Source organism: Propithecus coquereli, unplaced genomic scaffold, assembly GCF_000956105.1.
Source record: "Propithecus coquereli isolate 6110/MARCELLA unplaced genomic scaffold, Pcoq_1.0 Scaffold69, whole genome shotgun sequence".
NCBI lineage: Eukaryota > Metazoa > Chordata > Mammalia > Primates > Indriidae > Propithecus > Propithecus coquereli.
Window position 1 is genome coordinate 6,975,358 of NW_012152951.1, and position 62,242 is coordinate 7,037,599.

The 62,242-nt window shown below is 44.0% G+C and overlaps 1 protein-coding gene across 1 annotated transcript; it reads right to left on the bottom strand.

Annotated features, from left to right (window-relative positions):
• Window positions 1-12,933: 12,933 nt before the first annotated feature.
• CCNY (cyclin Y) lies at window positions 12,934-51,994 on the bottom strand. Its single transcript, XM_012660961.1, has 8 exons — window positions 51,961-51,994; window positions 38,205-38,305; window positions 33,199-33,234; window positions 29,619-29,676; window positions 29,406-29,525; window positions 23,850-24,016; window positions 16,537-16,699; window positions 12,934-15,193 (listed from the first exon to the last, which is right to left on the bottom strand). Exons 4-8 carry the CDS (start codon window positions 29,658-29,660, stop codon window positions 15,077-15,079), a joined length of 609 nt encoding a protein of 202 aa, XP_012516415.1. The 5' UTR covers window positions 29,661-29,676; window positions 33,199-33,234; window positions 38,205-38,305; window positions 51,961-51,994; the 3' UTR covers window positions 12,934-15,076.
• Window positions 51,995-62,242: the final 10,248 nt, after the last annotated feature.

Here is a 62,242-nt window from a genome sequence, read left to right on the forward strand (position 1 = left end):
AAGACCTCGTTCGGGGTAATCCATTCAAATCCCAACACTACCTCCAGGCAATTTCCTTGGGAAACATGACTGGATTTTAAAAGATTAAATGTGTGTGTCTAAAGTAGATATGTTAGAATGATTTTTTTTCCCAAGGAGTGGCTCCTTTCTCATCCTAAGCGGTGCTTTACTGGTTTAATTAACCATAATGAGCGTGAGTCACCGTGAGCACTAATCTTTTTCCTTTTTTTAAGAAGTATTTTTTGTCAAGTTGAATGCCCTCATCGCTCACAGCTTGCTTGGAGAATGGGTACAAAGCGGGATGTTGGGCCTTCCGCGCAAGCCTGACTGGGACCCCAAAGGAGGTGGCTAGTCTTCCATAATGTTAACAATGAGTCTCCCCACAATGCCCAGTTCTGAGGGTTGCAGGTGAACCTAGGAAGGGGGTCACGCAGCTACTCGGCCATAGCAGGAATGACTAAGCAGCTACCTTGGCATTTGTAAGGCTAAGCGCTAATACCTCAACATGGAAAACGGCTAACAAGAGCTTAATGATTTATTTGACTCAAAGACTGAAAGGCAGAAGTTGAAAGAAAATACATCATGAGACACATGTTTTAATCTTTTAATCTCTCTGTGTTCTGTATTTCAACCCTATCGTGAGCCTTTTGAAGCCAAAGCCTACATTTGTTAAACTGTTTCCCTTTCACCCAGGTTAATGTCCTAGGATGGTATACTTAATAAATCTATGTTGATACAGATGACCTTGCAAATATCCGTGTAACGTTTTTCTTTTTAATTTAGAGCAGTAGGTATAGATGTTAATTCCTGATTGACTGGTTTCACGTATTTTGAAGATTTCAGTTGCATACACGTTAAGATTTTTGTGCCTTCTTGATGAAGTGACCTTTTTTATCATTGTGAAATGTCCCTCTTCATATCTAGTAATATTCCTTGTCCTGAAGTATATTTTTCTGATGTCAGTGTAACCATTCTACTCATTTTATTTGTTTTCTTTTAAATCCTTAAGCATCTGAATCTATTTATACTGACTGATTGTTCTCTTTATTGTGGGTCACATTTTCCTGCTTCTTCATGTGTCTAGAGATTTTTATTGGGTGCTGGACATTGTATATGTCATGCTGTTGAATGTGTGGATTTTATCTTCCTCCAAACAGTGTCAAATTTCTATTCGACAGGCAGTTGTTTGTGTATTAGCTTGATCTTTCTGCGGCTTATTTTAAGCTTTGTTAGCGTAGATCTAATTTGGCCGACTGCTAGATCTCATTTGTACTTCTAAGGTATTACATTTCTTGAGTCCACACCGAATTTCTCAGGTGCTTAACAAGTTCCTCCAAGTGCAGCTGCTCAGCACTTACATGTCTCCCTGCCGAGTGTGAGACCCAGGAAGTGTCCATCTTATAGCTTCCTTGAAGTTGTTCATTTCCTGACCTTGTGAAGTTCATAAATATTCCATGCTTTGCGTGCACAGTTTAATATTCAGCCAAATACTCCAGGGGACATCTATGTAGAGTCCTGAAGTTCTGTGTAGCTTCCTCCTGTGTCTTGCCCTACACACTTCAGCTGTGCCAGCCTCCCCCAAACTCCGATCTCTGTCTTCTCAACTCAGTGGGGTTCCCATGCTCTGCTTTGGTGCTTCCTGGGTACAGTTCAAAAAGTGCCTCCGGTGAAAGCTTAAACCATCATTTGTTTCCATTATGTCAGGGATTGTGATCTTTTCCCTATTGTCAATGATGTCTGAAGATCTGTGCTTCACCTATTTTATTTAGGTTCTTTAGTTATCTACAGTAGGCGATCTAGTCTAATACCATGCATTCTTGGTCAAGGGCAGAAACTCCTACCTGATGATCTGTGTCAACCTTCATCCCAATTTCCCTTCACCCTGGGGACATAGAGAAAGAGCAAGATATTCCCTCCACTAATCCCTAACCTGTCCTTGCACTATGGAGACGAGTGCTTGCCTCTCTGCAACTTGAAATGTAGTATTCTAACCAGTCCATGAAAATGATCGAGTTAAACCTGGACCTAATAACTGCGTACCCTTAGGAAAGAAAGAGAAGTGAAAAGCAGGAGAAAGGAAGAGGAGGAAAGGCAAGAGGAAGAGAAGGAGAAGCGGGGGGGAAAAATCACACAAGAAAAATGCTATGGTCTGAATGTCTGTGCTCCCTGCTCCATTTGTGTATTGAAACCTAACCCCTAAGATGATGGTGTTAGGAGGTGGGGCCTTTGGGAGGTGATTAGGTCATGAGGGTGGAGCCCTCACAAATGGGATTGGTGCCCTTATAAAAGAAGCCCCAGAGAGCTGGCCCGCCTCTCCTACCATGGGAGGTCACAGCGAGCATGTCTGTGGACCAGACAGCAGGCTCTTCCCAGACACTGAATTTTCCAACACCTTGAGCTTGGACTTTCCAACCTAAAAAACTGTAAGAAACAAATTTCTGTTGTTTATAAGCCACCCAGTTTATGCTATTTTGTTATAGCAGCCCAAACGGACTAAGACGAAGAACAGACAAGGAAATGAACGAGATAGAATTTTAATTCTCCATGACTTAGAAGTTTACAAAACTTGTGTTTTGTAAATAAGGACACTCTGCCTCCAGCCCTGTGGCTAACCGGGAATGCTGTGAGCACTGAGGTATGGATTCGAAATTAATCATCCTAAAAGCAACAGGTGTTGAGTTCTTACTTGTATTTCCAACTTCTTACTTGGATTCCAGACTTAGCTGTTAGGAAACAAAATCCACACTGTTGCCAGAATTATCAAAAACTTTTTTTTTTTTTCTGACAAAAGATAGATGGGTTGAAATTAAATGTGCTTTTGTTGATGTTGTTTTGGTGTGGGGCTCAGTTTTAGGGGTTTTTTTTTTGTGTGTGTTAAGCCCTTATTCAATAAAAAGCTTCAAGAATGAACTGAAACAGGATGGAAATTGCGGGGGATTTCTGCCATTTCTCAGGGACAACCACAATCTAAAAGAAAAGTTTGTTTTCTGTTTCTCCCTTGGTTCTCTTGGCCATCCTGAGTGGTGGGCAGTCCCTCAAGATTCGGGTCTCACAGGCCCTCCCAGCATAGGGGAGGCCGAGGCCAGCCTTCCATTAGGCTATTTTATTCATTCATCCATTCGACAAATGGATGAAATACCAAGTGCTAGTATGGGCATTTTTCTCAGCTTTGGTATACGGTGATGAACAAGATGAAAGATCCTCAATTTCATAGAGCTTATGAGCTCTTATAGAGCACCAGGGTTAAAAAGTTCCTGTCCTAAGAAAGCACTGCTGGCCATAGCCACAAATGACCATCAAACCTGGTTTAACACAGTGACTGCCCCACTAGAAAGAAAAATTTTTTTTCCATGGGGCCATGGTGTTTTATTACGAAAATAGAATTAAAACTTTGGAAACAAAACAATCCTTTCTAACTGAATGAGAAATTTGTTATTTTTTTAATGTTTTCTGTGCATGAGTTATATGCAACTTGAAAAACAGTCCAAGCAGCTCCCAAGGTGAAGAGACGTGAGTTACATATGCTTCATGAGGCCCTGGGCTCAAAACCAGCGTGAGTTAACTACAACTTGCAGGACGTTAATGCGTTGAAACCCATTCTTGTTGATCAACAAGAACTCCACGTGGGTATAGCCAGGGCCAATCCATCAGCGAGTCTTGCTTAAGTAACCTCAAGTAACCATGTCTACACAGGTAAATGTCAACCAAGCCCTCGGTGCTCTGGGTACTGAAATCCCTGAACTCCATAGAGGGCTTTCCAGTGCCCTGTATGAGATCAGGTGTCCCCTTTGCTCAGAGACTCTGCCCGGCCAGCTGTCCCCCTTTCAGCAAGCAGTGAAGTCAAATCTCTGTTACAGATGGGGAGTGGCAGGCTCTGCCTTTGACCGGGAGACAGACAGCTTAGACCCTGGGTAAATAAGCAGGGTACCACCAGGCAGTGACATGCCATGCAGGAAAGAAAGGAGGCCCAACAGCAAGGGATGAGGTGACATGTAGAGACAGGTGGTATTTTACATGAGGTGGCTGGAAAAGGCCAATGAAGACATGACGTCAAAGCGGAGATGTAAACAACGAGGAAGATCAAACCATCCTAAGATGGCCAATGGAAGCCTCGGGCTGGGCAGATTATTTATTTATTTATTTTTGGTCGCCCAGGCTGGAGTGCGGTGGCATCATCACAGTTCACTGCAGCCTTGAACTCCTGGGCTCGATCGATCCTCCTGCCTCAGCCTCCCTGTAGCTGGGATACGGATGCCCACCACCACACCCAGCGAATTTTTAAAGATTTTTTGTTGAGATGGGTTCTCACTATGTAGAACTCCTGGGCTCAATCGATGCTCCCGCCTCGGCCTCCCAGAGTGCTGGGATTACAGGCGTGAGCCAACACGCCTGGCTCATGGGCAGATTTTGAGCTTAAAAAAAAAAAAAGTACCTCAGACTTAAAAATGAGACCACACCTGCCAAAGTAGGGGGCCGTGGCATCGGGGAGGGGATGGGTGGTGGACAGGCATGAAATCCCTGGGTTTCTATATTCTCTGAAGCTCTTAAACCTGATGGGAAGGGGCCAAACAGCAATCTTGAAATAGCAAGTCCCAGATTTCTGTAAAGTGCCATCAGCCAGGCCAGACCCGCTGTCTGTGTGGTTTCTATATCTAGCAACCACGAAAATAACAGAATCCCTATACACCAGGCATGCTTATAGGTACATTGTCTGCTAAGGTTTTTTTTAGCTAAAAGTATTGCAGCTGTCTCTTCTCCAAGGATGACACGCTTGGAGATTCATGTGACAGGTGTACTTTGCCTCGCTCTGTGGTTTTAGGGGCAGCTGCGGATTAACTGGAAGACCTGTCAGTTGCTGACTATACCACGTTTGCCAAGCCACTTAGCCTTTCTGGACTTCAGACACTTCTGGAAGGCAGCGGGAAGAACATCTGCTCTACCTACACCAGGGAATTACCAAGGAGATAAGGAAAAAGCTTTGAAAATTGCAAGTGCCTCAAAATATAAGAGGTCAGTACTGTTTCTGAAAAAAAAAAAAAATGTTGTTTACGGCAGGTATTTGTTGATTGAATGACACTGTTCAAACTTGCTTAGTTGACTTCTGGAGTCTCCCATGTCTGCTACAGACATCTCCACGGAGACCAATCTCTCCCTGACACGGGCCCGCAGTAACATTCACCAGATCTACACACCCCAGGCCCTGTGCCACACGGCTCAACTTTTGTAACTTTAATGACAAATAATAACTGGGTATTTATGGGGTACAATGTGATGTTTTGATACATTTTTACAAAGTGGAATGATTAAGCTGATTAACAAATCCATCACTTCAAAAACTTATTTTTCTTTTGTGTGGTGAAAACATTTGAAATCTACTCTTTTAGCAAATTTTTTTTCCTTTTTTTTTTTTTTTTGGAGACAGAGTCTCGTTCTGTCTCCCTGGCTGGAGTGCAGTGGTGTCATCATGGCTCACTGCAGCCTCCAACGCCTGGACTCAAATGATCCTCCTGCCTCAGCCTCCTGAGCAGCTGAACGCCTGGACTCAAATGATCCTCCTGCCTCAGCCTCCTGAGCAGCTGGGACTACAAGCGTGCGCCACGCCTGGCTTAATGTGTTGCCATTTTGAATGGCATCTTTTCTCCATTATATTCGTTAATGGGTTATTGCTAGTGAATTGGAGAGCTGTCAATTTTTGTACAGTGACCTTGTAACTGCCATCTTACTGATTTCTTACTGATCATTTTCCAGTCGTTTCTCCTAGATTTTCTTGATAGCGGTATATTAGTTTCAGGGTACTCAAAAACTACTGATCTAGGACACTCAATGAACGACTGCAGAAGCCATGAATGCCTGCAGGAAGAAATGCCGTTCGAGAACATGGTCTCGTGAACGTGCCAGGTGTTCTTCTGCAAGGTCCAAACTGTGAAGGGTACGTGGCTCTTCTGTCCCCTGAGCTTGAGGACACAGAGGCAGGAGCTATGCTTCCTGTCCAGATCCATTCCCCGAGCACCAGAACCATGTTTGGCACAGCGCAGTCAAACTCTCAGCAGTTTCCCACTGCTCTTAAAGTCTGTGTCCCTCGTCAGGGCCTGCGAGGCCCAGGTGGGCAGCTCCACCCCAGCCCCAACCACGCCCCTTCCTTCATCTCTTCCTCTCTCGGCTCTTCCATGGAGACCCCTGCTCATAAGGGCCATGTCCAGCAAGCTTCCCCTCCTAGTTACCGTCACGCCACCCAATTTCCTTCACGACGCTTACCACATTCCTACTTAGATGCCAACTTGTTCACTGGCCCTCTGCCCCACTAGAATGTCCCCCAGGAAAGCAAGGACCTCCATCCATTTTGTCGTACCAACCCCAACACCGAGTAGACACGGTGTCCAGCACAGTCCACACTCAGTAAACAGTCAATGAATGAAATAATTACATCAGGTTTAGCTTTTATTGAAATTTACTCATTACAAAATGGATACACGCTGGGCAAGGTGGCTCATGTGTGTAATCCTAACGCTTTGGGAGGCTGAGGCGGGAGGATTGTTTGAGCTCAGGAGTTTGAGACCAGCCTGAGCAAGAGTGAGACCCTGTCTCTACTAAAAAATAGAAAAAGTAGCTGGGTGTGGCGCATGCCTGCAGTCGCAGCTACGCAGGAGGCTGAGGCAGGAGGATCGTTGGAGTCCAAGAGTTTGAGGTGACAGTGGGCTGTGAGGACACTGCTGCTCTCATGCCTGGGCAACAGAGCGAGACCCTGTCTCCAAAAAAAAAACAAAACAAAAAATGAATACATGTTAAGGCAATATTCTAGGAGAGAAATTTTGTTTCCGGTTTGGCCTACACTGAGGCACCACTCAGCGCAGGAAGCTGCTGGGAACCACTGAAGGAGCCCATCAGCATTTGGGACTCCGGGATGCTATGCTCTGGCTTTTTCCAAATTCTGTGTTTGTGGATTTCAGGGATAAGTAAACATGGTGTTATTAGTCTTGAACTACTCCTGGAAATCCCAGAATAACTAAGTCATTCATAGAACTGAATATCAGGAGTGGAAAGAGTTTCAGGGTCATCTAGAGAGGGGCACATTTCTGTATTTTTAAGATGAAGCTGGCTGGGCGCGGTGGCTCACACCTGTAATCCCAGCCCTCTGGGAGGCCAAGGTGGAAGGATCGCTTGAGGCCAGGAGGTCAAGACCACCCTGAGCTGGTCCCCATCTCTACAAAAAAGAAAAAAAAATTAGCTGGGCGGGGTAGTGAGCATGTTGAGGCTGGAGGATCGCTTGAGCCCAGGAGTTCAAAGGTACAGTGAGCTATGATTGTGCCACTGCACTCCTGCCTGGGTGACAGTGAGACCCTGTCTCTGGAAAAAAAAAAAAAAGAAAAAAATAAATAAAGACGAAGCAACTTGGAAGCCAGCAAAGTTGTAAGACCTGTGAGACGTGTCCGAGGTGTTTCGCAGAGGCCTGGTGCTGGCCATGAGCTGCCCCCCCCAAATGCTGCTCTTTTCTTGGAGTGGACCCCAACTCTAGTGGTCCCCTCAGATGCAAGTCCTTTGCTGTGGACTCCAAGAGCTGGAGAGAAGAGGCAGATCTGGGGAGGCTGTGAGCGGCCGTGTCCTCCATCCTCCTGGCTGGCCGGGAGGTGCCGCACGGGAGGAGGAACAGGATCCTCCTCTTCCGAGGTTGGGCTTCCTGAGCTCTGGGCTGCAGAGGGACGAGCACCCATGACGCAGCGCCCTTTTCAAGACAGATTCGCTGCGGGGTGGATTCAGACACCGACTTCACTGCTCTGAGATTTTTGGAATCTACCAACATGGACAAAAACTCACAAACCAGGTCCAGCGACGCCCGCCTAGAGGACAGGCTGAACGTTGGGCTGTAGCGGGAGGGGCCTAGCAGAAGGATGGGCGGCAGGTGAAATGTCCCCAGGCCCCTCGTATGAGACCTGCTGTGTCTACAAATGGCCACCCTTCTTTAGGAAGGGACCCTGGAAACCGACTTCCCCCTTGGGGACCTCACGGGCTTGGATTTTGTCTTTTACTAGGTCCAGCCTTGCTGCATCTATGCAGAGGAACGTCCAATAATCCTGACACAATGGCTGAGCCGGGTGCGTTCAGAAACAGTAAAAGTGGCAAAAACCACCAGCGAGAGGGTATCTCACAGCCAAGTTCACTGAGAGGTCCAGAGAGGTGAAGTAAGTTGTCCAAGGTCACACAGCAATTTTGGACTGAGACTAAACCCCAAGGTTTCAGGACAACATCGATCAATACCAGTGTTAACATAATGTGTAAGTTCTTTAATATTTTTGTCCCCAGCTGTATTTTGGAATGCCATCCTTTTATCCCATGTTTGAAATAACTTATTTATATAAACAAAAGTTCTTAAACGGCATAACGCCCCCTACTCAAACCAAGTCACTCGAGGTTACAGGAGAGTTTATCGAGAGCTGTCGGACACCACCTTTGAGCTCGTTTCTCACTGTTGACAGTTTCTGCAGAACCCTCTTCACTTACCAAGGTCGGATGCAGCTGCCAGGACCAATGCTCGCCTGGGTGCGGGTGCGCGGCTCAGACCTGCAGCGACACACGGCGGCCTCCGTGCCTCCTGGCAGGTTAGTGAACGCAGATCGTTTCAGCGCTCATCACTGAACTCCCAGGAAAAGCTGCTAACGGAAAGTGTCGCCGAGGACCTTTAGCCCCTTCAAGTACGCAAATTTAGTAAGAAAATCTAACAGGAAAACTGGGCTGTCAGTGGACTTGGAGGTCCAAACGCCACCCCTTCTGCGACTGCAGGCGCTCCCCTGTCGAGGCACCTGTGGGGACCGTTTGTTCTGGGGTGTTCTGGGGTGCAGCCGCTCCACGGAGGCTCTGCGTTTGACACGAGTCCGCATCTCAATGGAAGTGTGGGGTTTTGTATCTTAAGCTCCGTGGACGTCAAGGGCCACCCTCCCAAGTTAAGTACCCTTTCCCCCCTCAGCTTGAGGGCACGTTTTCTACGTCCTTCTCTTTTTCCACAAGGGCAGGAGCTTGGCACAGTTGGCTTTCAAGATGTGCCATGTCTGTAAGATCCACCCATGATGCTGATGCACTGACGTCAGTGAGATCAAGTGATTTAAGATAAAATGGGTATCGTGATGGGCTCTAACCAGGTCCCTGTGGTGCAACCATTTCAATTGCTGGAAGTTTCTAAGTAGCTGTCATGCTTTGGTGAGTCACTCAAGACTCCCAGGGCTAAGACCACCTTCACTCAGCGTCCGTAAAACCTGTGGAATTTCATCTCCATATAATCACCCAAAGAAAGCAGCAGGAAGGCAAGCACTATTTGTTCTATGTATGTATTTATTTAACACTTATTAATAAATACCTACAATAACCAGGAATCATTTTATTTTTTAAAAAATTCAAATCTGTAAAATATGGCCCCAGGTGAGAAGTTACCAAAAGCAGCAGGAAAAGTCAAAAGCATTCACTCCTAAAATTCTGCTTTGCAGCTCAGCTGAGGATCAAAATCCCCAGGACCAAGGGAAACGCCAAGATGAAGACGTCCCTGCCAAAGCTCAGAGAGATGCTATGCTCTGGCTTTTTCCAAATTCTGTGTTTGTGGATTTCAGGGTAAGTAAACATGGTGTTATTAGTCTTGAACTACTCCTGGAAATCCCAGAATAACTAAGTCATTCATAGAATTGAATATCAGGAGTGGAAAGAATTTCAGGGTCATCTAGAGAGGGGCACATTTCTGTATTTTTAAGATGAAGCTGGCTGGGCGCGGTGGCTCACACCTGTAATCCCAGCCCTCTGGGAAGCCGAGGTGGGAGGATCGCTTGAGGCCAGGAGGTCAAGACCAGCCTGAGCTGGTCCCCATCTCTACAAAAAAGAAAAAAAAATTAGCTGGGTGGGGTAGTGAGCATGTTGAGGCTGGAGGATCGCTTGAGCCCAGGAGTTCAAAGGTACAGTGAGCTATGATCGTGCCACTGCACTCCAGCCTGGGTGACAGCGAGACCCTGTCTCTGGAAAAAAAATAAATAAATAAATAAATAAAGACGAAGCAACTTGGAAGCCAGCAAAGTTGTAAGACCTGTGAGACGTGTCCGAGGTGTTTCGCCGAGGCCTGGTGCTGGCCATGAGCTGCGCCCCCAAATGCTGCTCTTTTCTTGGAGTGGACCCCAACTCTAGTGGTCCCCTCAGATGCAAGTCCTTTGCTGTGGACTCCAAGAGCTGGCGAGAAGAGGCAGATCTGGGGAGGCTGCGAGCGGCCGTGTCCTCCATCCTCCTGGCTGGCCGGGAGGTGCCGCACGGGAGGAGGAACAGGATCCTCCTCTTCCGAGGTTGGGCTTCCTGAGCTCTGGGCTGCAGAGGGACGAGCACCCATGACGCAGCGCCCTTTTCAAGACAGATTCGCTGCGGGGTGGATTCAGACACCGACTTCACTGCTCTGAGATTTTTGGAATTTACCAACATGGACAAAAACTCACAAACCAGGTCCAGAGACGCCCGCCTAGAGGACAGGCTGAACGTTGGGCTGTAGCGGGAGGGGCCTAGCAGAAGGATGGGCGGCAGGTGAAATGTCCCCAGGCCCCTCGTATGAGACCTGCTGTGTCTACAAATGGCCACCCTTCTTTAGGAAGGGACCCTGGAAACCGACTTCCCCCTTGGGGACCTCACGGGCTTGGACTTTGTCTTTTACCAGGTCCAGCCTCGCTGCATCTATGCAGAGGAACGTCCAATAATCCTGACGCAATGGCTGAGCCGGGTGCGTTCAGAAACAGTAAAAGTGGCAAAAACTACCAGCGAGAGGGTATCTCACAGCCAAGTTCACTGAGAGGTCCAGAGAGGTGAAGTAAGTTGTCCAAGGTCACACAGCAATTTTGGACTGAGACTAAACCCCAAGGTTTCAGGACAACATCGATCAATACCAGTGTTAACATAATGTGTAAGTTCTTTAATATTTTTGTCCCCAGCTGTATTTTGGAATGCCATCCTTTTATCCCATGTTTGAAATAACTTATTTATATAAACAAAAGTTCTTAAAAGGCACAAAGCCCCCTACTCAAACCAAGTCACTCAAGGTTACAGGAGAGTTTATCGAGAGCTGTCGGACACCACCTTTGAGCTCGTTTCTCACTGTTGACAGTTTCTGCAGAACCCTCTTCACTTACCAAGGTCGGATGCAGCTGCCAGGACCAATGCTCGCCTGGGTGCGGGTGCGCGGCTCAGACCTGCAGCGACACACGGCGGCCTCCGTGCCTCCTGGCAGGTTAGTGAACGCAGATGGTTTCAGCGCTCATCACTGAACTCCCAGGAAAAGCTGCTAACGGAAAGTGTCGCCGAGGACCTTTAGCCCCTTCAAGTACGCAAATTTAGTAAGAAAATCTAACAGGAAAACTGGGCTGTCAGTGGACTTGGAGGTCCAAACGCCACCCCTTCTGCGACTGCAGGCGCTCCCCTGTCGAGGCACCTGTGGGGACCGTTTGTTCTGGGGTGTTCTGGGGTGCAGCCGCTCCACGGAGGCTCTGCGTTTGACACGAGTCCGCATCTCAATGGAAGTGTGGGGTTTTGTATCTTAAGCTCCGTGGACGTCAAGGGCCACCCTCCCAAGTTAAGTACCCTTTCCCCCCTCAGCTTGAGGGCACGTTTTCTACGTCCTTCTCTTTTTCCACAAGGGCAGGAGCTTGGCACAGTTGGCTTTCAAGATGTGCCATGTCTGTAAGATCCACCCATGATGCTGATGCACTGACGTCAGTGAGATCAAGTGATTTAAGATAAAATGGGTATCGTGATGGGCTCTAACCAGGTCCCTGTGGTGCAACCATTTCAATTGCTGGAAGTTTCTAAGTAGCTGTCATACTTTGGTGAGTCACTCAAGACTCCCAGGGCTAAGACCACCTTCACTCAGCGTCCGTAAAACCTGTGGAATTTCATCTCCATATAATCACCCAAAGAAAGCAGCAGGAAGGCAAGCACTATTTGTTCTATGTATGTATTTATTTAACACTTATTATTAATAAATACCTACAATAACCAGGAATCATTTTATTTTTTAAAAAATTCAAATCTGTAAAATATGGCCCCAGGTGAGAAGTTACCAAAAGCAGCAGGAAAAGTCAAAAGCATTCACTCCTAAAATTCTGCTTTGCAGCTCAGCTGAGGATCAAAATCCCCAGGACCAAGGGAAACGCCAAGATGAAGACGTCCCTGCCGAAGCTCAGAGAGGAAACACGGGACAGCAGCCCAGAGAAGACACGAGGCCGACCCCCAGCCCGTACACCAAGGCGTGGGAGCACGTCCCGCTGCAGGTAGGATTTCTCACCTTGACCCCCAATTTGATTTCAAACCCCTGACTTCTTTCCCTTTTCCTAGTTTAAAAAAAAAAAGTCATTGGGACATACATTTATTGTCCCAATGACTTTGTTGTTTTAAGTCAAATCTAAAGTCAACAAATTATGTGGTTTTTCTTCTTTCATTAATGACAAAAATTTTCCAATCAAAAACTACACTAAGACAATGTGTTCCTAAACAGCAGTCCAGCTTTAATAGTAGGGCATTGAATCACCCTGCACACGAATTACAGTCACTACGATTTATCAATAGGTACTGAACTGGTTTTGTTTTGGTTTGGCAAACTCAGAATAAACGTAACTATTCGTCATCATGTAGAAAAATGAAATGAAATGAACCTAAAGTATCTACCTAGGTGTCGAGTCGATTCATACTGCCAAAGTAAAACTAAAACCTACAGAGTTTTAAAAATTCTTAGTGCAAGAAACATAACCAATTAATACAGATCAATACTAATTAATATGGAAAATTTTCCTATACAGAGGTAGAGTCCAGTGCACAAGGCTAAAACAATATTCAGTAAGTCTAAACAAGAATGAATCAGGTTTTATGGAATCCACTTTAAATTTTGGGTATCAGACTGTATGTACATACATACAATAAATAGACTATACAATTTTTTAAAGTAGTTTAATAAACTCCACAAAATAGCAGATGCATTGAAATATTTACATAATTCAATTTTCAAATCTCTCATTCAAATAAAAGGGATAAAAATAAGATTTCTGCTATAAAGGCAGCAGAACCTCTTTCCTGAAATGGATCAGTAAAATAGGAATTTACACGAGAGGAACTAATTTATGGTTAAGAGGTATTCATATTCAGCTAAGAAAATATGTCCCTTTTTAAGCTATATAGATTAGGGAATATAAAATGATATTTTCTACATTTTTAGATTTGTATTTAAAGTTCTAAATTCAACTCTTGAAGGGAGAAGCTGATTTTGGTACCCATACAGAGTGTATCGGCACAATTACAATAGAAAGATAATTAACTTTTGATATTCTGCTTGTTTGCTTCAGAAAGTTTAGGCCAGAAAGAACATGGTGACATTTCTGGCCCAAACACTCGTGTTTCTATATGACACAAATTTCACTGAAACCTGACTAACACTTTTGGCCTGATGCTCTTAGGATTTTTGACGTTCTGAGTCCCTTCCATTTCCCCAAGCGTGTTTCATCAAGAGCAGGCAAGTCTGGGGACTGGGTGTATGACTTTAGGGTACTCAAGACCTATTTACTATAAGATTCCAGAATGTTCCAAGCTCACATGGGAGGAAGGTGAAACACAGATCATTTGGTGCCGTTTACTTCACAGAGATTTGAAAAAGGAAAACACTCAGAAACCCGTCACTGTTACCTTTACCTAAAATGCAAAAACCCAAAGCATTGTATATGTGCAAGTGACTCAGATTCTTAAGACTTTGATATTCTATCATTAACCCTTTTATTTTATTTGATGTAAAAGGTTCTTATCTAGCCCATAAGGAAATCAGGAAGAGTCAGAATGAAAAAGTATGGTCATAACTAATGAAGCAGAAACCTTCACAGTTTGAATTTTTTAGAACTTCTCTAAGCACCCACAATGAAAATGCAAGTTGAATTTTTTTTATTCAATCATTCTGTGAAAAATACCTCAGTTAACATTTTTCCCTTGAATGTTCTTCCCACAAGTATACCCACCCACCTTTTTTTGTAATTTTAGATTTTTAAAAAATTTTATACAAATAGACTAACTTTGATTTAAAGTAAACATATAAAAATTGAGAATATTGCTTGCAACAATGGACATCGGAAGGAGAGGAATGAATTAGGCAGGGAGTACAAAGAAATGGCTCCTACTCAAACACCCAGCGCTCTGGAAAAATTCCCAACCTGGGGATACCCTTTGCCACACACATTGGTTCCTTCAGCCCACAAAGTCTGAGTTTGTAACTGTAACTTCAGCTCACAGAAAGGGGAAAAAAAACAAAACAAAAAAACCCAGAACAGCAAGAAAACCGGAAGGCACAAGCACCGATGTAATCTAGAATTTTCTTGGGGTGACGAGTAAGGGGGAAAGGGATACTTTTGGTTCAGCACAACAGTCAAGTGAATCCTGCCAGTGTTGAAGAAAAACTCTAAAATAAAGGTGCACAGAGACCTAACGGGCACACCCCACTGGTGAGGAAGAAAGCTCAGGAGATAGCTCGCAAAATGGCGCAGAGAGAAACAACCGGTACTATTTATTTGGATGTCTGTGCCGTGGTGGGTACAAACTATGTTCTCTGCTCTGTGGGACCAAAACAGGATAAAAACAAACCACCAAAAATCCCCCAGCTCCCAAAAAAGCAGCGAGAAGGAATGCAAGAAGTCTCACAGAACACACTGACCCAGGTGGGAAGGCAGCACTGTCTTTAATGCACGTCCAACTCTGTCATCTACGCTGTGTCCGTCGCGCTCTACTGACCGGGTGGGGGACTTCGGGAGTGGCTGGGTTACCATTCTCCCAGCCTGGCCACCACTCCCCTTCCCGCTACTCCTCCTCCAGGATCAGAGTCCGTTTCCTCCACGAGGGGGGCGCTGTGACCGACGGCGGGAAACGGGGTTTCCAGAATACTGACTTGCTTCCCTCGCAGCCGGCGGTCATCGAGGCAGCCCGACGGAGCTATGAGTTTAAAAAGAAAAGGAAAGGAAAAAAAACAAACCCACCCCAAGTCTGTCTTTTCTCAAACTAAAGGAGAAACCGCAGGGTTGTGGCCTCCAGCGGGGCTTCGGCGTTAGGAGATGATGGCCGGGGACCACCGGGGCAGGGTCAGGTTGTCAGCACTGGCCGAGCGCTTCCTCGTCACTCTCCTCAGGTCCTTGTACTTGTCCTCGCAGAGGCGAGAGATGGCCTGAGGGGCGAGAGAGACAACCCGGGTGAGGGCCAGACGTGGGAGCAAGTGCTGCCTACACCGACCCCCTCTGGGCCCAGCACCGCTCCAGGCACTGAAGACCCTCGAGTTCCTGCCCCTCTGGAGCGCTGGCCACCAGGGGCCAAGAAGGAAGTGTAGACACAGTCCCTGTTTCCCAAGTGCTAACAGTCCAATGAGAAAAGAATCTCAGACTGTGAAATAATTAACCGTAGGACAGTGTAGCCTGGGGGTCAGGCAGACTTGGGGTCCACGCTAGCGCTCCATAGGTGCTGTGACCCATGTACATGCCCTGGCGTCCTCGTGTGCACGAGGGTCACTGAGCTGAGCGGCTGTCATTGTGCTGTTAACCAGAGGCTCAGAGCCGGAAACGGCCGAGGGCTCAGGTCACCTCTAGATGATGGCCAAAGAAGGGACCAAGAAAACGGGAGAAGGCAATGTAATTGACATTCCGGTGATGAGGACAGGGTGGCGAGGGCCTCTTTCCCATCATTGGCTAAGTTTCCTTCTTGAGATTAACATATTACTTTTTAAAAATCTTGTTTAGGGTTTTTGCTTTCTGAAGCCTGCAACCCATAACTCTCTTCCCTTACCTCTGGCCCACCGCAGGGTCAGGCCACCACGCTGCCCATCCTGCCCTGCACCAAGGGGCCAACACCCACCTGGCCGAAGGCTCTATGGGACAAGACCAAGACGGCCCCAGGGACAGGGGTCCAGGGTGCAAGGGACCTGCCTCGGGCTCACACGCTGGAGCAGGGGTCATCCTGCTTAGCTCCCACCCAGCCCTCCTCCTGCCAAGAAGTCACCCAGGGGAAGAGCTCGTGGGAAGAGGCAGCTGCATACAAGCCTGCGGCAATGACACACAAAAGTCACACAGCTTAACAACAAAGGCCTGAAACCCTGGCTAAGACCATGGGGTAGCCCCAGCACTAAATGAGCTATGGAAAAAAATATCAAAGCAAAAATCAAATTATTTTTGGATTCCCAATTGTTAATATCATCTGGTAGCAGCTTTTTCCTAAAAAAGTGAATGCTGGGAAATATTTTGGTGGGCTTATATTTTTAAAAAGCCTTACTATAAGAATAACAGTTCTAGAAAATCTTTGATTTCAAAACAATCAATGCACATTAAGTATAAACTGAAATTCACATTAAGATGACTAAAACTGTGAAGTTCTACAAATTATAATGAACTAAACTAACTGTCCAGCTATAACTCAGGGTAGCTTGTCCTTATTCTGTAACGCAAAGCAGGAGACCACACGGTTCTGTGGTGCTCAGACAATGCAACAGCGCACCAGGAAACAACGTTGCAAGCCCTGTACCTCAAGCTTGTGCGCCCTCTCCCTGCTCAGGGGCTCCAAGGGGAAGCTCAGGTTGTTTGCTTCTGCCAGAGAACGAAGATCAAAATAATACTTGGCATAGACGCTGGAGGGAACGTTGATGTTGAACTGGAGCAATTCGAGAAACTGTCGCTCCAGCTCGTTCCTGCAAAGCAAAGACAAGAATAGCACAAGCTTAGCTGCCGCACCAGCCGCGTGGGCTGCCAAGGCAAGGTGTTGGAGACCAGGCTCCAGAAAACTGCATCCTCCAGGGAGACGAGGGATCTAATTAATTGCCTAGTTGGACACTAGAGGTGCAGCCTAGCGAGGGCCTCGCGCCAAGGTGCCCACAGGAAAAACTCGGCTTCCTCAAGGGCCCTTCCCTGGCTCCGGGGAGAACAGTGGAGGACCCTTTTAGGGGCTTTCTTAGGCAAAGGGTGGGGAGGCTGTCCGGTTCCAGCCCCATAAAAAGGGAACTGGCCAACTCTGCAGCATGGAAGCAGCAGTGCGTCCCCGAAATCACCTGCAGGGCTTGTCAAACACACCTCTGGGGCCACCCTCAGACTTGCAGTCTGCGGTGGGGCCTGAGAAGTGGCACTTCTAGTGAGTTCCCAGGTGGCAGCCAGGCTGGGCTGCTAGTCCCTGGCCCTCACTCTTGAGAACTACTCCCTCAGAAGGCAGGTCCGTGGAGCAGTGTTAGGGTCCCACCCCGCCAACCCACTTACAGCTGATGGAAAGGAACAACGGGTGGCCGGAATAAATTTTACAACTTTTACTTTGAGAGCTTCCCCCCATGTCAACTATCTTTCAAATTACGCTTATTTCCAGATTGTTACTACCTGGGGGCAGGGTGCTCTGTGATGGAATTGTTTGTTGGGTGCTGGTCCTAGGCTGGGCACTCAGCTTCAGAGCCGCCGCCTCCAGGAAGCAGCCGGTGCTGCCCCAGCCCCACTCAGGCATCTCTCCCTGCCCTGCAACTGCTGGCTCAGCCCAGTCCCTCCTGCTTGTCTCCTCGCTCCAGAACTGCGACATCTGCTTTTACACACCCGCCCCCGGCACAGCACCTGCTGGAAGGCCTCCCGCAGGAGGGAGAGCTGAACCGAGCTCGGGGAAGCATGGAGCTCGGCCTGAGGGTGGGCCCACTCCTGCCACGGGGGGACACAGTGGTCACCGTTTCCGGTGAGGGAGGCTGGGCACTGATAAGCCTGGTCCCGAGCGCAGGCCCAGCCCTCCTGGTCTGCTCCTCCAACGCCCCTGAGCGTCCCGGTTCCAACCCGGGCATGCATGTGTCCTGATGCTCCAGGCCTCAAGCCAACGTGACACCGTCCTGTCCCCAATGGTGTCCTGAGTCCTGTATCACCTGCTGCCAGTGAGTCACTTCACTGAGGTACCGGAGACTGAAGAGGACTCGGCCCCCGCCCGAGGGACGGGGCACCGAGGACGCAGGGCAGGAGCACATGAGAACTACGAAACTCTGCGACTCGCTGACGAAGGCCTGAGCGAGGTCACGTGCAGGTCTTTTAAGCGGATAAACCGCGTAACTTGCTGGTTGTTTCTACCCAGTCTAGTGAAAGAGTTAACAAGCTCCAAATGTATTTAATATATATTGTGCTGAAGTTTATATTTTTAAAGAATTTAAATTAATCTGGGATGATTTTTACTTTAAAGGAATTTTACTTATTCTTTTGAATGAGATTTAACAAGAGATCATCCTGTTAAATACTGATTTCAATAAAACAAGTGTCAAAAACACCAATAAGGCCCGAAGTGCCCCAATAACCCGGCTAGGAGGAGCAACCCAGGCGAACGTGGCACTGCCTGTGGACACATCGCCGTCTGGTGGCCAAAAGGCATCACTGCAGAGAGCATTGTCCCAATGCTAAGAAGAAAATCTTGTTTTAATATTGTAAGAGAACCAGTCTGATAATCCTGTCCCAAATGGCACACAGACACCAATGACTCCAGCTGAAAACTACACCTGTGAGTAAAGTCAAGAGAAATCTGCCTTTGCACAAGGTGGCATCTTCCCAGGGACCCTTGCAAAACAGTCACGCCTGAGTTTCTTGAATGTTTCTAGTTAAGCTTTGGGGGAAATGGGGATTTCAGAGCTGTTGTGTTTTCAAACGAAGGCAAGATTTAGAAAATAAAAATAATTTCCAAACTTTGAATTTCCAAACTGCAGCAGCACATCTTAAAGGGACAGCCTGCTACGTGATAAATTATCAGAAAGCTAACAGTGAGGCGGAGAATGGGCTTGATGGATTTACTTCCCTCATTTGGATAATTACGCGGAAACAGCTCTGGTATAAAACTCTGTAAGAAACACATTCAACTCTGTAAGCAAAAAACACATTTCAGAAATATTTGCTACATTAGATCGACTGTGAACCGAAATCCAACCGACTTGGTGCAATTTAGCACCTTGAAAATAGGACTCTAAAATGGAGCAGAGGGAGTTGTTTTCATCGTCTAATATCCTGCCTGCTTTTCTAGAAAACTGGGCTCACTTCAAAACCCAGGCGCCGATCCAGCAAGTCCCTGCCTGGTATGCACCCGGAGAACTGAAAGCGAGTCCTGAAGCGACGTCTGCACAGCCACGTCCACAGCAGCGTTATTCACACTAGCTCGGCGCGGAAGCCACCCATGCGTCCACGGATGAATGGATAAACAAAATGGATACATACACCGAAATATTAAAAAGCCTTAAAAAGGAAGGAAATTATGAAATGCTGCAACATGGATGAACCTTGAGGACATGTGAAATAAGCCAGTCACAAAAAAACAAATGCCGCATGCTTCTACTTGGGTAAGCTGTCAAATTCACAGAGACACAAAGTAGAACGGTGGCTGCCAGGGGAGGGGAATGGGGGGTTAGTGTCTAGTGGGGACAGAGTTTGGGAAAATGAAAGCGTTCTGGAGATGGGAGGCGGTGATGGTTGCCCAACAGTGTGAGTGTACTAAATGCCACAGAACTGTGCACTTAAAAATGGTTAAGATGGTAAAATTTATACTATGTATATTTTAATCACAATTCTTAAAAAAAAAAAAAAAAACCAGACCCTAGGCATCTGTGGAGAGACCGAGGTCCTCAGTCCGTGTCTGTGTCTGCCATGCCACACTCAGACAAGTCACCTGGCTCCTCCGTCTTTGGGATTCCTCTGTCTACATATGAAAATGACCCTTACAGGATTATTGCGAAACAAAACCAAAGAAAGACAAACCCCAAAGTGCAATTTTTTTTTTTTTTTTTACAGCATTTTTGCCTGCAGAACTCTGCACAATTAAATTTCCACATCCCTTTCCCGTCTACACCAATTGTCATTTGTTGTCCAAAGCTGAACCTGTGAGGGGTGACCACTAGTTGGTGTTATAACAAAACTTGCAATTTCTCCTACTTATATATGAACATGCTCTCTCAACTCTTACGTTAAAGAACTGATGCCAACCTCTGTTTCATTCTATCAGTAATAGTCATCCACAAAAACATCTCATTAAGAGACATTTCCCATAAGGTTGTACTATTTATATTGAAATTTGTTTACATTGTTTTGATCAATTGTGTACTAACGATAACTCAGACCTAAAAATGTTTTTAATAAGTCAGAACACTGTAGTCCAGAAGATAACACCGCAGTTCTAACCTGCATGTACGTTTTTGTTACACAGAATTCGAGGAAAAAAATAATGTAGGAAGAAGCTGGAAATTATGAGTTCAAAGAGAAAAAGGAACAATATAAAATTTCCACCTCTAAGAAGATGGATGATTGTGGGTATCATACTACTATGGTATTCAGTCTCCAAAGCAAACTTTTAATTTTAAAATACTATGATATAAAATATACTACAAATAATGTCCTTTGCAAATCTTAAATGTCAACTTAAAAATGGAGGATATAAAATTTTCCACATTTCTTCTAGGGATGGACATGCCAAAACACGTAAACATCTCTGCTGTTGTGGCCACCTGGCGCACACCTCCAAACAGATACGTAAACATAACTGAGCACCTTTGTACAGCCAGGGACTGTAAACATGGATTCAAAAGCATCCTTTTTGGCTAATATCCCCTCCCAGAAAGTATCCTCCTGCTTCCTTCTCCCTTTTGGCAGGGGGAAGACTTGTATGTTTTTTCCCAAATTTCCATATATGCAATTGTTGGATCAACTTTTCTTAGGAGAATATACATAGTATGTTAACATATGTATCAGCACGGAGTGAACAGGACTTTATAAATGGATCACAGTGGCTCTCAAGACAAATGATGGAATGAATATGCAAGATGTAACAATACAAGGACTCAGCCTGGCCGAGTTACACTTGGCCTGACTCAGGGCCTTCATTCTCCAGAGCTCTGTGGGGACAGGGGAGGAGCACAAGTCACCCCTGACACGTGCCCCCCTGAGGGTGTGCTCTCAGCCTGGCAGGTGGCAGTGGAACAGGGCATTATTTGGAGTTTCCCCAGGGAAACTATTTACAATTGGACCTTTTAGGAACACAAGGTCTTCCTATATGCCTTCCTCTTCCCAGCTGCAAGCAATTGGGGCAGGCTGGTCGTCAATAGCTATCAAGAAAGGGACAAAAACCAGGCTAAAAAAATGACCAATTTCCTTTGGACAAACTATGGAACAGAATTCTTCATGAATACTATTACTACCCTCTCCACAGTGCTGGTTCTTTCAAAATATTAATGAATAAAGCAACTATTACTATTTTGCACTTGGAAAACCCAATTTCATTAATATATATTTAATATTCACAGTGTTGCTGCCTACAGAAAGAACAAATGTTAAGAATATCATTATCAAAACAATTCTTCATATTAAGATTAATTTCAGCTGAACGAACTATGGCCAAATTTCCTAACTTCTCTGTGTAAAAAGGGACTTGACTTGCAAAAATGGTTATATTTTGTATTGAATATTTGAAACAATTTTAGCTACAATTGCTTAAAAAAGAAAAAACAAATTCTATCTTTGCTACTTACTAGCTAAGTGACCAAGGCGTCTTACTTAACTTCTCAGTGCCTGTTTCCATCTGTAAAATGGGAATAACAATAGCACTACTTCATGAGTAAATGTGAGATATAAACAGAAGTTGTTCCTTTTGAGCTAGGCAGTGTTCAATAACTGACAGCTGCTGTTATTCTTGCTATCATAAATATTCTTGGTAATTATTTAGTTTTTTCTAACTTGGAATTTAAACTACCAATGAATAAAACCCAAGAACCTGGAATTCCAAATTACCTGTTATTTTTACCCTCCCATTTTAAGGAGAGAAGGACAAATTAAAAAATGAGTATTTCAGACACTTAGTTAAAACACCTTCACCAGTGGCCTGGGGACCAGCACACTTCATTTTCCACTGTTTTCCCATCTGACCACTGCACAAGGAACGTCACTGGGATTAACAGAGCTAAACCTTTCTTAATCAACTGGGAATAAATTTCCCCATTTGCTTATTAAACATTTTGTTGGAACACTGTGTAACCTCTTTGTCCTCAGCGTTCAAATCTGGTACCTGGACACTGCTAACTACTGACAGATACCTTGTACAGGGTTCATCCAAGTTTTCCATAAACTGAAACTGAAAGGATTTTCCATAGATCCTGAGGTTACATGGAAATTCAGTGTTGCTGGCCTTTTTGCAAGTTATACCTGGTGGATTAAGGATCAGAGCAAAAAACGGCATCTCCTTCCCACCTTTAATACTCGTCACCCTTTTATCTGCTCCCTTTTGTTTCCATGCTTCTGTGGTATCTGTTACTTGCCTTCATATCTCATTTCTTTTTGGAAATAGCCGGGATATAAATTTTAAAAGTATTTAGGATCTAACTAAGTCTGACTTTATCAGGTATTTTCTTTTGACTTTAAGCAGACACGAGTACTCGTGGCAGGGCCCCTGTGCGCTCTCAGAGCCTGGTACCACCACCCACACCGAGTCACGGGTCATGTGTCACCTAATTTACACAAACAGGAAGGGGCAGCCAGGAAGTCATTCCCACAACATGCAGTTCAGTGTCAAATGACATCAGGGAGCTGATTAAAGAATAACCCCCAGTAAGGAAAATAGGCCAGAATTTGTCACACCTTAGGCCCAAATGTTGACCTCCTTTATGATCTAAATGGCAACTATTTTAACAGCCGTTTTCACCTTCAAGTATGATCAAAAACTTATGTTTTTCTTACTTCATATAGACACAGGCAGGCTCTGCACCCCAAGAGCACGGAAACAAGGATGCCTCAAGGGGCCCCACAAAGATGGTCCGCCCCGCAAGTCAGTGACCAGAGGCAACGCAGGCCCGGGCTGGTGAGGATCCGGAGCCGACGTGCCCACGTGCCTGCGGCCCGGGATGCGCCCCCACCACCCCAGTGGTAGTCACAGGCATGTGAAGATCCTACACACCCAGGACGACTGGGTGCAGGGACATGGATGGGGATTGGGACACGGTCTGTCAAGGAGATATGCCAAACAAAAAATACGAGAAAAATTTTAGCAAGAACAATGTCAGAAGTGACTATAAGCCATAAAGACCATGAGTAGTTCAGTCTCAAATCTGCTACAACTCCTCCTTCCTAAGAGGCTCTGAACCCATCTCCTGCATTTCCAGAGCCCCCAGATCCCAGATAACAGTTTGCAGATCTCCTTCCTGTAATCCTCACCTAAATGTGAAGACTGACCTGAGAAACCCCGACACTGCCCTGATAGCTATAGGGTGGGGACAGGGACAGCACCCAGCAACCCCCTGATTTATGCTACTTCCCTGAGCTGAGGGAGAACACGCAGCCCTGATGATGACGACACATGAGTGCCCCAGGGACACAGGCTGACTTTTAAGAAGTGAACTTGTAAAACATGACAAAGCGAAAATTTTCTCCCTGAAACTAAACAGAGACAGGTAACATTTCAGCTCTTCCGTTTTTCGCGTAGGCCTGCTGCCCACGGCGCACTGTGCGGCACCGCCTCGCAGTTATCAGTCTGCAGTGAGACATGGAGCCCGAATGCCAACCCTCCCAGGGTGGTGTCAGCACCAGCCCACGCCTTTCTGATCAACGTCAAGGGATGCCTGCCTGTTAGCATTTTCAGTAAACCAGTGTCGCAAAACCACAAAGCGTTACCAGTTCACAACCCACAGGAAGAGAAACACAGGCTTTTGCACACAGCATTTCGCAACCGTGCCCCTGCCGTGCCAGCTCACGATGGACGCTCAGTCAAGTTCATCCATTCTGTACCACACAGGCCATTCAACAAGGGCCGTGGCTTCCTTCCCAACAGTTCCTCCCCCCCGCCGCCCCATACTGGGCGACAACCCCACTCACATGTCCTCCACTGTGATGTCCTTCAGGATCTGGCAGTAATCCACGTTCCACACGGCCTGGTCGTCCCACACCTTGGAGGCCAGCAGGATCGCCCCTAACACGATGCGCTTCCAGTTGGCCGGACAGATGTCTATCTCTGCATACGTTAACAGTCTTTCAAGGTATACCTGGGCAGACAGGACAACGCCAGAGCTAAATGACTTGTTTTCTCTGACACGCTAGCATACTTACGGAAATGCTAACCTTGCTTAATTCCATTTCACCAGCCTTTAAACAGGAATTTATTACCTGGCCGTATTTATTTTTAAAAGGCCAAACAGCTCAAGTCTGATGAGAAATGGGCTAAAGCTCACCCTCCATCATGCAGTGTGGACGTGGCTGGGTCTTAGACTCTGGGCAGGAACAAATTCCAGGAGCCACAGGCCAATTTCTCACTCTGGCAACTATGACATTAATACACATTTGACAAATATTCCAACAAAGAGAACAAACAGTGTGAAGGCAATAAGCCTAACTTGTGTGTGTGTCGGTGGGCTTTTTTTTTTAAATTAAGCTTTGTATTTTGAGATGTTGATAACTACAGATTTACATGCAGTTGTTGATAAACCTATTTTTTATTATTGTGGTAAAACATACACAACATGAAATTGACCATGTAGCCATTTCTAAGTGTACACCTCAGTGGCATTATGTAAATTCACACTATTACACAACCACCACCACCACCCGTGTCCAGAACTTGTTCATCTTTCCAGACTGAAGAAGTTCAAATAGTTAGAATGAAATCAATTCAACTGAACTTGGAAAATAAAATCCAAATGACATAGGATTTCTAAATTGACAGAATTTAGTTTGAAGACAGACATCAGAAATATTCACAAAGCCCATGGCTTAAGTTGGGTCATAGGTAAGACTGCCTTTTATAGTTTCTGGTCATAAAAATCTGTTTATTGGTATTTACTTTTTGAGACAGAGCTTTCACTTTGGTGCCTGGGCTACAGTGCTGTGGCATCAGCCTAGCTCACAGCAACCTCAAACACCTGGGCTCAAGGAATCCTCCTGCCTCAGCCTCCCAAGTAGCTGGGACTACAGGCATGCACCACCATGCCCAGTTAATTTTTTCTATTTTTAGTAGAGACGGGGTCTTGATCTTGTTCAGGCTGGTCCTGAACTCCTGACCTCAAGCAATCTTCCTGCCTCGGCCTCCCAGAGTGCTAGGTGTTATTATTTTTATAATTTTTATCAAGTATTTGCAAAGTGAAACTACTACCTCAGAAAGAAAATTAAACAGACATCATCCATACTTTAAGAACTTGCTTCCTAGAACAGATGAAATCTATTAATATATAGTATTATAATTATTCATTGTCTATAATGCCTATAAAGTCTTAAATATTACAAAATACCCCAAAAAAGGCTCAAGTGGAAGGGAAAATGTTAAATACACAAATACAGATTATTTTCAGTTAAATAATACCAAAGCTCCTAAAAGTGGTGGGAAAGGTTAAACAAAAAAGGGAAGCCTCCACACCTGTTACCTCATTAGGGAGCTTTAGGGGGGAGGCTGATCTTTAGAAAGTTCTTCAGACAGAGGGTAATTAACATTGACTCGCAGAGGACTTTTAAAACTGCAGTCCCCAGCCCCCAGGCCACCCACTTGTCCATGGCATGTTAGGAACCAGGCCACACAGCAGGAGGTGAGCAGCAGGCAAGTGAAGCTTCATCTGTATTTACAGCCGCTCCCCATCACTGGCATCACCACCTGAGATGTCAGTTTCAGAGTCTGTAACTTGCAAACAGAAGCCAGCCATGCACCAACTCAATCCAACCCCAATAACCTTAACAATTTTTGGAGATTTTAGTTTTTTTATGGCATTTGTTACATTAAATTTGAACAGAAAAAGTAGCTAATGTTTTAGCCCACAATTTTTCTTTGTGGGAAAATCCTAATTCTTCAGAGGAAGATCCAGGTGAGGCCAGGTGGAATCCCGGCTGGGCATTGACCTCGGGCCCCCAGACTGCACATTTCACAAAGGCTGATGACCAACTCTTCTCGCTCCCCACCAAAGAGAATCAGAAAATGTACAATAAAACTGCATTGAGGGCAGAAAGCTTAGACTGACCCTAACTAAGCCTCCAGATCTTTAAGCCAACAGAAAAAGGCAGCTGTGAAGCAATCTTCACTTGGATCCTGAAGGCTCTGCTCCCTCATACACAGGAGCTGCAACCTCTCCAAGCTCTCCATGGAAACAGATTCTCACTGGCTTCGTGCAAAAGGTGACAAAATTTTCTTCTGACTCAAATTACCTTAGCTGATAGATGTTAATACACCCGATAATATTTAATATTTGGGGGAAAAACTAACAATCATCTATCAGGCGTGATGCTCCATTAGCGCTAACTGAAGGAATCAGACATGACAACACACCCCGTAACTTAGGGAAAGCAGTTATTATGCTGGGAGATAAGGCATTCATAATAAGCTCTACTTAATAGCATGTAATTTAGCAGAACTTGCCAATAAAGCTATATTCAAGGGTCAGCTGCAATTTCTTTAGTAAACTCCCACTTAGGTATTTTAATTCTCTGCCAAGTAAAATAATACACAATTGATTTTTCTGAACAGAATCCCTAGACCATTGCTAATTTGTCACTCTTGCTCAATTAAATTTTCAGATTTAAATGCATGAGGACTCTCCTAAGAAGTCTCTAGAAAATATAGGCTAATGAGCAATTACAGAGCCACAAAGAGTGTTCAGCTGATTGCACGTAACTGTTCCAATGCATTTGAAGCGGATAAAACCCAAACTCATGGAATCAAGGATATATGTAAAGAAAATCCCAATGATGCTAAGATTATTCCAACCTGACTTTAAAGAGTAATGCTGGGTCGGTTAATTGTCTGAATCCATACAAGCTATGGTTTTAATCCTGCTGTCTTAGAGCTGTTTGGTTTACACCATCAGAGCATGTTCCAGGGCTGAGGGCAAGACTATAAGGTCAAGACTTTGTGAGAAGAGTTGGTGGCTTCATTCCATTCTCAATTACACCCTAATTCCAGACAGCCATCTCATACACGTACTGTTTGGGGGGAATGGGATAGCTACCCAAAATCCCAGGATTAAATGATGCTTCATGAATTGCCACTTTTGTGGCAAAAATTATTTTAAAGGAATAATTATAAATTTCTGTTTATAAAATTTCTGTAACTTTCACATTTGGACTCTTTTAGTACCTAATGCTGTAAGATTTTCCAATAGCCTGAAGTATGTATATATTTATGTTATGAATATAAGTTACTAAATTAACACCAAGTATAATCTTCAACCTGACCTTTTTTACTGGTGTCTCTAGAGAGATCCTCGAAAAAAATACATGCATGATTCTGTCAATATCCTGTTGATAGGGTTGTATCGTGTCCTCTAGAAATTCGTATATTGAGGTCCTAACCCCAGGAGCTCAGAATGTGACTTTACTTGGAGACAGGGTCTTTACCGAGGTAATCAAGTTAAAATGAGATCATCAGGGTGGGCCCTAATCCAGTATGATTGGGGCCTTTATATAAAGGGGAAACTTGGAGACACATGAATTTGGGGCAAACACCCACGTGAGCATGAAGATGCGCATCTACGAGCCAAGCAGAGAGGTCTGAGCACGTCCTTCCCTTGCAGCCCCGCTTAGAGGGAACCAACCCTGCCAGCACCTTTATTTGGGGCTCCTGGCCTCCAGAACTGTGAGATGATAAATTTTTGGTGTTTAAGCCATTCTGTGCTACTTTGTTAAAGCGGCCCTAGGAAACTGATACACCTGTCTAAAAACCTGGATGGCTCCCTACTGCCTAAAGCAGAACCAGCAGTCCACAGGCCGGAGGTAGCACGTAGACAGGTTTCATTTGGCTTGGAGATTCTTTTCAAAAATCTGAGCTAACATTAAACAATTGGGAGCTTTCAAAAGTGACTCTGGGTTTCCAGCTTCTCTTTGAACACGGAAGACCCCAGTCCCACATTTCTACATGGCAAGGGCTGGCCACGAAGTAAATTTCAAACGTTACTGAATGCGCATCAACACACCCTCACGAAGACTCTGCCCTACGAGAGTAGGCCTCTGCAGCCCAGGAACGATCCCAATCACCCACCTAAAAACATTATGCAGGAGGGAAAGAACAGAACGGCGCAGTGTGCAGAAAAGAGTGAGCGCAGCAGGTCTGAGGCTGCCGCCCTAGACAGGCTGCTCCCAAGGCTGCCTCTCAGCCGGCACCTGGGACCTTCCACTTCAGGAGGGTTCCCACCACTCCCAGAACGAACAAGGGTGGCTCTTTGTGCCGACACTGTTTACACAAACAAGGTGGTGTAAGCTGAACCTACTTTCCTTCTGGGAGTCTGGAAGCTTGGTATGTGCTAAGCACAGGATGTCTCTGTGACCAACTTGCAATACACACCTTGGGGGCTGCTGGTGGACAACAGTTTACAAGTACAGCCATATGTCGCTTAACAGGGATACATTCTAAGAAATATGTCGATAGGCGATTTTGTCGTTGTGTGAACATCCTAGACTCTAGAGTGTATTTACACAAACCTAGACAGTGTATATAGCCTACCCCACACCTAGGCTACACTTCTCTATTATGACACAAGAAACTATAATCATTCCAAATCATAATGATTACTTGACTGTTTTACCCTTTAGGCTGCAAGTTCAATGAGAAGAAATGAATACATGGATGAACAGATGAATGAATGAGCAAACAGGTTTACTAAGAGCACAAATCTCTTAGTGTGGCAGAAATACAGAGTCCTTAGGTCGCCCATAGAATTTTTATTAGACAATCATCTCTTCTCAGAAACGACACGGAATGGTGTTCTGCTCACCAGGATAGCTCATGCACAGGCAAAGCTTAATTTCTTATCTGAGTTACACACAATGTAAAAGATGACAATGGGTTCCATTGTTAAATCTATTTCCCAAATGAGATTTGACCTAGATCGTCCATAAAGTTCTAAGAATCTAAGAATAGATTTTAATTTTTTCCTCTTGAGTCTTAAAATGCAGATTACCTCCACGTAGTCTCTGAATATCTTACAGACACATTTACACAAAAATCACAGAACAGAAGCTAGCAATACATATACTCCTTCCTAGACAGGTATTCATACAGGATGTAAGTATTCATCGTATCTTGTTAGTGTTATTAAAATCTTTGTAGGGAATCAACAGGAAGCCTGGATGGTAAGAGGGGGTGACCCTGGCCTTTCTTACTCCCCTTTAGCCTAACTGTTGTACTTACCTATATTTAGCATCTCAGCATTTATTGGTTTTGAATGTGATTTCACAAATGACTTTAGGTGGGGACAGTGGAACATATTTTACATCCTCTTTTGGGATATCCATATTCTGTTCTCCCGGAAAAAAAGACAACAGTGAAGCCACACCATAGTTTCCACAGGTCACCTGGAGAGCATCCTTGCTCACACCCCCCTGCACTGAACCACAGGAGCAGACCCAGGGCCACCCAGCGTGGAGGTGAGAGTGGAAGTGGCCCTTCTGCAGGTAACTCACCAGGGTGACAATGGCACATTCAGCCGTGAGCTGAGCAGCACTGAACAACGTCCGAACAAACCGGTAAATCTGCTTCTGTTCTGGGTTGTGTTTGTCATAATCTGGTGGCACTTCGGATTTCTACGAAAGGAAATATTTTCAGATGACTAGTTACCTGACAGGCGCCAAAGAGAAATAATTAAATTATCTCATAAAACACAAGGAGGAGATTACCGAAAGAGGATGAAGGTTTTCATCAAAAATATCTAAGAGCATCCTTCCATCTGGGTCCCTGGTGGGGAAAATCATAGAAAATGGAGTTTACTCTCTGTAAGAATGAGCATCGCTTAAATAAAACAAAAATATATTTTGATTCAATTGTATTTCAAGAAACACAAGTCAGTGCTAAATATATGAGATGCTGTTGTTGGTTATTCACAAATGATGATTTGTCCTTCTTGGGTACAATATTTAATCATTTTTGTTTGATTAGTCCATGGAAATGAAGGTTATAAACCATGTTTAGTTGAAGTAAGTAAAAAAAAACCTCGATTCCATTCTCTGAGTTTTCACATGAACCAAATCTAAGCAAATTACTTAAATTTCTTTTAACATCTTATTTCTGAGCAAAGGTTGACAGACTGACTTAAACCATCACCTCCATAACATGCGTGGTTGACAGGAAAGAAGTGTGAGGGTAAGAATCGACATTCATGGTGTCCCAGAGATCAGGTGGAAATGGTTACAACATGCAACTTGACTATTTCATTAAGAGTTTCACAATTTTATACCAAAAAACAAGAGGCAACAAGTAGAAAAGATTAACTCAATAATCTGTAGAAGACCGGCTGGCTGTTACCAGGCTGGTACGTGCATAGAACCACGCGACATGGTGACCTTCCCTGAGAACACGGTGGCTCTGGCTGCCGGGACCACCCGCACCAGTGACAGCTCTACTTTCAACTGTTTTATGTAAAATGAGTTTTACCTAAAATTTTTTCTTTAAAAACTAAATGTGGAAACCACTGCTTTTGGGTAACCACATATAATTTCCATGGTTAGGGCTTCAGAACATCTGAATGCTATAGACCTGTCCCCGTCACACCCTCATCACGGTAAACACTACAATTTCTGCTTTGTAAATTTACTGTCTGCATACAAACAAAAGAGAAAGAAAGAGCTTACCAAAACAGCTCAATTTTCATTCCTACATTTGCACAACAAGAATTGTTTTAAAGCGCTGGGTGTCACACCTGTGCTCACTTACACTTGCCTCCACAAACACAGCAAATGCACAGATAAACCCAAGTGAAAGAACGGTTTGCCCTGATGGCACAGTCTGAGTGCGTAGGGACAGCTCCTTCTGGGTGCCCCTGGGTATACTTGCTTTGATCGTGACCCCGGCTATGAAGAATCAGCTGGTCCCCCACCTCATTTACAGCCCCTGCAAGGCACTCAGGACGCTGCATGGGACACAGAGGCTGGCCCGGCACCCCATTTCCTCAGGCAGCTGAGGCCTGTTCAGTTTTCCTGGGAAATGAGAGCCCCTGAAAAGCCACCCAGCACTCTAGAGAAACGTTCACCAGAAGCAATTTTAAAAATGAGAACAGAGGCTAAAAATATAAATGAGGATTAAGAACTTGGGCTAAAATGATGCTGGGAAAAGGATGCTGGAGAATCCTCTAGGAAGTAGACTGCTTCCTTACTTCCACCGAAAGCTGTGTCCCAGGTGGGCAGCACCACATCCACCCAGCACGGTCTATCACCAGCTCCAAAGGTCTGCGACAGTCATGCCTCCTCCTCCCTACAGACCCTCAGGCTACAATCTGTAGATTAATCATGCTTGTTTACAAATGCTCCAGTTTTTCAGTTGGATTCTCCACTTCCGCTCATTCACTTTCGGCCTAATTTATCACCTTAATCTAGGAGAGCAATAGGATTAAAGGTGTAGGTGGTAGTTGTGTTCAATTCCTAATTCCCTAATTTCCTAGTTGTATAATCCTAGGCAAATTATTTAATCTCTGTGCAATTTCTTTATCCATAAAATGGAGATCATACAGTATCAACTCAAGGAATTGTTATTAAAAGTAAAGCAGACAATGCATGTCAACAACTGACCAGAGCAGTCAGAGTAACCGCTTAATAAAATTGGCCGTTGTTATTATCAGCTACGGCTAAATAAACTTCGGGATCTGTGACAGTCTACGAGCTGAGAAATAGAGATTCTAACCCAAACCTGGCTTGAAAGCACATCTGAATTTCACTAATGGTATTACATTGTTACTTAAGGCTTAAACGCTTAAAAAGTTTGAACGAGGGTCATAGAAATAAGCAACGAGACAAAATCTGCATTTTCACTGATATGTTATTCTGGTTCAAGATTTAGAGTTCCTAAATCATACCGTTCGTAAATTCTTAAAAATCTAAAATTCTCAAGCACCACTGAAATATGGAAATAGGTCATTACAGAGAATAACTTTGCAGGTGTCTGCTTCCAGATATTTGCGTCTTCCCATAACACTGTTAGTCAGAAGCTGTCATCCAACCTCCCCTGCCCTGACTTACCCCAACTCTCTCCCCGCTCTGTGAACCCCCTAAAGGTGGGGGGGCTTCAGCCTAGGTCGCTTTCCCTGTGGCGGCTCTGCTTGTTTCCCAACTAGTTCACACCAGTTGTGCTTATTATGCTCGTGTAACATACATAAATATTACATTAATCCATGAAACAGGACTACCGTGAGAATGGCTTTTTTCTTATGAAAACCAAGAAGGATGCTTTGGAAAGACCCAATAAAATGAAATCACAAAAAATAAATTTGCTGTAGATTCCATGTGTGGACAAAACCTGAAAAATTCTACACTCACTGTTTTGTAAATGTCCTTCAGTTTTCTTGCTATTGGGGAAAAAAAAAAACCCAATCTGGAAAGAATGAACTATAGGTGTGGCTTATAAAAGACAGACACTTTGGTTCTCCAATCAATGTCCCATGCTTGAAGCAAATGTCCTGATGCTGCATTGAAAAAAAAAAAAAAAAAAGGCAAAAGAATGTATTCTTACATGTTATACATTGAAATAAAATGTTTAAGGTAGATTTTTGTGGACTGTCTGTTTTAACAGACTTTTTAAATTAACTGAACTATTGCCAGATACACTGCTATCAGAGAGAGGTTTCTACAACACTAAAACAGTTTATGTCTAAATTTATACCAATATTTCTTCTACTAAATTCAAACTATAAACATTTTTTATGTTAAATTGCACACAGAAAACTTTTTAAATAATACTTTATAAAAGATAGAATATTTAAACAAATTATACAGACAATAAAAAACGAAGAGGAAGCTGAACATCATTAAGGAGCTCTGGTCTGTTTTGCTGGTTTCCTTTGATTCAGAAGCAGTTTAGCACTTACCTAGGAAGTTTTGGTAAATTATACTACCTTTAGAAATTCTATGAAAATAGTAACTTAAGAATATAAAATTCAAAGGTCGAGGCAACTAAAACATAATAGGAGAAAAATAGGAAAAATGGAAGATAATATATTTAAACAAATTATACAGACAATAAAAAATGAAGAGGAAGCTGAACATCATTAAGGAGCTCTGGTCTGTTTTGCTGGTTTCCTTTGATTCAGAAGCAGTTCAGCACTTACCTAGGAAGTTTTGATAAATTATACTACCTTTAGAAATTCTATGAAAATAGTAACTTAAGAATATAAAATTCAAAGGTTGAGGCAACTAAAACATAATAAGAGAAAAATAGGAAAAATGGAAGATAATGTGTGATAGTTTAGCATAAAATTAATCATCCACATACCTGTTTTTGATGTGATAATATATTGCAAGAGCTACACTGTAAAATAAAATGCAGAAGTTCAATGTTTCATAAGCATATCCAAGATCTCATATATTATCTGACATCAGGTTTGAACATAAATATTTAGAAATAATAAAAAGCCTAATAATCTACCTGAACAGCCCTATGTCATTCAGAATGCTGATCAAGAAAATGTACTCTTCAAAGTAAATCTATCTGGTATGCATTCCCAAGAATTATTAAATCTTTTCTGGGAACAACAGAACTTCAAGGGATATTCAGAGACAAATTGCTCTTTCTATTCAGAAATTTTAAGCTTTCCTCACTTGTAAAATACAGCCATGATATATAGAAAACAAGTGATATAAATTAAACACCTTTAGAAATCTTCAACTTCATTATCTACTAGTTTAGAAGATCAGTGGTTTCTTTGTAACTACGAAAAAAATATGACTATCACCCACAACGGTTTGCTATTTTTCCTCTTAAATCAATAACCTCTTGGCAATCTGCTCAAGTTATTCATTCACAGGCTGAAGTGGTACCGTAACTTTTATTTATAGCACTACCTTAAATTCTTTATTTTACATTTTAAAAGATCTTCACTTAATGTACATTCCCCTCCCCTGAATTTTTTTTTTAATAATGTTTTTCTGGTTATAAAAAACATGTATTATAGAAATTTTGGAAAATATAGAAAGTATATAGAAAAATAATCCCTCTGCCCAAAGATAAGTATTAGCTTGAGATATTATGTGTGTAAACAAAGAGGTTTGCATCCTACTTTATCCCTATTATCACTTTTTGATTAAAATATTCAAAAACATGATTTTAAATGGCTGAATATATTCCATCATACAGTTGTTGAGTAATTTACTTAACCATTTCCCTACAATTGAACATTTAAGTTTTCTAATATTTTGCAATGATAATACCATAATGGACATCTTCACAGATAAATATTTGTGCAACCTATGACTATATTATGTCCATAAGAAAGCATCCTGCAATTATAATTACTTAATCTAAGGTATAAATAACAGCGAGGCTCCCAACACACATTGCCAAACGTTTTTCAGAAAGACTACACCAGCGTACTTCCCCACCAGCGTCTGTTTCACCTCACACTCGCCAAGACCGACCTTAAATGCTTTAACGAAGTGTTCTCCGACTGGATAGGTCAAAAAGTTTACCTTTGTTCAATCTGAGTTTCTTTAATCCCCTATTAAGTTCGCAGGGTTTGACCAGCCAACTTTAAAAATTTTCCTCTTTTAAAAACTGCCTAGATCCTTCCACTATTTTTGTTTTACATTAAAATTTATCGAGGAGGCCAAAAATTATTTTTTAAGCTTCCAAGAACGCAGCTGATTGGCTGTCTCGGACTGTGCTCTTGCTCTCTCAGAGCGCAGAAACTGCCACCCAGGGCACCAGCTTCGAGACAGACAACTCAGCCCAAATATTTCCACCCACTCGGCCGCGCCAGCTGGCAGCCTTGGGCAAGCCCTTGGATTCCAGAGGTTTCCCTGTGACTTCACGTGACAATAGCTAATCTCCCTCTATCCCATAACGTGCATTCTTCCAAACCTCTCTCTTTCCATATTGCTTCATTCAAATGACTTCAGCTAAGTGTTGAGTACTGGTGAGCAAATAAGTGGTAAGTCATCGTTTTTCTCCCAACATCATGAAAAGGATCTCAGTGATGAAGGAATTGTAACTGCGGTGAAAGGGCCTCAGAATTAAAAAAATAATAAGGTTTGCAAAGTGTTTTCACGTTAATAGCTCTGTAAGAGAACACAGTAGATGTTACTGATTCTATTTTAAAAATCAAAAATTTCAGGTTCTGACAGCAGATTGTCAGGATGTCTGACATATAATGATGTTGTGCCCTTTGTTCTACCCTGTTGTCTCTGGGAAAAGGGGAGAAATCACTGTTTTATTCATTTAATAGTCATGTGGTAATGACTGCTTTTCTAATCTAATGTCGGATTTAAATGAAATGTTTCATATGATTGGGTTTCGTGTAGTGATTAGTTTAGTATCTCTGAGAAAGGAAATGTTTCCCTCCGCCCTGGGTGATGCAGCACAGGATAAACGCCACTGGATTGGAGTCAGAACAGCCTGGCTTCCAAACCTGCCTCCCTCCTTCGCTCCACCTCTTGCAGCCTTCCCTTCCCCATCTATCTGTGAAACTGGGATAATAATATAACCCACACCACAGAGCTGGTATTAGGATACAGGACTTAGCGGGGAGGGGCTGGCTGCAGGGACGTGGAGGGTGGTTGGCGAACGCTAAATTCATACCACAGCTGTTGGCATTTAGGGGAAAGATGGGAAAATCCAGTCTCAAAATAAAAAATCATGTCTATAGAAAGAAGGAGCACAGAACGAGTGCCCAAATTTTTTATAGTTTTTCTTTCACTGCTAGACCAGCACTCAACTCTCTATCCCAGCCACAACTAGAATTTGCAAATACGTTTGTTAATCTGGGCAATCCCAATTTACAGGTGGGTGGGTTGCCTTCCAAAAACCACGTTACATACGGGTTGTTTAGAACTCGGAGCATTCTCTCACAGGAACAGGTTGTAACTGGTTTTCAGGAAGCAAGTTTGGCCCAGAAATGCTCACTTACGCCCATCATGAAGCTGAACTGCAGTGTTAATGATTTTACTATCAATTTTGATATCACAGGTGAGGGGCCAGTGGGCCTGGATTTAGGGGAGGCAAGGAAGCAAATAAGAATATAGGAGTTTCCTTTTGACAGGCCCTGGGTAGGGTTCAGGCCCCACTCTAGAATGCGATGGCATCTGGATTCGCATCCCCCTGCCCGTTGGCACTCCTCTCCTTCTGAGGACCCCTTTCCTCTCACACTGTCAAAGTCCCTTGCTGAAGAACTCCCCCAGGCCTGCTAATACCCCAAAATGTTTTTTACTCTTTAGCCAAACCCAGCATGAGACGCTGGTGTTTCCTGGGATGGATTCCGATGGTGCTGCTACTTCAGGTAGGGCCCACCCTGCGCAGCTCCCAAGGTATGTCTTTAAAGCAACTCAACTATGACTGTGGGAATTTCAAATTTAGGAAGTGCAGAGAAAATGTCTTTGAGTCAGGGAAGCCACGACATCTGCACTGACGCTGTCTCCACAGCAGCTATCCTAACTGTGCCTGCCTCTCAGCTTCTCTGTCCTCTACATGCTAACCCACAGTTGATTTACAAGTTTCAAGGGGACCCTGAAACTTTTGATGGGGGTCGGGGAGGGCAGCTGTCCTTCCATCAGGGGCCTCGACCCTGGCTGCCTGTCAGAATCTCTAGGTGGTTTACAAATCCAGATGTTCACACCACACCTCAGACAGATTCACTCTGGATCTGCAGGGAGATGTCGAACGCCAATGTGTTTTTAGGCTCCCAGGTGACTCCCAGGTGCACCCAGGGCAGGAACTAGTAATTTGCACAGACACACATTTGTAACTTTAGGCGCCTGCACCTCCCAGATTTGACCAATGAACTACCAAATTGTCGCTTAGTTTTCCCACCAGGCTCCCAAGTGTCTAATGTTACAAGCAGTGGCAATTTTAAGAGGTCCAATGGTGAAAGCATGGAGTATCGAGTCAGATCCACTCGTGAATCCCAAGAGCCCCCACCTCCCCTGCTCTGCTCTGCCTCCCTCCCTGTGAGAGGTACCCAGGGTCACAGGGACGCAAGCAGCTCCGTTCTGGGCTCTTCGGAGCTTGAGCAGATGCCCACGGCCGTGCGGCACAGGGCTTCCACTTCCTGCACAAGTCCTGATGACTTAATCTAGAAAACACTTCCAAGAGGTCCTGCACCTCCCATCTCCAGCAGTCCACCACAGCCCAAGGGCAGAAGTGGCTCGGGCAAGGTCAGGCATTGTGGAGCTCAGACACATCTCTTCCCAGCTGAGAGTGCTGCCTGCTGGGTCTGCGCCCACTAGCTGTTCCCCTGCCCTCAGATGCCAAGGCAGTGAGTGAAGATGCTGTATTTCCAAGAAAATGTGAAACCCTGGAAATGTGCAACCCAACAGGTGAGGTGAGAACTGTCTATAAACAAGTAGCCTCCATCCAAGTGGCCTTGTCTTCCACCTTCCACCTGGCGTGGACACCGGCCACAGAGATGGCTACCGTCCTCACCGCCTGCCTGTCATGCGTGGCCACGCTCAGAAGTGGGCTTCTAAGCCTGAAAACCTGGCCCTTTGAGATGGAGGGATACTTCTTATTTAGAAATGTAAACACTTATTTCATATACTGACAGGCACTATTGTTAAAATATCACAGGTTTTTCACAGCTGAGCTGCTGACCACAGACCCCAACACACCAAGTTCTCAGTGGTCCCTGCTAAGGGCTGTTATTACCACAATGCTAGGGGGGGACATTAAAGGAAACACCAGTGCTCCCTCCCTCTTAAAATAAGGAAACTGAAGCCCCCAAAGGGAAAGAATTTTATCCAAAGACTCCCTTTCCTCCCTCTCAAACTCAACTTTAAAATATGGAACTAACGGCCCACAGAGAAGGGACCTACCCAAAGCCTCCCTGTCGGTGAGAGGACCAAGGTCAGAACTCAGACCTCCTGACCAGCGCAAGTACACTCGCTACGCAGAGGCCGTTCCACTGCAGCCCTGGGTGTTAACTGGGAACACAGGAGCCTTGTTTTACTTAGAAGGCAAAAATATTAGCCAAGTTACACCAGGACGGCTTCAATAAAAAGCAATAGGGTAGAAAGTAGGCACAGAAACTGAAAATATATTTTGAGTAATCTACACTTAATTTAAAATTTTGGACTTTTTTGTGTAATCTGCATAAGTATTTTGAACACCCGATATTTTAACTACCAAAAATCACTTTTAAAAAAGATTTCTTGAATTGTCAGTTCCCCCCCCACCCCTACCCCCCAAATCCTACCACTCCGAGATCTCACAACCAACTAGCTTAGCCATCATGTTAAGGAACAGAGAAAACATTCAGTTAAGCCAAAAAAAAAAAAAATCTGTATACCCACCATTTAATTGTATACTTGAGGTTTGGCTGACTGACTGTGCTATCATCTAGGAAAATAGTGGAGCAGGAGCTGTATTTCCTTGCTATTTGTCCTGGAGGATGCTAGAAAACAATGTCAAAAAAACAAAGGTAATTAGACAGGGCTCCAAATTCTTTCAAGAAACATCATCCCCTTACCTTGATGTCAGACCACAGAGGAAAGACGTTTAGCAAGAAGGGTCAACGCCACCACCAAGAACAAGAACAGCGCAAAAACACTATTCGGAAAATGAAATTCCTTGCCCTTCCACATACACCGTTCACCACACCACTCCCAGTCCCAAACCTCCCACGTCAGGAGAATAGCAAATTCTTGTGATCAAGCGTCAAAGAATGTGTTTCAGAATCAAAAAATCACCTGCCCGGGGCCCGTGTGAAACATGGATATACTAACAAAAGCCCGTGATTAAGGTGCGCCCTGGTTTCCTGCTGTAAAAAGCAAGACAAGTGTCCGCTGTGCTCATTTGCTTTACTCCCGGGGTACAGCTGATTTGGAGGCCATAGAAAATGCAGACAACGTTAATTTAGAATCTCCTGGTTTATCTGCTTGAATTTCAGCAGGCGAAGTTATAAAGAAAAGAAAAAGTATTCCTTTGTTAGGGACAAAATACTTTTTAAAGAGGAAGATTATCTGATACTTTTGAAATTGCAACCAACGGATGCCCATTAGGTAGTGTGCTTGTGTGGTCTTATGACTGGTTCTTTCACAATTGGACAAATTTTGAGCTCTCTAAAGAACTTTAGAAAAAAGAACTACTTCTGAAAGACAATGGTAAAGAAAACAGAATTTAAATTATACACTGATGACAACTAGTTGAATGCTAAATAGATTGTTGGCAACTGTGTGGGCAGTATGATTAGTAGACATCAATATAGATAATTCTTGATCAAAGGTGAATTAGGGAAAAAATCGAATCACATAAACAAGTTTCCACTTGCCTGATGCTATGCTAAGTGTCATTTTTAGCAACAAAAAACCTGATCCCTTAGGAATCATAAAATCACATGCCTGACCTGCCCACCTCCAACAAAACCTTTGGTATACAGTTTATGAATATAGTAAGGAAGCTTTAAGGCTAGAGTCCAAATACTCCGTTCAATACTTTAAAATTTACTTCCCATTTAGTTAAGGTTTCCTCTGTAACAAAATTATAAAAATCTTTATCAGCCCAAGAAATATATGAATAATGTTATAAACAGAGTCTTATCTCAAAACTACACAGTAGATACTTTAGGGTATTCAATTTCTTAAACCACAGCCAGAGGGCGCCGCACCTGAAGCGTTCTAACCTTCCCTGAGCACTGGTTTTACATAAATAGCATACAGGTCAGAGGGAAATAACCAGAATCAGGAAATCCAAAAGCTACGGCTTGTTCTCGAGCTTCCCTTCTGAGGTCCACACTGTTGTGGGCCTGTGTAAAGAAAGGGCCCGCAGAAAGCGTGTGAAGTCCAAGTCACAGCCCAAATGTCAACTTTAACACGGCATTCTCACATCTATCAAAGTAATCACGACGTTCCCATTAAAACAATCCAAAGGCATTAAAAACAATTCTCTTCCTCTTTTTAAACTCTTGTAGTAATCACATGCAAGTCCTCAAAACTCAGACTCTAATAATGGCTATTAATGTGGGTGGCAAACTAAAGATTCTTATGAAATTTTCCTTACAGATACAAAATCTACTACAAACAAAAATCTCAACAAGTACTGTTTAAAACAAAAATCCAGTAATTAATTGAATTTTTCCAGTTTTAATGAACTTTTAGAGATATGGGATAACTTTAATAATCCTAACAATGAAGGAAAAGGACAATAATATATCGCTTCTATTTCTTGTAGGGTTTCAATTATTTCCTCTGACACAAATTCCTTCCAGATTAAAATGTGATGGGACTTGCAAAGAACGGACGGTTTCCCTAAGAAAACACAAGCCACGACGTCAGGGAGAGGAGAGCCGTGATGCAGCCAGGTGGGAATACAGACCACGTGCCCTCGGGATCTAAGGACTGCCTTTCGAGCTAAGGGGCAGGAAACCCCCCGTGTGCACAGTCCCCCAGGGTCAGAGGGTTAGCTCAAACCCTGCTGCACCGTGCAACCAGCCCAGGGGCTGCCAACTCGGCTTTCAAACTATTTAACAATTTCCGGACTGAATAAAAATTGTAAGTATTCAGTTTTAAAGATTTTAGTTTCAGGGTGTCTCACCACTCTAAATACCATTTGGTACAACAGAAGCACCTACCTTAAAAAAAAATTTAAAAAATAAATAAATACCATTTGGTCATTACGTCATTTGTTGACAGTTAGGACTACAAGATTCGTGGAATGTAAACTTCTCTTGAACTGAAACCCCATGTCACTAAAAAGATCAAGTAAACTGGAATCTGCCATGAGAAAAGCTCTTGGCCTCGGGGCTGTCTCTGTTTTGGGTTTTGTTTTGAAATGTTCCCCTAAGGGTGTGGCGGAGGGAAGATCGGATGCCTTCCGCCATGCAGCGCCATCCAACAAACGATGCGCGTCCTGTGACCTGGACAGCTTCAAACCTCTCCAAATGCCTGAGAGTACCAAGGAAGCACTATGTATGTTCGCAGAAAAGTGTATGCTCATTAGCTACTTTTAATAAACACCTGTGTGCCAGAGAATTCTGAGTGTCAGTCAAAATAATAATTTAGTTGCTCCATGGTTCTGACAAATTGGTATGCTTTTGCATGGGGCGGGGAGAAAGGGGAAGGAGGGGGGAGAAGAGAGAGACACACACCCACTTGAGTTCCAGTCTTTGCCAGTAAGTGACATGGCATGCAGCGCACTAGAAACACAGTGGGGCACAGTGGCAGAGGAGACAGATGCTTTGGGGTCACGCTCCTGAGAGCGAATGTGACTCGGCCAACACTAGCCGTGTTACTTTGCCTCCCTCTCTGCCCTTCAGTTTCCTGATCTGTAAAACAGAGATGAAAACAGACCTTGCCTCATGGGGTCATTGTGAGGAGTTAGTATCTGTAAGTGCTCTGAGCAGGGCTGGCACTCAGGAAGGACTACATATCAGGACTGATCAAGCAAAAAAGGCATTAACATGTCACAAAGTGACAGAAATGCTCTTTATGCCTAATGTCTATAACATTTTAGAAGAACATAAAAGAAAATGTCTAAGTGTTTTACTTGACAAGGATGGTCTTAACGCTATAGGCAGCTTAGAAAGACTGTCCCGAGATTAACGAGTGTCTTGGTGAGAGAGCAGATACTACAGAGCCAACCGCGACGAACTCTGCTCACGTGGGGAACAGAGAACAGTGCGATGAATGAGAAGCCCAATTATGGATTATTTCTAAAGAAATACACTTTATATCCTTGAAATACGTTTTTTACAAACTAAGTTATGAACAAGTAGAATGACAGAATTTTAAAGCTAGATGGAGACAAGATCATCTAGACCCTCTATTCACACAGTGTCTATAGTGCAAAACCATCTGATTTACATTAAGGTCCATTAACACACGTTGTTGGACTACATATTTAAGAAGAGTGTTAAAGAGTTACCACGTGTCCCAAGTAATGAGACTACCCCTTTAGCTAACTCCAATTTTGATGTCTGTCAGATAGAAAGTCCTCCATCCATCGCCTCACCCTGTACCCCCAGTAGGGAGTGCACGTCACAGAGAAATCAGGGCCACTAGCAGTGTCCACTCACCTTGCTTCTTCCTCCCTGGCAAACGAACTGAATCTGCCATACCTCCCCCTCACCTCGCGTGGAAGGCTTAACCTTCTCCAGACCAGCGCTCATCAGTCCCTCCACTGCAAACTTCCTTTCTGAATTGGCTCCCACTCCACACTCCCTCCCCATTCACAAAGAACTCCAAGTGGGCTGCAGGTGTCTTGGAGGTATAGACTGGATCATCTTCTTGAATCAGCGGATGATGAGCAGCTCCACCCCTGGGACTAGAGTGCTCACACCACTGCCACCAGCACGGGCAGTCTGTCTCCACGATGGCAGCCACTGTGGCGCAGCAGGAAGGAGTGTGCCATGTGGTGACGGGCTGGCAAACGGGAGTCACAGCGGGGCCTGAGCCGGTGGGCAGTGAAATGCTGACATGCTCAGGACATGCTCAAATGGGGGCAGGGTTGCAGAACCAAGGAGCCCAAGCTCACAGGGATGAGACGCTCTAGACAGGTGAGGCAAGAGTGCAGTGGAGGCCAAAGGCCTAGCGCTCAGATGCATCTGAGTAAACTCAGGCTAGTTACTTGTGGAGGACAACCGTGCGTCCTGGCTTGCTGAGCACAGTCCTCGCTTGCCCCTGCTGTCCTGGAGTAACCCATAATAGCAACCCCTTTCACAAACACAAGTGTCCAGTTTGGGCAATAAATTGTAATTTATAAGCCTATCACCCTAGGCTTAACCTCCCTAAGCTTCAGTGGTTTTATTCATAAAATACAGATGGCAGAACCCACCTCTCATCGCGGTGCTATGAGGACTCCATGGAATGACATCTGCAAAGTGCTTAGCACATAAACAACACTGAAGTCTCTGTGCTTTAACTTCCCATCTGTAATGACTGGACAAAACTGTCCTACCTGCATAGACTAATACCTGTAACGTGCTCAGCACATAGATGTGCTCAATAAATATTAAACCACTGTGCAAACCCGGAGCTCTTATGAGCGAGAGCAGGCGCACTCACTCAGGAGAGCCCCACACACTCAGATGTCACTGGGGCTGGGAGAGAGGACAGCGCCATCATCATCTCCCCAGCGCCACCAGGGGCCACAGAGACACAAAGATGAAAAAAACAAAACAAAGGAAAAACCCTACTCTCTGACCTCAAGTTGCTCACAAATATTCCATGGAAAGAAAAAGAAAGAATGGGCAGCTTTCGCAGGATCAATTTTCTACAGCAAGGAAGGCTAAAAGGTAGGAAAAGCAAACAGCCACTGAATGAAGAACAGAGGTGGACAAAATCACTCTCCATGAAAGCAGAAAAATAAACCAACTTTAGATCTCAAGAACAAACATGGGATAATGCAATCTGGAGATAGAATTCTGCTCTATTCTGAGTCACAACGAAATAACGACATTCATAATTTACTTCAATCCCAGGTCAAATCTTGGCTTCATTATGGCTCCCTGCATTGACTCTCCAGTGAGAAGTACTTTTTTTTTTTTTTAATAGTTCTGGCTCTGAGGCAAAGTCCAGACAAACAGCCCTTCAGGCCTGGCATCCCATGAGGACGGAGCTGCAGGCAGGGCTGCCCGGCGCACACTCCCTCAGGGGCCTTCTCCTGCACGGCGACTGGCACAGGTTTATTACCGCCCGAGTTCCTTCTGCAGCTATAAAAGAAATGAAGGTTCATTTTCCAAAATACTTTTTCTACTTTTACTTCAGTTTTTGAATGCAAAGGTCAAATATATTCCAGGCTGTGGATTGCAGGGTAGGGTAGAGTAAGAAATAGGCTTATTCTAGGGAATGCTGAGTGTAAGGTTGGATGGATGTTTATTCAAGTGGAGGTCTTAACATTTTTAATTTACTCTACAGAAAGACTCAAAAATGGGTTGGACTTGCCCTGGAATGTAAGAAATTCAAGTTTCTTTCCTACTTTGTTAGAGCTCACTCTTCCACATAATTAGTAAACTGTCGTAGAAATTCCAATGTGTCAAGTATTTGGACAATGCAGACGGTTAAGGACCTTTGGCATATCCCATTTCCACTGCCATTCGTAACTATCCAGTGAGGTAGGCGAGGCAAGTGGCATCATTCCTTGTAAAGGTGACTTAATTAAAGCGCTTCACCAGATGACACCATAATTCGGTACTGCAGAGAAGTATCCAAAGAATCAGAATTCAGGCCACGTGACTTCTGATAAAGGGTTCTTGCTACACCAGGTTGTTCTTAAGTAACATACCCTCACATTTTTCTATTAGTCAAAATTTTACTGGTTCCAACAAGTCACTTCTTCTCTTGGGAAAAGTTTAAAAAATTAAAAACCAAAGGAAGTAAAGAAAAAATAAAAGCATGCTTTGAAGAAATAAGTATCTTATTGCTAAATAGAGTTAAAAATTGAATTGATAGGACCACAAACAAAATATTAAAAGCCCAAAACCAGCTATTAATACTTAGTAAAACCATTTGGCAAGTCCTGAAAACATTAAATAAAGACTTGTCATATGACTCAGGAATTCTACTCCTAGGTATATGCCCAAGAGAAAGCAAACATGTGTCCACACGTTTGTCTGGTAACAGTTATCGCAGCATTATTCATAATAGCCAAAAGGTAGAACAACCCAAATGCTCATCAACTGATAAACAGATAAGCAAAATGTGGTATATCCCTAAGTGGAATATTATCTGGCTGTAAAACGGAATGAGGCTCTGACACATGCTACAACATGGATGAACCTTAAAAACATTGTGTTAGGTGAAAGAAACCTGTCACAAAGGCTGTTTATTATATGATTCTATTTATATGCAATGTCCAGAATAGAGGAACAAACAGAGGCAGAAAGCAGACCAGTGGCTGCCAGGGGCTGGAGGAGGGGAGGGAACAGGGAGTGGCTGCTAATGGGTATGAAGTTTCTTTTTGGGTGATGAACATGTTCCAAAATTGACTGTGGTAATGACTGTACAACTCTGTAGATATACTAAAAACCACTGCATTGTACACTTAAAAAGGTGAATCTTATGATATATAAATTATCAATGCTGTTTTTAAAAAAGTAAGTTTTTCATAAGAAAAAAAATAGTCAAAGACCAAAGTCAAGAAAAAGCCCTATGGGGGCCAGGCACAGTGGCTCATTCCTGTAATCCTAGCACTCTGGGAGGCCGAGGCAGGAGGATTGCTTGAGCTCAGGAGTTCGAGACCAGCCTCAGCAAGAGCGAGACCCCGTCTCTACTATAAATAGAAAGAAATTAGCCAAACAACTAAAAACAGAAAAAATTAGCCGGGTATGGTGGCGTGTGCCTGTAGTCCCAGCTACTTGGGAGGCTGAGGAAGGAGGATCGCTTGAGCCCAGGAGTTTGAGGTTGCTGTGAGCTAGGCTGACGCCATGGCACTCCAGCTAGGGCAACAGAGTGAGACTCTGTCTCAAAAAAAAAAAAAAAAAAAAAGAAAGAAAGAAAGAAAAAGAAAAAGAAAAAGCCCTATGGGATAGACCGGAATTGGAAATTTAGAGTACGAATTGGTGATTTCTTAAATGTCTATTTCCTAGCTTTGCCTGCTGAATGGGCCTAGAAGCAATAACACCCCAGTAGCAATGAGCACACACAGTGTCCAGAGCTTGGTTTCTAACACTGTTTGCCCCTAAAAGGAAGCAGGGCTCCCTGGAGAAATGGCTGACTTCAGCACTGAGGCAGGCAAAGTACAAGATGAGCCCAGGATATCTTATTGTGCCAAAAAGCAAAGCAGTGCTCAGGAAAAAAAGGGGGTGGGCACGTCACAAGAACACAGAACCTACCTGAAAAGACTGCCAGGAGCCAAATCTAGGACACTGTGACCATCAAAATATTTAAGGATAGGAACGAACTATATGTCATTGAAAAAACAGAAATATACAAGTCCATACTGAAGATGGATGGATGGATGGACAGATGGGAGGAGAAGTCTCTCCGTTAAAGCAGAATGCCAACAGACAGAAGTGGAGAAAGGGGTAGGGCTGCAAAATTATCATTTTGTAACCAAAATAATAAAGACTGGTTCACACAACATTCTGTAATCAACAGATGCTAACTCTGGGGGGTGGGATAAAGAGCAGGAGATTTGGGTGGTCTTAAGGTGTCTGCTCACAGACTGCTTGTTACTTGCAATGGGAAAACCAGTAAACACACAGTGGAGAATCCAGACAACATCATGCCTGGTGACCAAATCGGCACCACCAGTGAGGGTCAGAAGGATGCCGTGTGCCTCCAGATCTGATGCCCTGAAAAACGGGGCAAGGGAGCTGTCCCCTTCCGTGTCATACTCCGACTGTAAATGCTGAACTGAGTTCTACAGACAAATCCAAAATGAGGAATGTTCTGTTAAAAAAACCACTGGCCCTGTATTCTTCAACAATGTCAATGTCGTGAAAGACCAAGAAAGGCTGAGGATCTGCTCCAGGTTAGAGGACATTGAGGGGCACGCCAGCTAAATGCCACGTGTCATTCTAAACTGAAACTGGTACCAGAAAAACATGCTGTAGAGGACATTATGGGGCCACCCAACACAACTGGAATATGGACAGTTAATTCAAAAGAGTTGTATCCATGTTAAGTTCTTGACGTTAGTAACAATACTGTGGTTACACAGAGAAGAGCCTTGGTCTTAGGAAATATACAGTGGAGTATTAGGGGGCAAAGGCAGGATGGAGACGACCTGCCCCCAAACAATTCAGAAAAAAATAATACAAGGTAACAACTGAGGATGCATAGAAAGTGACAGAACACTGGTTTAAAACTGATGAATCAGAGTGAAGGGTATATGAGAGTTTTCTGTATTATTATTACAACTGTCTCATAAGTTTGAGATTTTTCAAAATAAAAGCTAGAAACATCTATATATGACAAGTCAAAGAAGAGATGACACAGATGCTGAGGGAGGAGCCTCCTCTTCGAGGTTAAGGGAAATCGACTCCACTTCTTAAAGGGCTTTTCTGACAAAGTCCCTGCTGCAAATAGAAAGTTTGCTCCTTCCCAGACTTCCCTTTTTCCCTCTCCTCTCTCACTGCAGAGGTCCCTGAGCCATGTGAGCACCAGGCGGCGGTCAAGAGCTCAAGAACTCGTGCCGGCTCTTTCAGGGATGAGATCCTAACACCACACACAAGAGACTGGGGCTTCAAACACAGCAACTCCCAGGGAGTTTTCACGATAAACCACAACATGGGCTCAACGACCCCTTCTCTTGTTGTGTCTTAACAAGGACAATGTAGTTTTCAAAATGACCTTCTACAAAGGCACCAGGGAAGCAACGCCACCCGTCAGCCGCCCTGTACTTGCATGGACCATTACACTGTACGAGTGCTGCTTCCTTTGTGCCTGGTAACAAGATGGAGAATGACGGAAGGAAGAGCGGGCGGAGGAGGAAAGAGGACAGGGTAGGAAAAGAGAAAGGCTCCCACGGACATGAACAACATGCTCGAGGACTGCCATTCTACACAGACTCCTCAGCTGCACCCGCATTTGTGTGTGTGTGCCATTATCATTTCTGGACAGTCTATAAAAAGAAAAGGAGGAAGGAGAGGGGTCCAGAGAGTGGGGAGGAGGAAGAAGAAATAAGAAGAGAGAAAATAACAAAGCACCTATTGCATTTCTACATCCTTGCTGGAGTAGAACGAGCGGTCTGAGAACCAGAGCATCTAAGGTTCCCTTAGTGACATTATTATCATTTTGCTACTTGTCTATAAGTTTGAAATTATTTCAAAATAAGAGGTAGATTTCTTTAATCTTATTGGATTTTTTAAAAATTTCACTGAGATTAAAATCTGAGTCTTTTTTCACATCCTCCAAGTATATGTTATTGATACTAACATAGCAGTTGCTCAATAAAGTTTCGTTCTATTAAGAGCAAATCTCCCAGAGGCAAAAGCAAGGTTTGAAATTGTTTAAATTTCAGTGCCTGTATCTAGCTCACTTCATTCCTTGACTTTTATGGCTTACAGATGGAGATCATAACCAGAATATTTTACCAGCCATTTTACAAGGAATCCTATTTTGTTCTCAGAGTTAAAAGGCAGAAATCAACTTGAAATTGAACTATTTAAGACGAGCAAAAACTATTTAAAAGTCAGTATTCCCAAAAGGAATTGAACAGAATATACTCCTCCCAGGGAATCTTGGTCTTAACAATTATGAAAAAACTATGTCATACTCAAAATACTAGAAAGACTTTCATCACTTTTGATACTGAACTTGGAAAAGTAAATAGAATTTACTTAAACTGCAATGGGCAACAATATTAATAATATCAACATATTTATACTGTGCAGTGCTATAATTAGATTGCAAATCACCTTCCCTTCATTACCTCATCTGAGTCAAGCAGATGTGGAATTATGACCCATTCCTATGAGTTAAGAAAATTGAGAAGTCAAGACTTTTCCAAGATCACCTAATTAGCAGGTGGTAGGAATAGGCCTTGAACAAAGTTCTTCTGGCACCAAGTCTGGCTAACAGTGTGACTTTTGCTTAGCTGGTAAATAACACTCTCTAGGCGCTTTACTTCCTCATAAAGTTTCCAGAACCATCACCTGTCTCAATGTTGGGACAAATCCTTTGATTTTTTGCATGAGAATGACACTACATAGTATCCCCAGTTTGGCCTTCTCATTTCAAAGTGCATCTAAGACAAACAAGATGTAAAGGAAGCTGGCCATTCAACTCCCAATTCATTCTTTTTTAACATTGTTTTTTTTGACCAATTCACTTTAGGTACGCTGTCACCAGGTGGCAGGAGGATATCATAGAAAAATTGGTCTAAGGTAAAAGGCATGAGTTTTCCCTAAGTTTCAAGAGTGATTCCGGACTCCAGCCACCTACAATGATGTCACCTGCAATCTATAATCGGAGATTTTTCACATTTTACTTAAAAGATTCATTAAAATCACTAACATTTAAAAAAAAAAAGCAAAACCAAAACCAAAACTTCAGCAAATTTTAAATAAAGTATAAACTTTAAATAAAGCCCTTATACAAGGGCTTTTAAAAATACCTGTGTCTCTTTCTTTAATATGTACTAAATTTTCCTATAACTATCAATTCTAATTACATCTTAAACATAGGTGCTGATTGGAATATTAATCTTTATAATTCCCCCTGATTTAACTTGCTGTCAAAACTCCCAGAGTGGTTTATTCTCAAGTGCTTTGAAGTTTTAAAACCTGTAATGATTCTTTGACAAGCAGCCTCCTTTCACTTAATCCTTTAAGTCTCTCTTGGCTGTCTGAGCCAGTTAAAGGCCCAACTCTTTTTCCAGCCCCAGGTTTCACTCTCTACTGCCCTTTTCCCTGGATCAAAGTTTGTTCTTTTCACTTGCTAATATGTGCTATTTGCTGGGAGCCAGGATACTTCCCCTGTAGTTATCATCGTCCTGGGATAGAGCTGGACCACACCCACCCACTGCTCTCAGATGGCTTAGCTACATCCATTGCTTTCATTTATCTTAAATGATAGCCTCTTTGTAGATTACCTGAGCAACATGTACAAAGTAGGTTCTTCACAAACTTGAAGGAAAATTACGGAAACATCCCTCACAATAAAGCAAATGAAAACCAAAAGGTCTTTTATAAGCAAGAGCAAAGAGTAACTGCCATTCCGAGTTCAACGAATTAAACCATAAATTTTGTAACTGAGATCCATATTCAGAAATGAGTCCTATAGACTGTCCTATAAATTAAACTCTAACTTCAGCTAAGCAAGCTAAGCAACCTCTCCTGCACAGAAACTGGTGTCACTGTCTCAGGTGCACACAGAATGGAAGCTAAGAGGGGCTCTAAATCCAGACCATCCAGCTCTTAACCCTGGCTCCATTGTTTACTTGGCTACCTTCGTTGTGCCTCAGTTTCCTCGTCTGTAAAATGGAATGCTAAATTGTACCTACCCAGCATGGCTACTGTGCTAACTACATAAGCAAGTCCATTACACCAATTAGAACAGAGCTTGGCACACACACTTTAAAGCACTTAACAGAAGATACTAATCATCATTATTCCTTGTCCTTCCCTCCACTGTTCTAACTTAATACATTTAAGTCTCAAAACTTCAAAAACACAGTTGATTTATTAGCCTAAATGAATCTGCAGGTAATCTCACTCCAATTAGATTTCAGTTGGTTGGCCTGGCACACTCCGACAGCTTTTTCCAGCGTAGGCAGGACTGATGCGCCCATTTCAGTGAGGTCTGTTCACGGTTTGGAGGGACATGCTGTTTGTCACAGGGTCATCTGTATCATAAGACACTTGGCCCAGAGATTGCTTTTACATAGGAAGAGGTGCATCTGAGTGGATCTCAACAACTGTGTGATTTCACTCTTTGGGTCAGAAGATGAGGTTCTGCAGAGGTTTGAAGGCTGGGCTGGGTTACTAGCATGCACGGCCCACCATTCTAATCCACGTGCTGGGTCCCACTGATGTACTCAGGGTGTGGCAGGTGCCAGGACAGGGCTGTGCAGGACACAGAATGTGAGGTTAGGGGGGAGCTTGTAAAAACAGATGTGCAGGGGGAACCGTGAGAGCACACCTCTGTCTCAGCCACGATCAGCACAGAGTGGCATGGACAATCCGACTCCTACGCCCCCCTTTCTTTAACACACCTTCAGCGGAGCTGCAGCAAACAGGAAAGGCGGCTGCAGTTTCAGCTCTTCTCTTTCCCTTGCAAGCTCCTTGGCAAATGTGCTAATGAGTGGGAAAGTGCTCAAGTGCACCCAAAAGGCAAAGAAATGGAAGCCAGGATTCAGAGAATGAGTCTCAATCACTCAAATTTCCATATCCAGGTACACACTGCTTCCAAAAAAAAAAAAGTCCTGACAATTTCCATTGTATTTTCCTCATGATATACATTGTAATTTCACAGATGCTTTACATAAATGCTTCCAAATTTAAGTGGCCAGGGGAGAAGTCATGGATTGTTTTAAGAATATGATAAGAACTATAAACCCTCTGATCCCTAGAAAACTGTTTTTGCACATAAGTACTGACACTGACTACAAAGGCATCACCAGTCTCCTAAGGGCCGAGCATGGTGCCCTTGAGTGCATGGTCTCTGCTTATGAATTTCTTTCCAACTGCATTTGGTCAAGATTTTCAAAGGGCAAGGAATACAATATTACAGCTTTAAGTCTCTTTAATACACAGCTTTTGGGCCAAGTATTTCAAGATCAGCAAATATTTATATGAAGACTGTCTAAAATCCTGAGAAAGACCTTTGTTCGGTCAAATACGTTATTCTTGTTTTCAGGATGAAGTTTTACAGCATACTTATTTTGATAATTTACCTAATTCATCATTCCATACCTCTTGGAGATAGTTTTCTATCCTAAAGGGGCACGTATTTAAAAAGAGCAGGAGCGGTGGCTATAACATGCCTGGTGGCAGAGCTCGCCATGGGGTGCGGGGTGGGGACTGGAGCCAGCCAGCGGCACCTGCTGCTTGAGGAAGAGGGATGAAGTATCTCGATGAGGGACCTCACACCTGGCCACCAGGGGAGGAAGATACTGCTCAGAATGGCCAACTGACTGGACTCCGATTTTTAAAACTCCTTTTCAAATTAAAGTGTTACCAAGATTATCCTCTTTCTTGGAGCAACAAAAGAACACGAAGACTCTACTGGACCCACAAACCACAACTGGGGAGGGGAAAGAGTGCGGAGGCAGACAGCCTCACGGAAAACAAGTATGTGCTTATTCAAATGGAACTACGCTACAAGAGAAAAATTTGGCATGAGGGGAAAGGAAGGAAAGAATTAGAAATTAAAAAGAAGTGGCTTTCACTTGGACCTGCTGTGTGGTGTTTGTTGTGGTACTGTTCATGCACATTGTCCCATGAACAGCAGCAGTCTAGGGCTTCTGGAAAAACATTTGGGACAGTGGATAAATACCGGGTGATGCTTGTCCAGTTACAGACCAAACTAAGTGGAAGTACACTGCAACGTTCTTCATGTTCTTCCAAGTAGCAACAAAATACCTGAACCATTTTCATCCATCACAGTTACTTAAGCTCTTTACACTGTACAGTTATTAGGAAAAACACAGGGAGACAGCTTCACTTACATGGTTAATGAAGAGACTCTTGCGTTTTTCTCTCACTGTGAAAACAAAAGATGCAACAGAAATGTTACATGCCTGCATGCCAACCCCTCCCAGGTTGCTGAGGACTGGGCCCTATGTCGTGGTCCCATCCTTCCACCAACCAATGTACCCAGTTTTTCATTTACCAAATATAAGAATATGGGACCTGCACAAATGCAGATATGACCTTGGCTAACAGCAGGAAATATACGTCCACTTAAACAACAGCACCCTAACAAAATAACTGCAGCTGAAATCAATTAAGGGGTAACAGATTTCTATCAACTGAATAAAAGATTAATTAGTAAATCTCATAAAACTTGCACGCATCCATTAGTTTAATATGATTAACAAATAATAGGACTATTTATTTCTAACCCAACCAGACCCATAAATGTCCATAGCATACACGGGAAATATAAACAACAACAACAATATCCATAACAGCATTAAGGTATAGGAAGATGTTTGCTTCTCACACTGCTGTCTGCACGTGTGGCCTGCGCAGCCCAGCCCCCCCGGATCCCCCGAGCTCAGTGTTCCTCAGGACAGGAGCTCTCAGCCCCAGAGCAGCAGAAGGGTGTTGGGGAACCCGAGGAGCCTGCAGTGACCCAGCATCATCGAATTCTGCATTTTCTTTCCTGCCAAGACTCACTTTTGTGGGTGTGACACATTTATTCAGTAGTTTCTGTAGAGGACACAAAGAATAGGTTTCCTTCAAGGATGTGACATCGTAGGTCACAGGGAGCCAATAATGCTACCTCGGGCACCCTAAAAGATAGTATGGGAATCTAGCTTATCATCTGAGGAGGGTTTTTCCCCTGCAGTCCACGCCCCCAAAATAGATTCACTACCATTTTGCAAAAGCCCTCCAGGTGATCTCTTGGAGGCGCTTGTTTTGAGGAATTGTTTTCCTATCATTCATATGCTGTTCTTAGATTCACAAGGAAACATTTCTCTTTTCTGTAGAGGTCCCACCCTCTCTGGAATGACTGCTTTCCCCCTTGCTATCTCAAAGATGTTCCAGATACAAAAGCAAACACTAGTCTGAGGATACTGTCGGGTACACTGAGAGAGACTGACAGATAGAAGGTGCCTACACCAAGCCATCAGATGGACCCACGTGCAGGTGCTACTGGCCTGCTCCCGTCACAGGACAGAAGGTGAGCGCCACATGCAGAGTGCCAGGTGCCCTAGCCGCACCCGAGGCCAGCCCAGCACACACAGAGCGCAAGTGCACAGGGAGCAGTGATGGGCTGGGTCTGCCACACACAGCGTGGAGCGGGTGACTACTCTGACCTGACTCCACACAGTGTCCACAAGTGAACCGTAACAAAATGAGGGTCTGGCCAGAGGCGCTGGGTTTTAGCCTACTGGCATATATCGTCTGTGTGTGTGCGCATGCAATGCATGCATGTGGATTCACGTTCACGTGTGCACATGTATGTTTTGCTTAAATTATTTCAATACTAAACTATTATGCAAGTGGCCAAGGATCAGAGTATAATGATATTTCTATGGTGACTTCCCATTGGCTGAAGGGATATGGAAACACCTTCTACGTGGGCCACAGAGATGGCAGGGTGTCCACTAATCTCTGCAGATAACACTTAGCTCTTCCAAGAGCATCTCAGTGATAGGTTTGTGCAACAGAGACTTTGTATCTCCCGATGACGGGAACCACCTCCCATAATAAGGTCACCCTGACAGCTTAACAGCAGCCCCTGCCTCCAGCAGACAAAAGACATCTATGCCCCAAGAAATATTAGAGCTTCCTATGTGGGAACTACTGAGAAAATTAAGGATTATTCAAACATAGAAGGCTGAAATGCATAACCTTCAATAGTTTTGACTGAAAGGTTTACCAAGAGAGCTTTAATACAGCAACAACAAAAAAAACCACAGTAGACAAATGGGAATATTGTAAAAATGTACATCGCCTACAACGATCAGTCTCGGGGAGGAATCAGGCCATGTCCATGAACTCCAACTGGTTGCAGTTAGAATGGTAAAAAACAAACGTTTACTAAGACTATGACAAAACACCTAGGATAAGCTGTCCAAATCTAATACGGAATCTCTAAGGCACTCACTGCTTTTACACAAATGAACACCTACATACCATTCTAGTTCCTTCAGAGCAACTGGGCCTACTGAATCCAATCTGAAACTCAGGGCTCCCAGGTCCTGAATCAGGTGGCACTTCCCTGTACTGTTTTGTAATAGCCCTTCTAGAGGGTCCTTCGCAAGATGCAGTCTGCACAGTGTCTGAGAGGCTTTTCCACACATGCATGCCTATGACTGATTTCCCTCTGGAGTGTCTTCTGAGCCCCCAAAACCACCCCCGGTCCCTACATAGGAAGAATTCCTAATAGTCATGTTTGGACTAGGTGACCCATTTCTCTGACCATACTGCCTGGATCAGGATGGACGGACTAATTCTCTCTTCTGGGAATTTGGAGTTCGAGCATACTCGAGGTGCTAGCTCATCACCGCTAGTGCTCTCAGTAAAGGTACGTGAACTCAGGCACGGGGTGCGTGCTCATCACCTGCTGCACAGGAAAGAGTTAACACAGATCTGACCGCCATCCTTGCAAGGCAGGCCCTTGGCTGGTATCTGGGAACTTGGATTTGGGAGGGTCCTCACCACTCCCTGACTGGTGAGAGCGGCTTACTGTCCCTAAACTGTCTGCACAAACCATATGGTCTATGCCGAACATCTACTTTCCTTCTGGGAATCTGGAATTTGAGTACATACGAGACAGAAGTTTCCTACATGAGCAGCCCTCGATAAAAACCTTGGGCTCTGGGTCTCTACCAATGATCTTCCCTGGCTGACAACATTTCACAGACGTTTTCACCCCACATCCGAGACTGGGAGTAGAAAGCAGCCTGTGCGACCATGGAGGCTGTCCCTGGGTTCCTCGGGAACTCGCCCTCGCACCTTTGCCTTGTACCGATTTGCTTCGTGTCCTTTCATTGTACTAAGTTGAGGCCGTGCATACGACTGTATTTTGGGTCCTATGATTCCCCTACTGAATTACCAAACCTGGAGGTGGGCCTGAGGACCCCACACAGCTGCCATGCGGAGAAACACCAGGGAGGGGTGAGGGCGAGAAGGCTGGTGCTGCCTTCGTTCCTAAGGGCTTTTAGTGCCAAGTTCCACCTACTCATGAGGTTTCTGAGATACCCTGGTGCCCTTAAAATTAACTATGCCTTTTCCCCTAAGTTAGTCGGAGCAGGACTAAGACATTACCGTGGGGGGAGTAATAAAATAAGCAGAATCTCTTACAGTAGTGTATCACCAAAAAAGACTAACAAAATTACCCAATCTATATCTGCCTTTGAAATAAATGTGAAACCACTGAGCCTGATTAATCAGCTCTGAAATGCAAAATGCTGTAGCTATTTCATCTTATGTAATGGTACATGCAATATGCCAACTCATTCCTAATGGGTGGCTTTAATCATTTTTAAAACTTCGCTATTTTTGGTTATTAGTAACATATCAATCAAAATCTCTGGAGTTTTCTGAGTTCCTACATAATTAAGTGAACTAATAGTCATATTTTGCTTTGGTAGGAAAAACAGGCACTAAATGGATGTGGACCATAAATCTCATCTTTCCCGGGAGGAGAATAACAGCGATCTCCTCTGATCCAGTCTATGACAGTTTGTTAAGAGGATTTTTAATTGGCCATACTGATAGTCCATAATGACTTTAACAGAAAATGTACTAGAGGCTTTAAAAATAAGCCACCTAAAATCAGCAAAAACACTGCTGCTGGCATTAAAAGTCTTCTCCAGATAAAATGGGGACTGAAGAACAGAGGACAGCATTTGCAATCTGAGGTACAAACAAAATTCCACTTAAGTTGCTATGGGACACTCACTTGCCACAAAGCCACAGAAGTAAAATGTCTTTACTCCTTTTTTTGGTTTGTTTTCTTTTTTTTTTTTTTAAGAGACAGGGTCTCGCTCTGTTGCCCAGGCTGGAGTACAGTGGCACAATCATAGCTCACTACAGCTTGTACTCCTGGCTCAAGCGATCCTCCTGCCTCAGCCTCCTAAGTAGCTGGGACTACAGGTACATACCACCCCACCTGGCTATTTTTTAAATTTTTGTGGAAATAGGGTCTCACTATGTTCCTCAGGCTGGTCTCAAACTCCTGGTCTCAAGTGATTCCCCACTTTGGCCTCCCAAAGTGCTAGGATTACAGGTGTGAGCCACCACACTCACCTATTGACTCTGCAAGATAGAACTTTCTGGAAAAACCTAATTATTAATATTTGTTAACAACCTAAATGCAATTTGAGCTAGACCCCTTTTACAGATAGGCATTAAAAAAATTACCTTGGTTTCTCCTCTTCCATTTCCAAGATAAACCTTTCAATGGCAAGCATCAGCCACCACGAAGCCATACGATACTAAAACTAAGGAGGTCCTAAGGTACCATCTAATCCAACATCCCGTCTTTGAAATCGGGGAGGCATCCTGGGCAGGCCCAGACAGGGAGCGACCAGGGGGAGAGTGGACAGGGTGTGCTAGGCCCCTTCCTCTCCACCACCCGGTCTCCGGGAGCAGCATCACTGTGTGCAGCGCTCTCCCGGATCTGCATGGAATGAGTCCCGTTTAAAAACAGAGTGACAATTAGAACCTGATGTGAACAGAGCTAAGCTACTCTACAAAGAAAAGTACTTAGATGATTAATTGCTCTGGATATAATGGACGGGCAGGCCACACACACACACACACATGGCATGCTTCAACTATAACGTGAAGAATGACAGAGTTTTGTTTGGAGATGGAAAACTGATAGCTGAGATAGCAGCACCAACATACATCACAAAAATCCGGTCCAAAAGAAAAGATTTTATTTCCCTTTCTCTTTTCCTGTGGGTACCATGAATCAGACTTTGAACAATTAAAAGTTCAATATTAATTTTCTCACACTCAAGTTTGAGATTATCATGTAACTCCTACAATTTTCATTAATTCAGTGAACTCAATCATTCACTTAATTCAAAACACAACTGTTGAGCCGTTCGGAGTGCACACCCGGGCTCCTGTCTTGCTGCGCATCCAGCCTGACAGGAAGGTGTGTCATGAACACAAAGGACCAAGGCACAAAGTGCACTGTGGTAGGAACGTCACCCCATGCTTTGGAGCCCAGAACCAGGCATCCTGGTGAGGTGACTTCCCCATGAGGTGCACCTCCCGAGCTGCAGGAAGGAGCTTCCCTGAGACCTCTGGCTGCTCTGAGTGCTGGACCTGTGTTTATTTCTCTGTCTGGGGACAGAGGAAGAGGACATTCTGTATATGCAAATCAAAATCTAAGCAAGGCAGACGAAACAAAAATGAAAAGACAAAAATTTCAAAGATGTCTAGGACAGCCCCAGTCATGAAGAGGAGAAAATTCCAGGGGACAGAGTAGGAGGCAGCTGTAGGAAGAACATGAGGAGGAAACTGTTCAAAGAATATCCACCTCAGCTGCTGACTAACTTTGGATGTTTTCTGCTTCCTGTAGAGAACACATAGGGCCAAAGGATTTCTTCTGAAGCCAGAAACATCAACTAAGTGAGATCCTTTTAAAAGTTTTTTTCTAATTATAAAACTGCATGCTTTTTGTTGAAAATCTGGAAAATACAGAGCAGTATAAAGAAGAAAATATAATTACAAATAAGAATTAAAACTTACAAAAGACAGAGATACATTCTTAAATATATACAGATTGGGTATCACTTATCCAAAATGCTTGGGTCCAGGAGTGTTTTCAGATTTTGGAATATTCGCATTATCTGAGCATTCCGAATCCAAAAATCTGAAATCCTTTGAGTATCATATGGGTGCTCAAAAAGTTACAGATTTTGGAGCATTTTGGATTTATGGATTTGAGATGCCCAACCTGTATAATCCGACAACCTAGAGATAACCACTATTAATATTTTGGTGTGTATCCTCCCAGTGTCTTCTCTGAGCACACTTACACAGACATAACAAGTGTTATGTGTACTTTTGCATATGGATGTATTTGTATTTAAATATGTGCAAATATACATCTAGTCACACATAAACATGCCAATGGAAATAGGTCCATTTTTCCATTGGTGTGTAAGCATTTTTATCGGCTGTATAGTAATTCTTCAATACGTAAAGGTATTAATCCTTTTTCATATGAATTATTTTCCCATTTGATGATTTCATTTTCAGGATATATTTTAACGTTTTCATTTTTATGCAATTTCTTCCATTGCTTTTGTAAACTCCCATGCCCCTTCCCCATTCTGATACTAAGCATCCATTTGTATTGTTTCTAAATATTTACGATTATATTTATTACATTTAATCTATCACTAGTCGATCCATCAGAAGTCTATCCTGGCACTAGGTGGAGGTGAGGTTATCATTCGATTTTTTTAGGTGAGATTCAAAGTGCTGTGTATACCATTATAAACGCTACTATGCAATGTTGGCATCATTTCAAACCTGACCTCTTCCTGGTTTGCTTTCAAGGTGTGTGAAAGCCACTCTTAAATGGGGGGGAGGGGGACAAGATTGGTCCATCTGTATCAAGGAAACACAGACAGAAAAAGACGGATCTGGGTGCAGTAGAGCCCAGACACCTCTCTCCACTCTTGTGCTGGTCACCATCCTTCTCCTCCTGGGCAGACCCAGCGTTCTGGTCGCACGGTTGCGGTGCTGCAGTTAGCACAAAGGATGACTCTAAATCTGAGATAAACTAAGATGATGGCAGAGACCCAGATGAGGGAAAACCTCAGTCCACTGAGCAAATGAAAACCTACACTCCAGAGTAAAGATCGCATGTACTGAGAACTTACGCAGTCTTGGGTACTGGGCTCAGCACTCTGACAGATTACACATTCAGTCCTCACAATCTCATGAAGTACTAACTCCATTTCGCAGTTGAAAAAACCGAGATTCAGGAAGATCGTATGAACCATATGCACCAAGATCACATGGAGAGTGATGGATCTAAGCCTTCAGCTCAGGTAGTTTCAGTCCAGAGAATCAGGATTTCAGGAAATCTTTCCAAGGCGTTAACTGTTCTTACATGACGGCTGAGTCACACTATCAATGAAATTCAGCTGCCATCCTAGATGTCATGGGGCAGCCAACCAAAAACATAAACCACATAAGACAGGCTACAACATGATACGCTGTGAGAAGTCCCAACATTGTTAGTAGTCTGCGCTAAGTGGAGGGGGATGGAAGGTGTTCAGAGTTTTAAAAAAGACGGTTGAAAAGTAAGAATGTACATCTGCCAGCAGACCACATCGGAACAGGCCTGTGGAGGAGAGGGCATCAAGCCCCCACTAGCCTGGGGGACTTACCACTGGAACACTGTTCTGGATCTGTGCTCACTGAGCAATTTTCCGATTTCTGAATCTGAGGACAGCATGGGTCAGGAAAGAGGATAACGGAAAAAGGATAGCGAGAAAGACTGACAGTGAGTCTAATTGATTTCACCTGAGTTTGTCCTGCACCAGCAGCTTTCTCCACACTGGAAGGAACAAGAGATCAGACACTGCAGTGGGGGGATGCTCCCAAGCAAGCCACAGCACCCAACAAGGGCCTCTCTTGTCCCTTTGATTTACTGGGTGGGGTCCGGACAAGAGACCCTACACGCACCCCTGCCTCATGCACCTCCAGAGATGACTACAGAGGGGAGGGCCGGCCTGGGGGTGGGACAGTCATGTCAAGTTCAGACCTGGAAGAAGGAAGCCCAAAAACACCGCTGGGCCTAAAAAACCTACATCCCTCCTGCCCCAAATAATGGATGTGTCCTTTTTTAATAAAGTTAGGGAAGACAGAGGAAAGTGAAGTTGCAGCACAAAACAGAAAGCTGCTGATCAGTGAAGACTGTCACAGTGTGCAGCACATCTGCCCAGGACAGAGCACAACGACCTGCCTTCATTCCCTTGTCTTTGTAAGTTTCCTCTATGTACTAGCCGCTGCACTTGGTACAGAGACTGCAAAATGAGGAAGGGATGGTTCCCATCCTCAAACAACATGCAATCTAGGATAAACACACACTATTTCCTTACTCATAGACCATAAAAATAATCACCTAATAATCAGTGGTATGAGGGCACACACCAAGTGTACTGAATTTAATGCCACTGATGTTCTGGTGCACATTACTCCATCTACCACTAAGAAAGAAAAAAAACGCTGCCAATTAAATTTTGGCAAGTCACTGACCGCGCTGACTTCAGAGATGTCACAGTTGGGGAAAGGTGCCTACTGGGAATCGGTGGAACGTGGGAAATCATCACCCACGAGGCAGCTGCTCGGTGGGCAGCGGGAGGGTAGCTGACAAGTCCTGGGAACAGGCACACAGTGCCTGAGAGGCAGCCAGAGAAGGGGCATCCCAGCACCCAGCACCCTCGCAGGTGATGCAGAGCTGGGGAAATGTAGGGGAGGTGATGGCAGGAAGGCCATGGGAGCACCCTGAGGGAAGAGACCCAGCAAGGCGCAGGGGTAGCCACTCCGAAATGCCAGATAAAAGGAGTATAAAAAGGCTGGTCTTCTTGTGATGCAAAAAGTTCAACACTGCCCAGTAACAAAAACACGAGCCCAAACCAGAGGACGGCCACAAAACATCTTTCAACTTCAGTATTTCTAAAAGGGTGTGCAAAGAAAACCATGGTTCATATTTTTATTTCTGAAATTTAATACTTCTACTTTGGTTTCAGGCCTTTCAAGGGACAAATAGTTTTTATTCCTTTAATTATTTCAAGAGATTCTTGAGAAACACACAGATTGCACACACATATACACACACACACACAGGATTGTATTTTTGTCCAAATTCTTTGTTAAGGCAAGGAACCTCTAAAAACTATACTAATTAAAAGAAAAAAGATGTAGGTTGGCTGTTTTCTCTTAAAGAGAAGGCTCTCGTATCTTTGAAAATAATGAATTGAAATAGGTGTAGAAAAGCCAAAGGCACCATGAACTACAATTCTTCCTCACACATAAAAATGATAGCATGAAAAGCCAAGGCTGGCCACTGATCTAACTTCTCTCTTGCCTGGCAATTTCCTCTACCCCCACAAGGAACCCTTGGTCCCTTCGGTGAATGGCAGCCCATCTGTGTGAAGAAATGAGACAGCAGTGACTCTGACTTTGGATAAAAAGCCCTACCTTCAGCCACTGGATGGATCTAATGAGCAGTACTCTATTACCACTCAGTTTTGCTGGAGTTCCCAGGTTCCTGTTGAACAGCAAGAAGGTTCCAAGTCCAGCTCGAATCTCTCTGATATCCAGAGGGAAAGGGAACTTAGCAATCAAGAAACTCTAATGACTTAGTGCACCAGGTACCATCTGAATCAGGCACTGAAAAGGTAGCAGGTGGGGTGCGTGGCCGACAGCCTGTTGTCAGACCATCAGTGCTGGGGAGGAAAGAGGGTGAGGGGTCTGAGAGGAGAGAAAGCTGCAAAGGCCGAAATGCCCCATGGCTATGGTCCCAAGCAGCAACTGCCCTAACATGACTGTCGTCACCCCAATAACGGCCCCCTACCCACAAACTAGTCTGCACTACTGTCAGAGTACATCCACCTAAGGAAAGAGGAGCAACCACCAGACTCAAAAGAATCAGAAAGGGTCCTGTGTGCCTTACTGTCTCAGACTACTACATTTCTTCCAATCAGAAAAATGTTAGGGTGCGTAGGACCCACATTTGTGAACTGCTCTAGTACTCTCAGAAGTGCAGAGGTCTTGCAATGGAAATGTAAGTTTATCCAAGAGAAGAATTATCATAATCAAGAATGTCTCCTGGCATTGTCATTTTTCCTTCAACCAGTTGGGCTGGTATGTCTTCTGTGCCAGGCACCCCAACATGACGTGAGTGGACCCGGAGCTGGGATGAAATGTGCACAATCAGCTCTCCCAAGCCAGCACGAAGTGCGCCCCGGCACCACTGCCCAACTGTGAGAACTGAGAAGAGGGAAGAGTGGAGGAACATCCAAAGCCTTCCCTGGCTTGGGGTCCCAGGCAGGGCAGGAATGCGGAAAGTTGACTGGAGTTCCTGGGCTCTGTCTGGCACATGCTGAGTAGAGGAACCTACATAGCCTTCACTGTAACGAGGTCCAGCAGCAGCTGGATACTTGGGTTTCAAAGAGTTCAAAGAAAAATCTGGTGAGACGTGACAATCGACATGAAAGCCACGAGGAACTGTGCAGAACAAAAACCTAAGAGGGTAAAGAACAGACCTGGGAAATAGTGCACTGAAGGGATGAA

Bases quoted from the DNA above. Each gene is read 5' to 3' on its own strand.
- CCNY (XM_012660961.1), bottom strand. From the start codon at position 29,660: ATGCTCTTAGATATTTTTGATGAAAACCTTCATCCTCTTTCG. The intron at 29,526-29,618 runs GTAATCTCCTCC...TTCCTTTCGTAG, and splicing joins AAAACCTTCATCCTCTTTCG to AAATCCGAAGTGCCACCAGA. The intron at 24,017-29,405 runs GTGAGTTACCTG...CTGTCTGCCCAG, and splicing joins AATGTGCCATTGTCACCCTG to GTATACCTTGAAAGACTGTT.